Consider the following 72,089-nt stretch of genomic DNA (forward strand, 5'->3'; position numbering starts at 1 on the left):
GGCGAGGTGAGTGGAACTGGGAGTGTCACAGTGACATCACATATCTATAGTAATAATACAGGGACATGACTGGGGAGGTGAGGGGATCTGGGAGTGTCACAGTGACATCACATATCTATAGTAATGTAACCCCTTTTTTACCTGGGGGTATAGTTTATATGTGCAATGTGCCTCCACCCAAGCTATTTAGAGCCCAATACTCTAATCGCTTAGGAAATACCCTACCCCTGTAGTGGTCGCCTATAACATTAGTATGTGATGTAACCAGATAGGACTATGCACATTTACCTATCGTACCTTTCCTTTGTGATTTCAGGCTCTTCCACAGATACGGAGACAGTTCCACCGGTAAGTATACTAGTTTTAATATGCAAGAAGTTATAGGCCACCTTATACAGTTATATCATATAATACTCAAACCATGAACCGTTCTACTAATATACCCCACCTATACATAATAATATACCCCACCTATACATAATAATATACCCCACCTATACATAATATACCCCACCTATACATAATAATATACCCCACCTATACATAATAATATACCCCACCTATACATAATAGTATACCCCACCAATACATAATAATATACCCCACCTATACATAATAATATACCCCACCTATACATAATAATATACTCCACCTATACATAATAATATACCCCACCTATACATAATAATATACCCCACCTATACATAATAATATACCCCACCTATACATAATATACCCCACCTATACATAATAATATACCCCACCTATACATAAGGTAATGCATGCAATACAGAAAATACGATTCCACAAGAAAGTTGTAGGACTGCGTTTGAAAAACCACCCGGGTTCTCTTCCTATAATCGTGCACGGTTGGGGCCCTTTCGTGTCTGTGTATAAGAAGTACTCTGGGTTATATGGGTCTCCACTTGGAGCAATTGTCCTCACGATTGTTGAGCAATCCCTACTTCACGGCAATGAATAGCATGGTTTCCATGGAAGATCTAATTGTAGCGCTCCTAGACAACCTGAAACAGGAAGGTAGTACGTGGAGCTCTCCACCCTGGAATCCCTGACACCCGTGGTCTGCTCGTTACATATAGTGGGGTGATGATCTGTGTTACCTGTCCCAGGATAAGCATAGCCCCACTGTAGATCCGTGGGGGTGGCTCCAGAACATACAGAAGTCCCTGTTATTGGCACCTGTCTCTGATAGGTGAGTGGTGCTTAGTCTCCCTAGTGTATAATTTCCAAGTTTAGGTGACCCTGCGCTCTCTCCGAGCTGCTTTCATCATTATACACCACCGCACTCTGTATGACTGCTACCCGGCTGGGCATTATCTAATGGATATGGAGTCTCTAGAGGTGATATTTATACTCCTCAGATCCACCAATGCTGCTGGTCCCTGTGCTACTGTGCTGGGGACTGGTACTTTAATAGTTAAAGGATGATAGGGGAGTATGCAGACTAGCAGGATTTATATGGGGGCATCCTGCACTTACAATGATAGTGTGCCCGGTATGGTCCTCCCCCCGACTCCACCTCCACCAACAACCGGGCTCTTCCTGCAGGTTGGATGGGATGAGGGACACAGCTCTGCCTCGGGGGGGGGGGGGGGGGGACTGTCTGCTACAGCTGGTCTCCTCCCATGTACTGCCTGCCCCGCCAGCGCTCCGCCTCCCAGCACTCTCCATGACAACCAGGTACCGGGACGTCCCTGCTCGGCGTCCACCAGGGGAAACTAACACAGCGCTTCTCACCAGCAGCGGGAGACATCCAATTCCTTTCCCCCACAGGGGCTCTCTCACTCGCAGGGAACCGCCTTCCTGTAAGCTCCCATGTCTCAGCCGCCAGCCTTTTTCTCTCCCCTTAGTCAGCCCACCAACAAAACCGCCACTACACGCGCCCAGCCACCTCTCTTAGCACACGGGATCTCTGGAAGCTTCTCCACGATCTCCGCTGCGCTTGCCAGAGTCCCCTCACCTTCAGCAGGCACAGAATATTAACATGCATAAACACACTATACATTATTGGATCACTAGAAAGATCCAAGTTATTATCACATATATGGTGTACATCAGTTGGCAGCATCTCTATTACCTTATAGATCTACACATTCATTCATTGATTTGCCCCCTCATAGTGTCCCAAGGCCTTCAGATCACTAGGGTACTACAGTAATAGTACAGGGACATGACTGGGGAGGTGAGGGGATCTGGGAGCGTCACAATAACGTCACTTATATCTATAGTAATAATACAGGGACATGACTGGGGAAGTGAGGGGATCTGGGAACGTCACAATAACGTCACTTATATGTATAGTAATAATACAGGGACATGACTGGGGAGGTGAGGGGATCTGGGAGCGTCACAATAATGTCACTTATATCTATAGTAATAAAACAGGGACATGACTGGGTAGGTGAGGAGATCTGGGAGTGTCACAGTGACATCACTTATATCTATAGTAATAATACCGGGACATGACTGGGGAGGTGAGGGGATCTGGGAGCGTCACAGTGCCATCACTTCTATCTATAGTAATAATACAGGAAAATGACTGGGGAGGTGAGGGGATCTGGAAGTGTCACAATAACGTCACTTATATCTATAGTAATAATACAGGAACATGACTGGGGAGGTGAGGGGATCTGGGAGTGTCACAGTGACATCACTTATATCTATAGTAATAATACAGGGACATGACTGGGGAGGTGAGGGGATCTGGGAGCGTCACAATAACGTCACTTATATCTATAGTAAGAACACAGGGACATGACTGGGGAGGTGAGGGGATCTGGGAGCGCCACAGTGACGTCACTTATATCTCTATAGTTATATTACAGGGAAGTGACTGGGGTCTGAGGAGACTTAGGAGTACAGTAGCACCAGGGGATGTGTCTGGGTGATGACTGGAGAGGTGACTGCTGGGAATGGGACATTATACAGTAACACCAGGGAACGTGTCTGGGTGATGACTGGAGAAGTGACTGCTGGGAATGGGACTTTATACAGTAACACCAGGGAACGTGTCTGGGTGATGACTGGGGAGGTGACTGCTGGGAATGGGACTTTATACAGTAACACCGGGGGACGTGTCTGGGTGATGGCTGGAGAGGTGACTGCCGGAAATGGGACATTATACAGTAACACCGGGGGACGTGTCTGGGTGATGACTGGAGAGGTGACTGCTGGGAATGGGACATTATACAGTAACACCAGTGGATGTTTCTGGGTGATTGTCAGGATTCTAATTTAGTATGTCCCCGGAGGGGCACTAGTGGGTCAGTGTAGGAGTGATAGAGGAAACTGGGAAACGGACAAAAGTTCCGTGCATGTGCGCTTGATATTTATTATCACACAGGGATAACCGATGACAGGAACAATGAATAATAACTTAATCCGATAAATGAATATTTCAAAAGTCACTGGTAACAAATAAGCAATGAAGATGAGCTTGAAACTTGAAATAAATGATAAGGCAATAATGAAATCAGATGCAGCAAACAAAACTCTGGTATATAACGAATAGCCATCAAAGCACACAGTCTCTGTAGAAGCGTACGTCTTTAAGCCAAGCAAGGCCCTAGCAGGAGACAGTCCCAACACAGCAAGATGTTAAGTGCTGAGAACTGAGAAAACACCTGAGGAAAGTCTCTTACTGCAGATTGGTGTAGCAGACTGTGGCTAGAGTTTGTAGCAAACTGGAACAATGAAGACTGGAGACTGGAACACAGGAACTTGCACACTGAATGTGACTCGCAGGAGAGCTGGAGTGGTAGCTGCTACTTGTAGTTCCACAGGAACACTGGAACAGGGAAACAACTTGGAGATGCCAGAAATAGGAGATTGCTGGAAACAAAGAATTGAAGACTGGAACCTGGAACTGGAAACTGGAACTGAACTGGAACTGCTGGGACCTGTAGTTCCACAGGTCCAATACACAGGGGTATCTCTGCAGACAGAGGACTGCAAACAGGAGACGCCTGTTCACAGAATGTGACGTGTTGTCCAAGGCGATGAGACTGAGCCAGGAACTGGAGTTTATACCCCTTGGTCTGTGATGATTGGGTGTGGCATCTCTGTGAGAGCACACCCCGCTGGATTAGGTGTTCAGATCAGCTGTGAGTTAGCTGAAGCACTGTGTACTCCAGGCTGCAGTAGACTGAAAACTAGAACTGGAACAGAAATGAACTGCTGGAACCTGTAGTTCCACAGTAGTGATGCGATGGAGAATGCAGATTCATGACAGTGATGACTGGAGAGGTGACTGCTGGGAATGGGACATTATACAGTAACACCAGGGGATGTGTCTGGGTGATGACTGGAGAGGTGACTGCTGGGAATGGGGCATTATACAGTAACACCAGGGGACGTGTCTGGGTGATGACTGGAGAGGTGACTGCTGGGAATGGGACATTATACAGTAACACCAGGGGACGTGTCTGGGTGATGACTGGAGAGGTGACTGCTGAGAATGGGACATTATAAAGTAACACCGGGGGATGTGTCTGGGTGATGACTGGAGAGGTGACTGCTGGAAATGGGGCATTATATAGTAACACCAGGGGACGTGTGTGGGTGATGACTGGAGAGGTGACTGCTGGGAATGGGACATTATACAGTAACACCAGTGGATGTTTCTGGGCGATGACTGGAGAGGTGACTGCTGGGAATGGGACATTATACAGTAACACCAGGGAACGTGTCTGGGTGATGACTGGGGAGGTGACTGCTGGGAATGGGACTTTATACAGTAACACCGGGGGACGTGTCTGGGTGATGGCTGGAGAGGTGACTGCCGGAAATGGGACATTATACAGTAACACCGGGGGACGTGTCTGGGTGATGACTGGAGAGGTGACTGCTGGGAATGGGACATTATACAGTAACACCAGTGGATGTTTCTGGGTGATGACTGGAGAGGTGACTGTTGGGAATGGGACATTATGCAGTAACACCAGGGGATGTGTCTGGGTGATGACTGGAGAGGTGACTGCTGGGAATGGGGCATTATACAGTAACACCAGGGGACGTGTCTGGGTGATGACTGGAGAGGTGACTGCTGGGAATGGGACATTATACAGTAACACCAGGGGACGTGTCTGGGTGATGACTGGAGAGGTGACTGCTGAGAATGGGACATTATACAGTAACACCGGGGGATGTGTCTGGGTGATGACTGGAGAGGTGACTGCTGGAAATGGGGCATTATATAGTAACACCAGGGGACGTGTGTGGGTGATGACTGGAGAGGTGACTGCTGGGAATGGGACATTATACAGTAACACCAGTGGATGTTTCCGGGTGATGACTGGAGAGGTGACTGTTGGGAATGGGACATTATACAGTAACACCAGGGGATGTGTCTGGGTGATGACTGGAGAGGTGACTGCTGGGAATGGGGCATTATACAGTAACACCAGGGGACGTGTCTGGGTGATGACTGGAGAGGTGACTGCTGGGAATAGGGCAATATACAGTAACACTGGGGGATGTGTCTGGGTGATGGCTGGAGAGGTGACTGCTAGTAATGGGACATTATACAGTAACACCAGGGGACGTGTCTGGGTGATGACTGGAGAGGTGACTGCTGGGAATGGGACATTATACAATAACACCAGGGGACGTGTCTGGGTGATGACTGGAGAGGTGACTGCTGGGAATGGGACATTATACAGTAACACCAGGGGATGTGTCTGGGTGATGACTGTATCACTGTGTGTGTCAGGTTCCTATAAGGTGTCAGGATGTCACTGTCTATGTCTCCATGCAGGAGGGGGAGTATATAGAGGAACACAGGGTTCTGTACAAGGACGTGATGATGGAAAATCACCGGCCCCTCACATCACTGGGTAAGAGGAGACTGTCATGTATTGTACAGGGGAGAGCAGGTATGGGGACCCCTATATACACACATCACCTGATAATCACATATATACACTGTACTCAGTCACTGTGTGTCTCCTACAGATGGGCCCAGTAACAGAGATACCACAGAGAGATGTCCCCGTCCTCTGTATTCCCAGGATTGTACAGAGGAGAATCACAGGATCCCACAGGAGGATCAGGTAGGTGGGATTTAGGGTCTCCCCAATATACCGAAGTGACTGTCACTATATGATGTTTAGAGAAGCTGTGTGTCATTATATTTGTCTTGTTTACATAGCGTGAAGCCCAATTAAATAATATTAAAATAAAAGATACAGAGGGAGAAGAAGAGACGTATGTGACTGATATAAAGGCAGAAGATACAGAGGGAGAAGAAGAGACGTATGTGACTGATATAAAGGCAGAAGATATAGAGAGAGAAGAAGAGACGTATGTGACTGATATAAAGGCAGAAGATATAGAGGGAGAAGAAGAGACGTATGTGACTGATATGAAGGCAGAAGATATAGCGGGAGAAGAAGAGACGTATGTGACTGGTATAAAGGCAGAAGATATAGAGAGAGAAGAAGAGACGTATGTGACTGATATAAAGGCAGAAGATATAGAGGGAGAAGAAGAGACGTATGTGACTGATATAAAGGCAGAAGATATAGAGGGAGAAGAAGAGACGTATGTGACTGATATAAAGGCAGAAGATATAGAGGGAGAAGAAGAGACGTATGTGACTGATATGAAGGCAGAAGATACAGAGGGAGAAGAAGAGACGTATGTGACTGATATGAAGGCAGAAGATACAGAGGGAGAAGAAGAGACGTATGTGACTGATATAAAGGCAGAAGATATAGAGGGAGAAGAAGAGACGTATGTGACTGATATAAAGGCAGAAGATATAGAAGGAGAAGAAGAGACATATGTGACTGATATACAGACAGAAGATATAGCGGGAGAAGAAGAGACGTATGTGACTGATATAAAGGCAGAAGATATAGAGGGAGAAGAAGAGACGTATGTCACTGATATAAAGGCAGAAGATATAGAGGGAGAAGAAGAGACGTATGTGAGGGGTGATCTGCAGTGTAAGGAGGAGGAGATCCCTAAAGATATCAGCACAGGTGAGTAATAAACACTTATTACAGAAGTCACATATTCTCCTTGCTCAGTCACTACAGCAATCTCTTATCCTACACCCTCCTCCGCCATCTGCCCTGTTCTCAGTTGGGTGTTTATAACACAAGGTTATCCATGACAAACATCACATGAAGAGAGTTATTACACACATCACTATAGTGTTATTAAAAGTAACAAGCAGAAGTTTATTTTTAGGGATCATATATAAGTAGTAGTGTGTTTTTTGTGGAGCGTCTAATTTGTATGGGATCGAAATTTCTCAGTTTAGCAACCTACTACAGGGGATCTGCATCTCTCCTCAGAATCCGGAGCACAGAGTCAGCAGTGAGTACTGGTTGTAAAGGGGCCCTAGTTACAGTTACACTTATGGTAACCATAGCTTCTTCATGGATCCAGGAGGCAGTTTGACAGACTTCCTCCCGCGGACCGCACACAACGCTGCTACTTTCTGGCTCTAAGCCCTGGGTCTCAGCTGCGCAGCTTCCCCGCCGCCCCCCTCCTTCTGCTGGCGCTGTGACAGAACAAACGGTCTAAATCAAAGTAAATAAAATAAAGAAAATAAAGAAAAGCAGGACAGACCTGCTGACAAACCCGTGGCATGGCGGTTTTCCTGCTCACCTGGGGTCCCCCTTGGGGGGCGCAGAGTTGGAAGGTTTTCGGGACGCCTGGGCCAAAAGATCACCGGACGTCTGGGTCAACAATATTTCCCAGGGTTACAGGATAGTTACAAGAGCGTCCGCACAGTCCATTTATTTGCAGCGCGAGGGCCTAGGTGCCCATTGTGAGCAGGAGCGTTACAGGAGGCAACTTCAAAGACTCCTGCATACAAAGGGTTAAGTCGCCAGTCCCGGATTCTCAATGAGGAACGGGATTTTATTCAAAACTTTTGGTAGTGCAAAATACCTTCATATCCCGATTTGGACCCATCACCAAGCTTAGTTAAGATTTGCACCGGTGTGGGATCACTACCGAATCAGGGCCCTGCCATTCGGTCTATCATCAGCTCCAAGAATCTTTATAAAGATCATAGCAATAGTGGTGACAGGATTGAGACAGGGGTCACGATCATACCTTATCTAGACGATCTACTGATCAAGGCCTCATCTCAGAAACAGCTGATAAAGGATGCTCAGACATCTCATCAATTTCTCATTCAACATGGGTGGATTGTGAACTTCCAGAAATCCAACCTCATGCCAACTCAACGGATTCAATTCCTCGGTCTCATCTTGGACACGATACAATTAAGAGTATTCCTACCAGAGAACTAGATCTAGGACCCACAGAGGTTAGTGGCTCAGGTACTAAGGACACAGACGGGTTCTCTACACCTCTGTGCTACTTCTCGAGAAGAGGGTGGCGTCATTCGCAGCTCTCCGGTACGGGGGACTTCATTCCTGACAATTGCAGATGAAACTCATTGCTCAGGGAGCAGGTTCGCACTGGCTTCTACATCGAAGAATCCAGCTTCCACCGCGCATACGAACCTACTTGATTTAGTGGTCGTTGCACAAGAATCTCGCAGCAGGCAAGAGATTCGGCATTTGGGATTGGAGGATCCTGACAACGGACGCCAGTCTCAGAGGTTGCGGTGCCGTCCTAGTGGAACAAATTCCTAACGGTTTGCAGATTCAAGATGGAATAAATCCAGTCAGTTATTGTGGGTTTAGAACATGGAGGGGTCATGGTATCCATGGACATAAAGGATGGACGTTACAGGAGAGCAGCCTACCCATAAACATTCTCCAACTGAGAGCAGTTTACAATGCGCTTCTCTTAGCCGCAGACCTAGTCATGGGTCAACACTTAAAGATACAGTCGGACAATGTCACGATGACTGCTTACATAAACCATCAAGTAGGAACAAGGAGCAGGATGGCGTTAAAGGAAGCCACAAAGATCTTGTTGTGGACAGAAAGGCGAAACATCATCCTCTCGGCAGTGTTCATTCCAGGTGTGGAAAACTGGGAAGCAGATTATCTCAGCCGCCAGGACATGCATCCGGGAGAGTGGTGTCTACATTCACGGATTTTCGACATGGTGGTGAGGAGATGGGGTCTACCTCAAGTCGATCTAATGGCGTCTTGGCAAAACCATCAGCTGCCCAGATATGTGTCCAGGACAAAAGATCCAGCAGCAGAAGGAGTGGACGCATTAACACTTCCTTGGTGTTACAGGAGGGTTTACATTTTTCCACCTTTCCCACTCATACCCAGGGTTCTGAAACGGTTGAAACGAGAACGAGTGTGGGCATTTCTAATCGCACTAGATTGGCCCCGCAGGGGTTGTTACTCAGACCTGCGAGGGTTACTAGTGGAAGATCTTTGGCGGTTACCTTAGAGGGAGGACCTGCTATCTCAGGGACTGTTCCAACACCCACACCTGCACAGGCTGCGTTTAACGGCGTGGCTATTGAAACCCGGATCTTAAGAAATAGAGGGATACGAAGAACGGCCATTCCTATGATGTTTGCCGCTTGGAAGCCGGTCACAGCCATGCACTACTACAGGATTTGGAAGAGGTACATGGACTCGTGTCAAGAACATTGGTGGAATTCGACGAACTTCCACTTATCCAGACTTCTACTTTTCCATCAGGCCGGTCTAGATGTAGGACTGAGGCTGGGCTCTCTGAAGGTTCAAATTTCGTCTCTCTCCATCCTATTTCAACAAGCGGTTAGCATTCTTGTCAGAGGTTCAAACCTTTTTACTAGTGATGAGCGGGTTCGGTTTCTCGGAAACCGAACCCCCCCCGAACTTCACGCTTTTTACACGGGTCCGAGGCAGACTCGGATCTTCCCGCCTTGCTCGGCTAACCCGAGCGCGCCCGAACGTCATCATCCCGCTGTCGGATTCTCGCAAGGCTCGTATTCTATCGCGAGACTCGGATTCTATATAAGGAGCCACGCGTCGCCGCCATTTTCACACGTGCATTGAGATTGATAGGGAGAGGACGTGGCTGGCGTCCTCTCCATTTAGATAGAGAGTGAGACACTTGATTTACTGGAGCATTAGGAGTACTCAGAGAGTGCAGAGTTTTGCTGATAGTTATACTAGTGACCACCAGTTTTATTTATTATTTAATATAATCCGTTCTCTGCCTGAAAAAAAACGATACACAGTCACATACCATATCTGTGCTCAGCCTCAGTGTGCTGCATGATAATATCATCTATGTATATCTGACTGTGCTGAGTAGTGCTCACTGCTCACACAGCTTAATTGTGGGGGAGACTGGGGAGCAGTTATAGCAGGAGTACATATTTAACAGTGCACACTTTTGCTGCCAGAGTGCCAGTGTGACTGACCAGCAGTGACCACCAGTATATTGTCTGCCTGAAAAAGTTAAACACTCGTGTGGTGTTTTTTTTTTTTATTCTATAAACGCATTCTGCTGACAGTGTCCAGCAGGTCCGTCATTCATTATATTTCTATCTTCTTCATGCTAGTAGTTTAGGAGTCTGCAGTGCTGACAGTGTCCAGCAGGTCCGTCATTATATAATATATACCTGTCCTGCAGTAGTGATATATATATATTTTTTATATCATTATCATCCAGTCTATACTAGCAGACGCAGTACGGTAGTCCACGGCTGTAGCTACCTCTGTGTCGGCAGTCGCTCGTCCATAATTGTATACCTACCTGTGGTGGTTTTTTTTTTTCTATCTTCTTCATACTAGTAGTTTAGGAGTCTGCAGTGCTGACAGTGTCCAGCAGGTCCGTCATTATACAATATATACCTGTCCTGCAGTAGTGATATATATATATATATTTTTTTATATCATTATCATCCAGTCTATACTAGCAGACGCAGTACGGTAGTCCACGGCTGTAGCTACCTCTGTGTCGGCAGTCGCTCGTCCATAATTGTATACCTACCTGTGGTGGTTTTTTTTTTTTCTATCTTCTTCATACTAGTAGTTTAGGAGTCTGCAGTGCTGACAGTGTCCAGCAGGTCCATCATTATACAATATATACCTGTACTGCAGTAGTGATATATATATATTTTTTATATCATTATCATCCAGTCTATACTAGCAGACGCAGTACGGTAGTCCACGGCTGTAGCTACCTCTGTGTCGGCAGTCGCTCGTCCATAATTGTATACCTACCTGTGGTGGTTTTTGTTTTTCTATCTTCTTCATACTAGTAGTTTAGGAGTCTGCAGTGCTGACAGTGTCCAGCAGGTCCGTCATTATACAATATATACCTGTCCTGCAGTAGTGATATATATATATTTTTTATATCATTATCATCCAGTCTATACTAGCAGACGCAGTACGGTAGTCCACAGCTGTAGCTACCTCTGTGTCGGCACTGGCAGTCGCTCGTCCATAATTGTATACCTATCTGTGGTGGGTTTTTTTTTTTCTATCTTCTTCATACTAGTAGTTTAGGAGTCTGCAGTGCTGACAGTGTCCAGCAGGTCCGTCATTATATAATATATACCTGTCCTGCAGTAGTGATTATATATATATATATATATTTTATATCATTATCATCCAGTCTATACTAGCAGACGCAGTACGGTAGTCCACGGCTGTAGCTACCTCTGTGTCGGCAGTCGCTCGTCCATAATTGTATACCTACCTGTGGTGTTTTTTTTTTTTTTTTTCTATCTTCTTCATACTAGTAGTTTAGGAGTCTGCAGTGCTGACAGTGTCCAGCAGGTCCGTCATTATACAATATATACCTGTCCTGCAGTAGTGATATATATATATTTTTTATATCATTATCATCCAGTCTATACTAGCAGACGCAGTACGGTAGTCCACGGCTGTAGCTACCTCTGTGTCGGCAGTCGCTCGTCATCCATGAGTATACTAGTATCCATCCATCTCCATTGTTTACCTGAGGTGCCTTTTAGTTGTGCCTATTAAAATATGGAGAACAAAAATGTTGAGGTTCCAAAAATAGGGAAAGATCAAGATCCACTTCCACCTCGTGCTGAAGCTGCTGCCACTAGTCATGGCCGAGACGATGAAATGCCATCAACGTCGTCTGCCAAGGCCGATGCCCAATGTCATAGTACAGAGCATGTAAAATCCAAAACACCAAATATCAGTAAAAAAAGGACTCAAAAATCTAAAATAAAATCGTCGGAGGAGAAGCGTAAACTTGCCAATATGCCATTTACCACACGGAGTGGCAAGGAACGGCTGAGGCCCTGGCCTATGTTCATGGCTAGTGGTTCAGCTTCACATGACGATGGAAGCACTCAGCCTCTCGCTAGAAAAATGAAAAGACTTAAGCTGGCAAAAGCACAGCAAAGAACTGTGCGTTCTTCGAAATCACAAATCCACAAGGAGAGTCCAATTGTGTCGGTTGCGATGCCTGACCTTCCCAACACTGGACGTGAAGAGCATGCGCCTTCCACCATTTGCACGCCCCCTGCAAGTGCTGGAAGGAGCACCCGCAGTCCAGTTCCTGATAGTCAGATTGAAGATGTCAGTGTTGAAGTACACCAGGATGAGGAGGATATGGGTGTTGCTGGCGCTGGGGAGGAAATTGACCAGGAGGATTCTGATGGTGAGGTGGTTTGTTTAAGTCAGGCACCCGGGGAGACACCTGTTGTCCGTGGGAGGAATATGGCCATTGACATGCCTGGTGAAAATACCAAAAAAATCAGCTCTTCAGTGTGGAAGTATTTCAACAGAAATGCGGACAACATTTGTCAAGCCGTGTGTTGCCTTTGTCAAGCTGTAATAAGTAGGGGTAAGGACGTTAACCACCTCGGAACATCCTCCCTTATACGTCACCTGCAGCGCATTCATCATAAGTCAGTGACAAGTTCAAAAACTTTGGGCGACAGCGGAAGCAGTCCACTGACCAGTAAATCCCTTCCTCTTGTAACCAAGCTCACGCAAACCACCCCACCAACTCCCTCAGTGTCAATTTCCTCCTTCCCCAGGAATGCCAATAGTCCTGCAGGCCATGTCACTGGCAATTCTGACGAGTCCTCTCCTACCTGGGATTCCTCCGATGCATCCTTGCGTGTAACGCCTACTGCTGCTGGCGCTGCTGTTGTTGCTGCTGGGAGTCGATCGTCATCCCAGAGGGGAAGTCGTAAGACCACTTTTACTACTTCCACCAAGCAATTGACTGTCCAACAGTCCTTTGCGAGGAAGATGAAATATCACAGCAGTCATCCTGCTGCAAAGCGGATAACTGAGGCCTTGGCATCCTGGGCGGTGAGAAACGTGGTTCCGGTATCCATCATTACTGCAGAGCCAACTAGAGACTTGTTGGAGGTACTGTGTCCCCGGTACCAAATACCATCTAGGTTCCATTTCTCTAGGCAGGCGATACCGAAAATGTACACAGACCTCAGAAAAAGACTCACCAGTGTCCTAAAAAATGCAGTTGTACCCAATGTCCACTTAACCACGGACATGTGGACAAGTGGAGCAGGGCAGACTCAGGACTATATGACTGTGACAGCCCACTGGGTAGATGTATGGACTCCCGCCGCAAGAACAGCAGCGGCGGCACCAGTAGCAGCATCTCGCAAACACCAACTCTTTCCTAGGCAGGCTACGCTTTGTATCACCGCTTTCCAGAATACGCACACAGCTGAAAACCTCTTACGGCAACTGAGGAAGATCATCGCAGAATGGCTAACCCCAATTGGACTCTCCTGTGGATTTGTGGCATCGGACAACGCCAGCAATATTGTGTGTGCATTAAATCTGGGCAAATTCCAGCACGTCCCATGTTTTGCACATACCTTGAATTTGGTGGTGCAGAATTATTTAAAAAACGAGAGGGGCGTGCAAGAGATGCTGTCGGTGGCCAGAAGAATTGCGGCACACTTTCGGCGTACAGGCACCACGTACAGAAGACTGGAGCACCACCAAAAACGCCTGAACCTGCCCTGCCATCATCTGAAGCAAGAAGTGGTAACGAGGTGGAATTCAACCCTCTATATGCTTCAGAGGTTGGAGGAGCAGCAAAAGGCCATTCAAGCCTATACAACTGAGCACGATATAGGAGGTGGAATGCACCTGTCTCAAGCGCAGTGGAGAATGATTTCAACGTTGTGCAAGGTTCTGCAACCTTTTGAACTTGCCACACGTGAAGTCAGTTCAGACACTGCCAGCCTGAGTCAGGTCATTCCCCTCATCAGGCTTTTGCAGAAGAAGCTGGAGACATTGAAGGAGGAGCTAACACAGAGCGATTCCGCTAGGCATGTGGGACTTGTGGATGGAGCCCTTAATTCGCTTAACAAGGATTCACGGGTGGTCAATCTGTTGAAATCAGAGCACTACATTTTGGCCACCGTGCTCGATCCTAGATTTAAAACCTACCTTGGATCTCTCTTTCCGGCAGACACAAGTCTGCTGGGGTTCAAAGAACTGCTGGTGAGAAAATTGTCAAGTCAAGTGCAACGCGACCTGTCAACATCTCCTCCTTCACATTCTCCCGCAACTGGGGGTGCGAGGAAAAGGCTCAGAATTCCGAGCCCACCCGCTGGCGGTGATGCAGGGCAGTCTGGAGCGACTGCTGATGCTGACATCTGGTCCGGACTGAAGGACCTGACAACGATTACGGACATGTCGTCTACTGTCACTGCATATGATTCTCTCCCCATTGAAAGAATGGTGGAGGATTATATGAGTGACCGCATCCAAGTAGGCACGTCAGACAGTCCGTACTTATACTGGCAGGAAAAAGAGGCAATTTGGAGGCCCTTGCACAAACTGGCTTTATTCTACCTAAGTTGCCCTCCCACAAGTGTGTACTCCGAATGAGTGTTTAGTGCCGCCGCTCACCTTGTCAGCAATCGGCGTACGAGGTTACATCCAGAAAATGTGGAGAAGATGATGTTCATTAAAATGAATTATAATCAATTCCTCCTTGGAGACATTCACCAGCAGCAATTGCCTCCACAAAGTACACAGGGAGCTGAGATGGTGGATTCCAGTGGGGACGAATTGATAATCTGTGAGGAGGGGGATGTACACGGTGATATATCGGAGGATGATGATGAGGTGGACATCTTGCCTCTGTAGAGCCAGTTTGTGCAAGGAGAGATTAATTGCTTCTTTTTTGGTGGGGGTCCAAACCAACCCGTCATTTCAGTCACAGTCGTGTGGCAGACCCTGTCACTGAAATGATGGGTTGGTTAAAGTGTGCATGTCCTGTTTATACAACATAAGGGTAGGTGGGAGGGCCCAAGGACAATTCCATCTTGCACCTCTTTTTTCTTTCATTTTTCTTTGCGTCATGTGCTGTTTGGGGAGTAGTTTTTGGAAGGGCCATCCTGCGTGACACTGCAGTGCCACTCCTAGATGGGCCAGGTGTTTGTGTCGGCCACTTGGGTCGCTTATCTTAGTCACACAGCTACCTCATTGCGCCTCTTTTTTTCTTTGCGTCATGTGCTGTTTGGGGGGTGTTTTTTGGAAGGGCCATCCTGCGTGACACTGCAGTGCCACTCCTAGATGGGCCAGGTGTTTGTGTCGGCCACTAGGGTCGCTTAGCTTACTCACACAGCTACCTCATTGCGCCTCTTTTTTTTCTTCTTTGCGTCATGTGCTGTTTGGGGAGTAGTTTTTGGAAGGGCCATCCTGCGTGACACTGCAGTGCCACTCCTAGATGGGCCAGGTGTTTGTGTCGGCCACTTGGGTCGCTTATCTTAGTCACACAGCTACCTCATTGCGCCTCTTTTTTTCTTTGCGTCATGTGCTGTTTGGGGGGTGTTTTTTGGAAGGGCCATCCTGCGTGACACTGCAGTGCCACTCCTAGATGGGCCAGGTGTTTGTGTCGGCCACTAGGGTCGCTTAGCTTACTCACACAGCTACCTCATTGCGCCTCTTTTTTTTCTTCTTTGCGTCATGTGCTGTTTGGGGGGTGTTTTTTGGAAGGGTCATCCTGCGTGACACTGCAGTGCCACTCCTAGATGGGCCAGGTGTTTGTGTCGGCCACTTGGGTCGCTGAGCTTAGTCATCCAGCGACCTCGGTGCAAATTTTAGGACTAAAAATAATATTGTGAGGTGTGAGGTGTTCAGAATAGACTGAAAATGAGTGGAAATTATGGTTATTGAGGTTAATAATACTTTGGGATCAAAATGACCCCCAAATTCTATGATTTAAGCTGTTGTTTTTTAGGGTTTTTTGAAAAAAACACCCGAATCCAAAACACACCCGAATCCGACAAAAAAATTTCGGTGAGGTTTTGCCAAAACGCGTTCGAACCCAAAACACGGCCGCGGAACCGAACCCAAAACCAAAACACAAAACCCGAAAAATTTCCGGTGCTCATCACTACTTTTTACAGGAGGTTCTGAGGATACAACCCCCTTTTCATCCTAACACTGCGCCATGGGACTTAAATTTGGTGTTGGAATGTTTGAGATCTCCAACTTTTGAGCCTTTAGGCAGAACAGACCTGAAATATTTATTTTGGAAGGTCACATTATTGCTTGCCTTGGTTTCGGCCAGGCGTGTTTCTGAGTTGGGAGCCTTATCATGTTTCATGAGGTTAGGGCAGAACTCCTTACAAAAGCAGATTTCCTTCCTAAGGTTGGTTTCGGGATTTCACGTAAACCAGCCAATTGTGGTCCCATCTTTTCAGGATCTCGCAGATGGGGAAGTGTCCTTGGATGTTGTCCGAACTTTACGGGTATACGTACAAGTTATGTCGTCCTTCAGAAAGTCGGACTATTGTTTGTTCTTTATGATAAGCCAAAGAAGGGCTGGCCAGCATCTAAGCAGCCTTTGTCTAGATGGATTCGACTTGCCCATTCAGCAAGCTTATATTTCCTGTGGCAAACAGGTTCCGGTTCAGACGGGTGCTCATACTACACGATCAGTGGGTGCCTCATGGGTGGCTGCAAGAGGTGTTTCCACTACTCAACTTTGCAGAGCGGCGACGTGGTCCTCAGCCCACACGTTCGCAAAATTTTACAAGTTTGATACCTTTTCGTCCTGAGACTCTAAGTTCGGACGTTTAGTTTTGCAGGCCACCGACAGCACTCCCTCCCTGGGGGATAACTTTGGGATGTCCCCTACTGTGTAGGACTCCAGTGTCCTCTAGTGGATGAAAGAGAAAAGAGGATTTTGGTACTTACCGATAAATCCATTTCTCTGAATCCTCAAGGGGACACTGGATGCCCACATCGGTGCTGTCAACCTGCTGTGTTCAAGGTTCTTGTTCAAACAGTTCGTGCAAACAGCATTAGTTTTTCTGTTAAGAGTTTCTTGGATGCTGTTTGATATGTTGTACGGTTCGGTTCCTCGCCATGTGCTATAGTATCATGTCCTGTTCTCTCGGTCAAATTTTCCAAACTGAGGGATATTGTTAGGCGCCGCGGTCCGGGTTCCCTTCGCAGCCCGGCGCCTAGCAACTAGGGACGCCGAGCGTGCTGAGCCGCCGGGTCCCTAGCAACGCTAGGACGCCGTGCGCGCCGAACCGCCAGGACCCTAGCAACGGGGACGCCATGGGCGGACCGCGTTCCCCGTTGCAGGGTCGATCTAGTTTAATTATAGCACATGTTTCCTGGTCGTGCAGCAAGGCAGCTGCACGACATTTATGTTAATCAGGCTCTGGAACTCTGATTGGAGGAGTCAAGGTTTTAAGCCTTCCCAGTGCCTCACACAGGCGCCGGTTATAGCTTCCTGCATGCTGCTTAGGTTTGCTGAACGTCAGTTCCTGTCCTGCTGTGTCCGGTCATTCCTGTTTCCAGAGTTCCCGAATCTTGGAGTTATCATCTCATCCTAAGAAGTCTCTGGTCCTCTATTGTCCGCCACGGTCGCCAGAGAATCTCGTGTGGTGTTCGTGAGTTGCGGCTCTGCCGTGTGCTGCGGCTCAGCCCGCTATATTTTTTTGTATTCTGTTTCGGAGCATTTGCGGAGGGTTCCGCTTCCACAAGTCCTCTCCGGAACTCGGCGGTGCCGGGTAGGAGAGTGGACAAGTGGTATTTTGGTTGTCCTTTTCCCTGGCGGTATTTCCGCACATACTTTAGTTTTAAGTTACCTTGTAGCCCCTGGCCTTGTTGCTGAGTTAGAGGGCCCCTTGTTATCACCCTGTCTCGGATTTCCCTTTGTCTCCCATTAAGACCTGAGGGGGCATCGGAGTTGGGCAGACGTAATCCGCCCTTCAAATGCGGCTGCCATGGGCTCAAGCAACCATAGTCTCGCAAGGGATTTCTGACAGCACGGGCGAGACAACGGAGTTAGGGCGCCAGGGGCTATTTTCCATTCCCGCTTCCTTTCCCAGCATTACGTTCCAGTGCTCAGGTCCTTGTCATCAAATCTCCTCAGACCAGAGTGCTGGAATCATAACAGATATATAGGAAACTATAGGTCTGTAAGACAATACAGAAAGAAACTATAGGTCAGTAAGACAATACAGAAATAAACTGTAGGTCAGTAAAACAATACAGAAGAAACTATAGGTCAATAAGACAATACAGAAGGAAACTATAGGTCAGTAAGACTACAGTAAGCCACTATACGTCAGTAAGACAATACAGTAAGCAACTATAGGTCAGTAAGACAATACAGAAGAAACTTTAGGTCAGTAAGTCAATACAGTAGGAAACTATAGGTCAGTAAGACAATACAGTAGGAAACTATAGGTCAGTAAGACAATATGGAAGGAAACTATAGGTCAATGAGACAACACAGAAGGAAACTATATGTCAGTAAGACAATACAGTAGGAAACTAGGTCAGTAAGACAGTAGGAAACTATAGGTCAGTAATACAGTAGGAAACTATAGGTCAGTAAGACAATACAGAAGGAGACTATAGGTCAGTAAAACAATACAGAAGAAACTATAGGTCAGTAAGACATTACAGAAGAAACTTTAGGTCTGTAAGTCAATACAGTAGGAAACTATAGGTCAGTAAGCCAATACAGTAGGAAACTGTAGGTCAGTAAGACAATATGGAAGGAAACTATAGGTCAATAAGACAACACAGAAGGAAACTATAGGTCAGTAAGACAATACAGTAGGAAACTAGGTCAGTAAGACAGTAGGAAACTATAGGTCAGTAAGACAGTAATACAGTAGGAAACTATAGGTCAGTAAGACAATACAGAAGGAGACTATAGGTCAGTAAGACAATACAGAAGGCAACTAGGTCAGTAAGACAATACAGAAGAAACTATAGGTCAGTAAGACATTACAGAAGAAACTTTAGGTCTGTAAGTCAATACAGTAGGAAACTATAGGTCAGTAAGCCAATACAGTAGGAAACTGTAGGTCAGTAAGACAATATGGAAGGAAACTATAGGTCAATAAGACAACACAGAAGGAAACTATAGGTCAGTAAGACAATACAGTAGGAAACTAGGTCAGTAAGACAGTAGGAAACTATAGGTCAGTAAGACAGTAATACAGTAGGAAACTATAGGTCAGTAAGACAATACAGAAGGAGACTACAGGTCAGTAAAACAATACAGAAGGCAACTAGGTCAGTAAGACAATACAGAAGAAACTATAGGTCAGTAAGACATTACAGAAGGAAACTAGGTCAGTAAAATAATACAGAAGCCACTATATGTCAGTAAGACAATACAGTAGGAAACTATAGGTCAGTAAGACAATACAGTAGGAACTATAGGTCAGTAAGACATTACAGTAGGAAACTATAGGTCAGTAAACAATACAGTAGGAAACTATAGGTCAGTAAGACAATACAGAAAAAAACTATAGGTCAGTAAGACAATACAGTAGGAAACTATAGGTTAGTAAGAGAATACAGTAAGAAGCTATAGGTCAGTAAGACAATATGGAAGGACACTATAGGTCAGTAAGACAATACGGAAGCAAACTATAGGTCAGTACAAAAATACAGTAGGAAACTATAGGTCAGTAAAACAATAGTGTAGGAAACTATAGGTCAGTAAGACAATACAGTCGGAAACTATAGGTCAGTAAAACAATACTGTAGTAAACTATAGGTCAGTAAGACAATAAAGAAGGAAACTATAGGTCAGTAAGGCCATGCAGTGAGAATAGTGGGGTGGCGGTAGTGAACGTAAGGGGGGACGAGTAGGGGGTAGGGAAAGAGCAGCCAGCAAGAGTATTAACATGGGTATTAAAGTTTTTACCAAAACACTAAGTAATAACGATTATGGGTCACCGTTGCTGCATAAAGAGAATGATGCCCCTAGCACAAGGGGAAATACTGATCTTAATTGTATGTAAACGCTAGAAGCCTTACAGGAAAAGAGGGGGAACTAGAAATCCTTGCAGCAAGCAAACAGTATGATACTATAGGCATTACTGAAACTTGGTGGGATGAATCTCATGATTGGACAGTCAATCTAGAGGGTTATACGCTGTTCAGGAGAGACCACTTAAATAAACGGAGTGGAGGGGTATGTCTTTATGTAAAGCCGTTATTAAAACCTCATATACGGGAGGATATTCAAGAGGGGACTGTAAATACTATTGAGATGTTATGGGTAGAAATTGCATGCGGGGGTAAAGCAATAAAAATGTTATTGGGGTTATGCTACAGGACGCCTGGTATTAATGTGTCTGATGAGGAATTGTTACTGAAGCAAATTGAAAGAGCAGCAGGAGTAGGAGACATAGTAGTGATGGGAGACTTTAACTATCCAGAGATAAATTGGAAAATCCGTTCATGTGATACTGCTAGGGGTAATATGTTTTTATACATACTAAATTATATCTACTTCATTCAATTAATCGAGGAACCAACTGGTACAATGCAATCTTAGACCTGGTATTAACAATGGGGAATTGGTATCAAATATTATAGTAGGGGAGCCCATAGGAAACAGCGACCACAATATGGTCTCATTCAATATCAGTTTTCATAAGCAGTCCTATACTGACTCAAGGATTGTAATAAAATATGCAAAAAAGAAATAAGAGCGGCTAAAGTAGAAACTGAAAAACTAGTAGCAAAGGAAAGCCAAGCAAATCCCAATTTTTTTAAATATATCAACAGCAAGAGATTAAAGGAGAGTATAGACCAGTGTTTCCCAACCACGGTCCTCAAGGCACACTAACCGTCATGGTTTTAGTGATATCCAGGCTTGAACACAGGTGACTTAATTAGTACCTCAGTTATTTTGATTTAACCATCTGTGCTGAAGCCTGGATATCACTAAAACCTGCACTGTTGGTGTGCCTTGAGGATCGCGTTTGGGAATGCCTGATATAGACCCTTTAAAAGACAAATTGGGAGTCTTAATCAAAAATGATAATGACATAGCGGACAAACTAAATTAGTTTTTTTTTCAACTGTATGTACAAGAGAAGACCAAACACAGAGACTAACACAATGGCCCTCATTCCGAGTTGTTCGCTCGCAAGCTGCTTTTAGCAGCTTTACACACGCTAAGCCGCCGCCTACTGGGAGTGAATCTTAGCTTCTTAAAATTGCGAACGAAAGATTCGCAATATTGCGAAAAGACATCTCTGTGCAGTTTCGGAGTAGCTCGAGACTTACTCGGCATCTGCGATCAGTTCAGTGCTTGTCGTTCCTGGTTTGACGTCACAAACACACCCAGCGTTTGCCCAGACACTCCCCCGTTTCTCCAGCCACTCCCGCGTTTTTCCCAGAAACGGTAGCGTTTTTTCCCACACGCCCACATGCTGTCCGTGAGGTCAAGACCGAGCTGGTAGCAATAGGGAACAGAACTGACCACCTGGAACGCAAGGTTGAAGAACTTGTTACATCCCATAACGAACTAGTCTCCTCCCATGACCTCCAGCAACGGGAGCTGGACCAGTTCAAATCAAAGATGGCAGATATGGAGGACAGGTCGCGACGAAACAACATCAAGATCCGGGGCATACCGGACTCGGTCACCAACTCTGAGCTAGAACCCTATGCCACAGCCTTATTCAAAAAATTACTCCCTGCTGCGGACTCTGCAGAGCTCCTGATTGACCGCATCCACCGCCTTCCCAGACCTCGCACCGTCTCTTCTGACCTCCCTAAAGACACCCTCCTCCGTGTCCATTTCTTTCCCGTTAAGGAACGTATCATGAGAGCTGCTAGAGAATCCAAAAATTCAGATACCTTAGGGGGTCTTCAAATTTTTCAGGACTTCTCTGCTGTCACCATCGCAAAGAGGCGGGCCCTTGCACCCATCACTCTCGCCCTCAGATCACATGACATCATGTACCGTTGGGGATTCCCTGTTAAATTGATAATTACCTACGAGGATTCTACCTTCATCGTATCCTCCCTAGATGCGGGAGTTAAATTGTTGATGGACTGGGACATTACCGTTCAGAAGTCGGCTGCACCGCCGCGTACTTCTGCTGTTCGCCACGACTGGTCTAATACCTGAGCTATGTGATAGTTATGTTAGGTCCTTCCAATTGTACTTTGGCCCTCTGAGGCTTTAGACACCTTTCCCTCTACTGAGATGGAAGGCCCTACTGACGTTGCTGCTCAGTTCATTTGCCTATTCTTATCCAGGTTTATGTGTTACAGGTTCACTCTTATTTTTCATTGGTGCTTCTTCTACAATGTTATTAGTTGTCGTCTAGATTTGTCTTATTTGTTAAGGGGCGCTATTCTGTCTTAGTAATACTTACAGACGACCCTGTGCTCTCGCCCCTTCTGTTTTTATCCATGTTTTTCCACGTGATTTATTATACATGTTTGCATTTTTTCAGGTTGTTATGTTGAAGTGGCGGTGTCTGCTCCGCCAGCCCGCCTCCAACTCTTTCTATACTACTGCAAGTTCCCGTATTTTTGTTCCCCCTCCCCTGCAGTAGTCATGCAGGTCCAATATACCGGACCTTTTTTTTTTTTTGTTTCCCCACTCCCTGGTTCAGACACCTGCCCCTTTCCCTACCGAGCTCCAGACTCCTCTTTGTTCTACATTTACTGTGGTACTCTGATTTTTTACATGTTCCCACCTACAATGCTCTGTCTAGATTTCTTCATTTCATTTCTGACATGTATTTCCAATGTTGAATCTTCTCTCTCTTAATGTTAAAGGACTGAACTCACCTAACAAACGCAGATTGGCACTCTCTTTTTTCCAACAACAAAAATCTGATGTCATCGCACTACAAGAAACCCATTTCTCCTCTGCTTACCCTCCCTTTTTAAAAACAGCAACTTCCCTGTAGGATACTTTGCAAACGGCCCGTTCAAACGCAACGAGGTGGCTATCCTGTTTAGCAAACATGTTTCCTTTGTCCTCCATTCTCAGATCTCGGACAAAAATGGCCGATACCTGATTTTAACGGGCCTCCTTGTCGATAAACCAGCTACACGGCCTGTGGTGCCCGCTCCGCATGCCACATCCGAATGACAAGCATGCGTTCTCCGTTGCCCTTTCCCCCAATTCCGCTAGCCGATCTGCTAGGGTATCCAGGCCGCCCCCCCGGGACGTTGGGATCCTGGCCCTGCTAGGGATTGCTGGGAAACATTGCTGCTGTGAGAGAGGGCGGGGCTTGTGGTTCTCACCGGTTCCTTACGAAGGTCCACTGTTGGGCCGTCCTCTGCGATGCTGACGCCGTCAGTGCTTTTCACCTCCGCCCGATGAGACTCCTCCACGCTCCTGAGCGCCGCCTTCATGGCGCTTCTGGACGCGTTGGAAGGGATATCCACACCCTTCCCCTGGCATACGATCTCCAGATCCTCCTTGGACATTCCGCTGAATTCTGCCATCTTGTGCGTTCTCCTGCGCTGCAGTTACTCCTCTCCTGAGTAACTCGGCTTCTCCAATCGGGTGATGAAAAGCCGCCTGGGAATATCCCACCACTATGCCACCAATTTCTGTGACAGGACGGTACCGTATGAAAGCACTTGCCGCTTTCGCGTCCCGTTGACTGCGCACAGACTGGAAGGTCAAGTCACACGAGGCCTGACCACATAGGGGATTCCCGCTTACCGTCAGTAACCGCCTGTTACTGACTCCACCCACTGCGTTGTGGGCGGGTTTTTGCTGCCACCACCAAACTTCTAACCTGCCGTGGCGTTTGGAACCACGGTTCTACTCTGTATGTGCCGACGCACTGCCTTACCACACCTGTGTGGTGTTGACGAATCCCCACTAGCCACTTGCTAGGCCTCTACCGGTAGCTGGCGGAGGGCGGAACTTGGAGACGTTAGGTGCTTCCCTGGACAGCCGGAGAACGGAGCTAGGTTTGGCCTAACCCTGTTGGTCACAAGATGAAGCAGTCTTCTTGAGGCAATGATGTTTATTGCTCAATAACCTTTAAAAAGGCTCCTCCCTATTGCTAGGGGCAACAGCATACAATCAGATGTTTTCAGCAGAATAAGATGGTATAATAACTACTACTCTGGAGGCACGCAGGTCTCCTTTTTATGTCAGTTTTCCACACAGTACCACAGGGGGGTAAGCCCTCCCTGTCTTCTCCAACCAATCAGGTTATTTTACAAAATACCAATAAATAAATTACATTTCAAAAGGAGGTAAGTGCAATAAAACAATATCCTCCTTCCTGTCACCCAGACAACGTTTGGTATCAGATTAGCATTCACTATTGATACATTTATCACATCTTCAAAATACAGATGTTTCTGGTCATTCACATCTCCAGGCAATCCCAGTCTTTGAGATTACAACAGGAATGGCTACAATACAAACAAACAGTCTTCCTTCCTGTATCTGCCATTCAGGGATCGTATATCAAATCGCCTACATGAAACAAGTTCCAAGCCTATAGACCCAGTGATTAGCATCTCTCTCTAAGGAACTTACACATCAAAAGGTATTGTCCTTCACACCTCTCTGATAGGACAGGCCCATTAGCATGCCACTTCCTAGGTGAGAAGCTTCCAAGCCATTTGTCCACAAATGTAAATGCATTTTAAAACCAACACAGCTTACACATTCCTTCTAAGTGCTGGCATTTGCATGCAATGTAAATGTGCAATCTTACAACTGTGCCTATTGCCTTAAATATAACATTGGTGAAAACACAGTATTAAATATATTTTTAAATACCCGGTGCCTAGCACCCACACTACATTTAAAGATGGCAACTAGCGCCAGTGCACAGTTTAAAAGTGGCACCAAGAGCCCAGTGTCCTCCTAATGGCGCCGGGCACTAGGGGTTAATCCCTTCAGTGCCGCGGCTGCCATTACACATGTGGCTGGTTAGTCTCTCCGGTCACAGCCCCCAACTCTAACCAAGTACCGTTTTTACGTAAACTTTTCCTCACGATACGTAAATCGCTTAAAGGCTCTCTGGTCATATTGGGGGATCATAACTTAGTTTTAGACCCGAAATTAGATAAATCTCGCTATCCCTCTCATCCCATCCCATCTGCCCAATCCGGCCCCTCCCTAGCCTTCCGCAATTTGCTCACAGAATTTGATCTATGCGATATATGGAGAACCCGTAATCCCACGGGACGGGAATATACATTCCATTCCTCGGTTCACAACTCCTATTCCAGAATAGATCTGATTCTGTGTGACAAATGGTCTCTACAGAGAACTAGGGATATAGATATCCTTCCAATCACCTGGTCTGATCATGCCCCAGTCCTCTGGAAATGGAACTTTCATGACACCCAGCACCCTTTATGACAGTGGCGCCTCTACCCTTACCTCCTGAATAACCGTTTGTCCAAGAAACTTATCCTTGACTCCATAAACTCCTATCTAGCTACTAATTCCCCTCTAGACACCTCTACTGTGAACCACTGGTGCGCCTTTAAAGCAGTTACTCGTGGCGCGGCTATCCAGGCTGGTGCCACCCTCAAAAAACAAGCCCTCCAATTGCAGTCGAAACAACTAGAAGATGAACTGATTGCTCTCGAAGCAGAGAATATAGCTAATCCCTCCAGACTTCTTAAAAAAGAAATATCTAATGTACGTAGCCGTCTCCAACAACTGCTGCTTGCTCGTACAGAAGCGGCATTGCATAGGATGAGGCAAAAATTTTATCTCCTAGGTAACAAATCTGGTAGACTGCTAGCCCGCAAACTACGAGCCCAACAAGCTAGAAACAAAATTAAATTTCTCTACTCCCCCTCAAAACAAAAAGTCTTAAACCCTAAGGACATAACAAACCTCTTTGCACAATACTATGCCAAACTCTACAACTTGCTGGATGACTCCTCAACTCCCCAACCCACTCCTCTCTCTATTTCTTCTTTCTTTTCTAGATGATCTTCCCTTTCCCACTCTTACCCAGGAGCAGTTGTCATCACTTAATGCCCCTTGGTCCCCTGCTGAAATCTCTAAAGCTATTAAAACCTCTCCCCGAAATAAGGCCCCTGGCCCTGACGGGTTTATTGCTGATTTCTATATTGCTTTCCATGATATTCTTACCCCCCATTTGACTGCCCTATTCAACGCGTTCTCGAGTCTAGGCACCCTCCCACCAGAACTGTTGAAAGCACGTATAGTCACCATCCCCAAGCCTGGCAAAGACCTGGCTTACGTACACAACTATCGTCCTATAGCACTGCTCAATTGTGACATTAAACTATATGCCAAGCTGATTGCGACATGCGTTAACCAATTCCTTCCATTGCTGGTGCACCCGGACCAAACTGGTTTTGTGCCTGGGAGACAAGCGTCAGATAATACGCGCAGGGTCTTTAACTTGATTGACTCACTCTCAAATGACCAAGGCCTTCTCTTTCTGTCCTTAGACGCCAAGAAGGCCTTCGATAGACTGAACTGGACGTATATGCGTGAAGTTCTTCGTTTTGGCTTTAGAGATCGTATCTTGACTTCTGTTTTGGCGCTATATAGCTCCCCCACGGCCCGGGTGCTCAGCAATGGATTCCTCTCCGACTCCTTTCCAATCACCAATGGTACTAGACAAGGGTGTCCCCTCTCTCCCCTAATATTTGTCCTCTCAATTGAACCTCTAGTCATCTCAACCCGGAATAATCCCCATTTTCCAGCATTGCAATTTGGATCTTCCCGACACAAACTAAGTCTCTTTGCGGATGATGTTCTCCTGTTTATTTCTGATCCCATCCACACTCTTCCTCTCTTACACTCTACTTTAGATGCATATAGCCAGGCTTCTTATTATAACCTCAACACCACTAAGACAGACGCCTTACCCATCAACCTTTACCACTCCTTGCCAGCCCTCCAATCATCTTACCCCTATAATTGGCAGAACCTCATGATAAAATACCTTGGTATTAACATCCCGACCCATACTCCCGATGTTTTCACTTCCAATCTCTCCCCTCTAATAGAGACGCTTGAGGCCCTGGCGAAATCCTGGGCCTCCTATGAGGTCTCCTGGCTAGGCCGTATGGCTGCTTTTAAAATGTCTCTTCTCCCCAAATTAATGTACCTGTTCCGCACGATTCCATATAACTTTCCAAAGAAGGCCCTCCGGACCTGTTCCTCTATAGTGACTAGATATGTTTGGTCCTTGAAGCCGCCTTCCCTGGCACATTCTAAATTAGTTCTACCTAAAGCACTAGGAGGTCTATATCTACCTAATATCCTCCTATATCAGGAAGCCTGTCTTCTGGCTTCTCATAAACACTATTTCGATGTCAACACCCAGATAGGTTGGGTGGACCTTGAACAGACTCGAGCCCTCCCGCTGCCCATTGCAGATTTATTCTGCATTCCCAATAGGCTCCGGCCTGCCTTTCCACACAAGCTGCGCTAACATCCTGGGACAAACTATCTGCCACTCTACAGACCCCTACCAGTTGTCTCACCCAGATCTCCATCACTACACTCACAAAGATGATACCCCATCTGAATCTCTCTAAATGGAAACACGCAGGTATATCATGTTTAAGTGCTCTTCTCGACGGACTCTCTCTATTGCCTTTTCCAGCCCTTCAACTTAAGTTCTCTCTACCCACTTCAGAACTGTTTCACTACTTGCAAATCGCACACTGGTGGAGATCGATTCCCAATATCTCGCTGTCATCGGACATGACCTCACAACTGCTTTTGTCTTGTCTCTCCTTAAATAAATCTAGAGGTGATATCCCATTCTGGTATAAACTACTGATTACTCCTATTTCCCCTTCCAAATCTAATGCACAATTGAAATGGGAATCAGATTTAGGCAGGACGCTATCTCCGATTGACTGGCGAAAAGTTTGCTTAGCCTCCCACTCCATGTCCCGATGCCTGAACCACACTGAGATGCACATAAAACTAATCCATAGAATATATTTGACCCCCGACCGACTGCACAGATTTTGGCCCTCCTGCAGTAATAAATGTTGGAGGCTTTGTGGCTCTGTGGGACACATCTTCCACAAATTTTGGTCCTGCCCACACCTTCTTAATTATTGGTCTGAAGTTTTTGACCTGATTAATAGAGTTCTCGATACTCTCCTAACCCCGGACCCTGCCCTCGCGTTATTACATATTGTTCCCTCGTCGGTCCCCCCATCTAGCAGATATGTACTAGGTCATATTTTAATTGCCGCTCGCTCTAACTTGGCCCAACTCTGGAAACAACCTGCGCCCCCTACTTTACTAAAGGTAATCCACAAAACGAATCACCACTTTCTTATGGAAACTGAATATTTCCCCCCTCCCGACAGTTTACCCTCTCCAAGAAAAAATTGGTCTCTGTGGCAGCAGTTTGTTACGGCTGGCGAGGGCTCCCATTACTTTCGCAACCCCTCTCCAAGCGACCCTCCTCAGACTAGTTTAATTGAACAACCGGACAGTGAGTAAAGAGTTGCTGTACCAGCTTACTGAGATTCCTCCTCCAATTATTCCAGCCAACACTATCTCCTATAAATGTATCGATGGGCCCTCTGCACATTCCTACATACCTTCCTCCTTTTTCTTTCTCTTCAATAGCCTCTATTCACTATGTTGGATTCTAGGTTTCTCTTTGTAACGCTATTGGTTCTCTCTCCCTCCTCGTACTATCGCTTTAGGATCTCTAGTATTACATCTATAACTGTTGGGCGTATTCTGTCCCTCTATTTCTCGAGAAGGTTCACTTGATTCCTCTCTAGCCCGTGAGAGTACAAGCACTCTGGATTTACTGGATGCTCCCTACCCTCCCCCCTCCTGTACCCCTCCGTTTGATTTATGTTTTATTGTATACCTATATACCATATTGTATGATGTACTACTCATCCCCTCTTTCCTTTTCTGTACCCCATAAAAATTTATATTTTTTCTCAATAAAATTCTTGAAGTTAAAAAAAAAAAAAAGGAATCAACATGGATTTGTGAAGGACAGATCATGTCAGACCAACTTACTTGCCTTTTATGAAACCATAAGTGCGAACCTTGATCAGGGTAATGAGGGGGATGTAATCTTTTTAGACTTTGCCAAAGCTTTCGACACAGTACCACACATGCGACTTATCTACAAGCTACAAGAAATGGGGCTAGGGAGCACAATATGCACTTGGGTCAGAAATTGGTTAGATAATAGGGAGCAGCGCGTTGTGGTCAATGGATCATTTTCAAATTGGACTGAAGTGCTAAGTGGTGTGCCACAAGGGTCTGTACCAGGACCACTATTGTTCACGACCTGTCAGAAGGTCTATGGAGCATGGTGTTAATTTTTGCAGACGATACCAAATTGTGTAAGGTTATAAATACGGAGGGGGATGCTGAGTCTTCAGAACGACTTGGTTAAACTAGAAGCATGGGCAGCCAAATCGAGAATGAGCGTCAACACAGACAAGTGTAAAGTAATGCACTGTGGTAGCAAGAACAAAAATAACACATACATACTAAATGGGGTAATATTAGGGGATTCTGTACTGGAAAAAGACTTAGGTGTTCACATAGATAGCAAACTAAGCAGTAGTACCCAAAGTAGGATTGCAGCAAAGAAAGCTAAAAAGATATTAGCATGTATAAAACGGGAAATTGATGCAAGGAACGAGAGTATTATACTCCCATTATATAAATCACTAGTGAGGCCACATCTTGAATACTGTGTACAATTTTGGGCACCATACTACAAAAAGGATATCCTGGAACTAGAAAAGGTTCAGAGGCGGGCGACCAAACTAATTAAGGGCATGGAGACTCTGGAATACGAGGAAAGGCTTGCTAGGCTAGGCATGTTTACACTGGAAAAGAGGAGACTAAGAGGGGACATGATCAATATCTACAAATATATAAGGGGACAATACACAGAGCTTGCGCGGGACCTGTTTTTGGTAAGATCAGCACAGAGGACACATGGACACTTTCTTAGGTTAGAGGAGAGAAGATTACGCACAAAGCGGGGAAATGTTTTTTTCACAGTAAGGACAATACGTGTTTGGAATTCCCTGCCTGAGAGTTATAATGGCGGACTCGGTCAACACCTTTAAGAATGGGTTGGATAAATTCCTAATGGATAAGTATATCCAGGGTTATGGTGCGTAGTCACGCACTATAGTTATTAAAAAAAAGGAATAAACACAACGGCTGACATCAGCATCAGACAAAATTTAGTTAAAAAATAATACTGCACAGGAAACCACAAATAGGTTGAACTCGATGGACAAATTGTCTTTTCGCTAACGTCCTAGAGGATGATGGGGTCCATATTAGTACCATGGGGTATAGAAGGGTCCACCAGGAGCCATTGGCACTTTAAAAGTTTAATAGAGTGGGCTGGCTCCTCCCTCTATGCCTCTCCTACCAGACTCAGTTTAGAAAATGTACCCAAAGGAGCCGGTCACAGCTAGGGGAGCTCTACAGAGCTTTCTTAGTAGAAGTTTTTCTTAGAGTTTTTATTTTACAAGGAGGCTGCTGGCAACAGTCTACCTGCATCGAGGGACTGAGGGGGGAGCAGTGTCTTCCCTGCGGGGTCTGAGCCACTGTCTCCGCTGACTGGACTCTGAGCTCCAGAGGGGATAGATCGCTGCCAGCCGCAGGGGAACGCTCACCCCAGCAGCATGCCGCCACCCCCTTGCAGATCTGAAGTGTGACGAGTGAATCACCCCCCCCCCTAACAAGCAGGGGGGTCGGTGTGAAGATGGCGGCTACAGGGTATGAGCGCAGTATTAACTGTGCTCCCAGATGGCTCAGCGTTACCTAGGTGTGACGCTGTGAGGGGCACCCTGAGCCAGCGCCTGACCCTACACTGACCATTACAGCCTGTTGGGGTCTGCGGAACTCAGCCAGCACACACAACCTCAAGCCAGTATAATCTATGAAGAGCGGGAAGACAGCGCCATTAAGGGGGCGGAGCTTCTCAGAGCGGACCCAGCAGCGTTTCAGTGCCATTTTCCTGCCTGCAGTCGGATGCAAGTGGAAGAGCAGTCCCTCCAGTGCAACTCCAGCTATCTGTACAGTACAAGCGGGTTGTAGAAGGGAGGGGAGGCTGTGTAAGACTGTTTCACCTTTCAAGGGACACAGTCAGCGTTGGTTTAGGGTCTCCCTATACCTGTAATAGCGCTGTGTGTGGGTTGGCTCCAATCTCTGTGTCTCTTTGCCATTCTTGGGGGGGGGGACTCTGTCTGCCCAGTACCCTGTTTGTATGTGGGGTGAGTGGTGTCTAGAGACTCTGTTTCATATGCTGCAGAGGATTTATCTTCTCAGGAAGATCCCATCCCATGTAATCAGGATTGCACTGCTGTAGCACAGATCCCAGCTAGAGAACCGGAGTGGTTAGCCTCTCTTAGCGGGACTATTTCTCAGATTTCTGAAAGGCTTACAAGAACTGAGCATGCAACTCAGGTATTGCAATCCTCTATGGTGGTATAGTCTGATACTGCTCCCTCGGGGTCCCCTGCTGTTCATTCTCACAAACGTGCGCTTCCCAAGATTATGCAGGATGACACGGACACAGATTCTGACACTGCAAACGGTGACGGGGATGTGTCATGGGGGACGGCATCACTGGCTAAGGGGGTGCAGTTGATGATTGAGGCCATACGGGATTTGTTACGTATTTCGGACACTCCTCCTGAGCAGGTAGAGGAGGCCTTTTTCTTTTTCATCCACTAGGGGTCACTGGAGTACTATTGGGATATGGATGGCTTTAGCAAGAACAGGGCACTGAATATTTAAATTTAGAACTCCCCTCCATATCCCAGAGTACCTCAATGTTTTTTACTGAGCCGGACAGGAGCTATAGAGGGGTTGACAATGGAGAATTACATATAACATAACGGACAACAATAAAGTTGACACATAACGTTACTGACAAACAGTTGACACCATAACCGATAGAACTTTGAACCAGTCGGTGAGAATGTGTTACCATAACATCCCCTGAACTTACCACAAACCAGGTAAAACTGCTCTGGGTGGGCGTCCAGTGCCCCCTATGGATTCAAAGAAAAGGATTTACCTGGTAAGTACCAAAATCCTATTTTCTTTATCATCCACTAGGGGTCACTGGAGTACTCTTGGGACTTACCAAAGCTTCCCACATGGGCGGGAGAGTTGTTTGGCACCTGTAACACTAGGCGGCCAAAGCTAGATGCTGATGGCGCAAACGTATCAAACTTGTAAAAACGCACAAACGTGTGCACTGATGACCATGTAGCCGCACGGCAAAGCTGCGTCGTAGAAGCCTCACGACCAGCTGCCCATGAATTTCCCACAGAACGTGTGGAATGAGCTGCTACTGATGTAGGCGGCTGTAACCTAGCATGAAGGTAAGCCTGACGTATGGTCAGTTTAATCCATCTGGATAAGGTCTGCTTAGAAGCTGGCCAACCCATCTTGGCAGCATCATAGAGAACAAACAACGTATCCGTCTTACGAAATGTAGATGTTCGGGATACATAAACGCGTACCACATCCAAAGTTCCGGAATCTTCTGTTAACACAGGAACTACTATTGGTTGATTGATGTGAAAAGATGACACTACCTTTGGCAAGAAAGCGGGTTTCGTCCGAAGTTCTGCTCTGTCATCAGGAAACACCAAATACAGTGGCTTGCATGACAAGGCACCCACATCTGAAACACGCCTTGCCGAAGCTACGGCTAGGAGAAAAATTGTTTTCCAAGTGAGAAACTCAATATCCACTTGTTGTAAGGGTTCAAAATATGAAGACTGTAAGAAATCTAAAACCAGATTCAAGTCCCATGGTGCTGTAGGTGGAATGAATGGAGGCTGTACTCTGAGGAAACCTTGCAGAAAGGTGTACAGACGGCAATAGAGCCAATCGTCTTTGAAAGTAAATTGACAAAGCAGATACCTGCACCGTTAGTGTAGATAAACGCAGTCCTCCATCTAACCCCGTCTGTAGAAATAACAAAAAAGACGGGATAACTTGAAAGATGATGTCGGAAACTTCCGAGCTTCACACCAACCTATATAGGCACGCCAAATTCTGTAATAATGAGCTGCCGTAACTGGCTTCCTAGCTCGTAACATGGTTGGTATAACCGATTCTGGAATGCCCTCTCTTCTTACGAGGGCGGTCTCAACAGCCACCCCGTCAAACGCAGCAGCGCTAAATCGGGGTAAAAGAACGGACCCTGTTATAGCAGGTCCGGACGTAGCGGGAGCGGCCAAGGATTGTCTGTGAGTAATCCGCGGAGATCTGAGAACCAAGCTCTCCGAGGCCAATGAGGCGCCACTAGTATGACTGTTCTATTACTGCACAGCCCATGTCACCTCTAGTAATCCCACATGATCTCTCAGTGTTACCTAAATGTATGCACAGGCGATGTTATATTACTGCACAGCCCATGTCAACTCTAGTAATCCCACATGATCTCAGTGTTGCCTAAATGTATGCACAGGCAATGTTATATTACTGCACAGCCCATGTCATCTCTAGTAATCCCACATGTTCTCTCAGTGTTACCTAAATGTATGCACAGGCGATGTTATATTACTGCACAGCCCATGTCACCTCTAGTAATCCCACATGATCTCTCAGTGTTACCTAAATGTATGCACAGGTGATGTTATATTACTGCACAGCCCATGTCACCTCTAGTAATCCCACATGATCTCAGTGTTACCTAAATGTATGCACAGGCGATGTTATATTACTGCACAGCCCATGTCATCTCTAGTAATCCCACATGATCTCTCAGTGTTACCTAAATGTATGCACAGGTGATGTTATATTACTGCACAGCCCATGTCACCTCTAGTAATCCCACATGATCTCAGTGTTACCTAAATGTATGCACAGGTGATGTTATATTACTGCACAGCCCATGTCAGCTCTAGTAATCCCACATGTTCTCTCAGTGTTACCTAAATGTATGCACAGGCGATGTTATGTTACTGCACTGCCCATGTCATCTCTAGTAATCCCACATGATCTCAGTGTTACCTAAATGTATGCACAGGCGATGTTATATTACTGCACAGCCCATGTCACCTCTAGTAATCCCACATGTTCTCAGTGTTACCTAAATGTATGCACAGGAGATGTTATATTACTGCACAGCCCATGTCACCTCTAGTAATCCCACATGATCTCAGTGTTACCTAAATGTATGCACAGGTGATGTTATATTACTGCACAGCCCATGTCACCTCTAGTAATCCCACATGATCTCTCAGTGTTACCTAAATGTATGCACAGGTGATGTTATATTACTGCACAGTCCATGTCACCTCTAGTAATCCCACATGATCTCAGTGTTACCTAAATGTATGCACAGGTGATGTTATATTACTGCACAGTCCATGTCACCTCTAGTAATCCCACATGATCTCTCAGTGTTACCTAAATGTATGCACAGGCGGTGTTATATTACTGCACAGCCCATGTCACCTCTAGTAATCCCACATGTTCTCTCAGTGTTACCTAAATGTATGCACAGGTGATGTTATATTACTGCACAGCCCATGTCACCTCTAGTAATCCCACATGTTCTCTCAGTGTTACCTAAATGTATGCACAGGCGATGTTATATTACTGCACAGCCCATGTCATCTCTTGTAATCCCACATGATTTCTCAGTGTTACCTAAATGTATGCACAGGCGGTGTTATATTACTGCACAGCCCATGTCACCTCTAGTAATCCCACATGATCTCTCAGTGTTACCTAAATGTATGCACAGGCGATGTTATATTACTGCACAGCCCATGTCACCTCTAGTAATCCCACATGATCTCTCAGTGTTACCTAAATGTATGCACAGGCGATGTTATATTACTGCACAGCCCATGTCACCTCTAGTAATACCACATGATCTCTCAGTGTTACCTAAATGTATGCACAGGTGATGTTATATTACTGCACAGCCCATGTCATCTCTAGTAATCCCACATGATCTCTCAGTGTTACCTAAATGTATGCACAGGCGATGTTATATTACTGCACAGCCCATGTCACCTCTAGTAATCCCACATGATCTCTCAGTGTTACCTACATGTATGCACAGGCGATGTTATATTACTGCACAGCCCATGTCACCTCTAGTAATCCCATATGATCTCTCAGTGTTACCTAAATGTATGCACAGGCGATGTTATATTACTGCACAGCCAATGTCACTTCTAGTAATCCCACATGATCTCTGTTACCTAAATGTATGCACAGGCGATGTTATATTACTGCACAGCCCATGTCACCTCTAGTAATCCCACATGATCTCAGTGTTACCTAAATGTATGCACAGGCGATGTTATATTACTGCACAGCCCATGTCACCTCTAGTAATCCCACATGATCTCAGTGTTACCTAAATGTACGCACAGGCGATGTTATATTACTGCACAGCCCATGTCACCTCTATTAATCCCACATGATCTCAGTGTTACCTAAATGTATGCACAGGTGATGTTATATTACTGCACAGCCCATGTCACCTCTAGTAATCCCACATGATCTCTCAGTGTTACCTAAATGTATGCACAGGCGATGTTATATTACTGCACAGCCCATGTCACCTCTAGTAATACCACATGATCTCTCAGTGTTACCTAAATGTATGCACAGGCAATGTTATATTACTGCACAGCCTATGTCACCTCTAGTAATCCCACATGATCTCAGTGTTACCTAAATGTATGCACAGGCGATGTTATATTACTGCACAGCCCATGTCACCTCTAGTAATCCCACATGATCTCTCAGTGTTCCCTAAATGTATGCACAGGCGATGTTATATCACTGCACAGCCCATGTCACCTCTAGTAATCCCACATGATCTCTCAGTGTTACCTAAATGTATGCACAGGCGATGTTATATTACTGCACAGCCCATGTCACCTCTAGTAATCCCACATGATCTCTGTGTTACCTAAATGTATGCACAGGCGATGTTATATTACTGCACAGCCCATGTCACCTCTAGTAATCCCACATGATCTCTCAGTGTTACCTAAATGTATGCACAGGCGATGTTATATTACTGCACAGCCCATGTCACCTCTAGTAATCCCACATGATCTCAGTATTACCTACATGTATACACAGGCGATGTTATATTACTGCACAGCCCTTGTCACCTCTAGTAATCCCACATGATCTCAGTATTACCTAAATGTATGCACAGGAGATGTTATATTACTGCACAGCCCGTGTCACCTCTAGTAATCTGTTATGCACACCAGTGCCTGCAGGAATGTACTGGTGTCTGAACTGTTATGCACACCAGTGCCTGCAGGAATGTACTGGTGTCTGAACTGTTATGCACACCAGTGCCTGCAGGAATGTACTGGTGTCTGAACGGATAGGGATGCAAAACAAATGAACTCACAGACAGACTGGTGAATATGACATTACGTACACAGAAGGTGATAGGGTAACAAAATAAACACAAAGTGAACAGAGAAGCCCAGAGGCTAAGAAACTGGTTGTCTCCCTATTATTAGGAATGCTCAGATGAAAAAAGCAAGATGTTGTGTTTTAATACCCGAAGAGAACCCGAAATTCTGTTGCTAAGGGCAACAGCAAAACCCTAAAGGGTTACCAACGGGTGTGGCAGTAAACTCCTTGGTCAGAGATGGAATGATAGACACAAGGAGAGTCTCCACAATCCTAATCCTCACTTGCAGTGCACAGGTTCAGCTTACTGCCACTAAACTGAATACCTGAACACCTTGCACAGTGAGACAGGATTTAGGCAGGCAGTCTGAGAATACAGCCGCAAACCTGCTAAGTTCAGAGTAGCAAAAGAACCCCAGCAGGTTAAACGACTGACTCCAGTCTTACTGCTAGGTCTGGATTGGCAGAGTGTAGTACCAAATCCCCAGGCCTATTTGCAGTAAGCAACAACAAATACAAAGCTACACAGTACTGGCTAACTTTCAGGAACTGACTAACCAACAAAGATTCAGCAGCATCTGCTTAACCTGAGAAGAGGCCTTATAAAGCAGGTGCTGTCCACGCCCCACTCAGACCTCACAGACTGTGAGCACAAAAACCAGCACCGGATCCCCTGCCGTGCACAGAGCCTGTAACCACTGCACAGCAAAAGACCCGAACCGGAGTATCAGCTGCGCTCAGGTTACTCCGCTAGCACTTGTCTCCCGGTTGCCATGACGACGTGGTAGCACAGGGCAGGAGACCCTAACAGTCCCCCCCCTCTGACGAGGGGTCAAAGAACCCCTACCACTGGGTTTATCGGGGAACTGCGAGAAGAAAGAGCGTATCAGTCTGGGGGCATGAAGATCACAACTGCGCACCCACGACCGCTCCTCCGGGCCATACCCCTTCCAGTGCACCAAAAATGACAGCCAACCCCGAACCATCTTGGAGTCAAGAATCCTTTCAACAACAAACTCCTGGCCACGTATCAGAAGAGGAGAAGGTCTTCCACTGGAAGAAGGATTACTAATCGCCCGTTTTAAAAGGGAACAATGAAATGTTTTATTGATACCCAAAGAACGGGGCAGGTCTAACTGAAATGCCACCGGATTGATTACCCTGGTGATCTTATAAGGGCCGATGAACCGGGGGCCTAACTTATGAGATGGCTGTCTCAACTTCAAATTCTTGGTGGACAACCAGACGAAGTCTCCTAATTTGAAGCTGCAGGGTCTTTTCCGCTTATCAAAAACCCTTTTGGTCACTAATGACACAGACACAAGGGCTTTCTTCACTTTCCTCCAAATACCTCTAAGGACAGAAACCACAGAGGAACCACCAGGCGTGGAGTCCAGGGGGTCAAAAGAATTGGCCTTAGGATGATGCCCATACACACAAAGGAAGGGAGAAATCCCTGTAGCAGAGTGAGCCGCGTTGTTATAGGCAAACTCCGCCATGGACAGATGAGCAACCCAGTCAGTCTGACACTTGGAGACATAACACCTGAGGAACTGCTCCAAGGACTGGTTCACCCTTTCAGTCTGCCCATTAGACTGCGGATGGTAGCCTGACGACAAGCTGACAGAAATCTGGAGATCGGAACAAAATGCCCTCCAGAATTTGGCCACAAACTGGGATCCGCGGTCAGAGACCACATCAAGTGGCAACCCGTGGAGACGCACAACATGCAGCATAAATAATTCAGACAGGCGTCTGGCCGATGGCAGCCCAACCAGTGGAACGAAGTGCGCCATCTTCGAAAACCTGTCAGCGACAACCCAGATGGCTGTCATCCCCGAGGATTTGGGCAAGTCCACCACAAAATCCATTGAAATGTGGGTCCATGGCTTAGATGGGATAGAAAGTGGATGTAATGGGCCAACAGGAACCCCTCTAGGAGTCTTATTTCGGGCACAGATGTCACATGCCCGAACCCACTGATCCACATCCTTAGCCACCGAGGGCCACCACACCGCCCTAGATAGCAACTCCCGAGTTCTGGCAATACCCGGGTGACCTGCCGACTTCTTGGCATGGAATTCCAGGAACACTCGCTGTCTTAACCTAGGAGGCACAAACAAAAGACCTACCGGAAGGTCTGGAGGAGCCTGCTCCTGTGCTCTAAGGACTAATGACAAGAGGTCCTGGGTAATGCCCACTTTAATACATGATGGGGACACAATGGGCAACGGCTCCTCGGTGGTCTCCTGGATTGGAGCAAAACTCAGCGAGAGCGCATCAGCCTTGATGTTTTTTGACCCAGGGCGATATGTTATCAAAAAATTAAAGCGAGCAAAAAACAAAGCCCATCGTGCCTGCCTGGCATTGAGACGCTTCGCTGACTCTAAATATGCCAGATTCTTATGGTCGGTGAGAATTGAGACCACAAACTTAGCCCCCACAAGCCAGTGTCTCCACTCCTCGAGTGCATCCTTAATAGCCAACAATTCCCGGTTACCCACGTCATAATTCATCTCGGCAGGCGAAAATTTACGGGAAAAGTAAGCACAGGGATGAAGGCGATTATCAGACACTCCCATCTGAGAGAGCACTGCCCCAATACCCATCTCAGAGGCATCCACCTCCACCACAAAAGGACGCTCTGGATCTGGGTGTCGCAGCACCTTGGCCGAGACAAATGCCCTTTTGAGACGGGCAAAAGCCGCTTTAGCCTCACAAGACCAGTGAGCAACATCCACCCCTTTCTTAGTGAGTGCCACCAAGGGCGCCACTATAGACGAAAATCCAGCGATAAATCGTCTATAAAAATTCGCAAAGCCCAGGAAACGCTGAAGCGCCTTCAAACTAGTGGGCTGCACCCAATCCAGGACTGCCTGTACCTTGGAACCCTCCATTTGGAAACCTTCTGGGGAGATAATATATCCTAGAAATGCGATTTGCTGAACTTCAAATTCGCACTTCTCCAGCTTCGCCCCAAGCCGGTGGTCTCTGAGTTTCTGGAGGACTAAGAGTACATGCTTCCGATGTTCCTCCAGGGAATGGGAGAAGATTAGGATGTCATCTAAGTATACAACTAAGAATCTATCCAAATATTCCCTGAGTACATCGTTCATGAAATCCTGGAAGACTGCCGGGGCATTACAGAGCCCAAAAGGCATCACCAAATATTCATAATGCCCTGAGTGGGTATTAAAGGCAGTCTTCCATTCATCCCCCTCTCTTATTCGGATTAGATTGTACGCCCCGCGTAGGTCAATCTTAGAAAAAATGGTGGCAGTACGAAGCTGGTCAAACAAGACCGAAATGAGAGGCAGTGGGTATGAGTTTTTAATCGTGATACGGTTCAATTCCCTGAAGTCGATGCAGGGTCGCAACGAACCGTCCTTTTTACCCACGAAGAAGAACCCCGACCCAACTGGAGACTGTGAAGGTCTGATAAATCCCTTAGCCAAGTTCTCCTGAATGTACTCTGCCATAGCCTGAGTCTCAGGACGTGACAGGGAGTACAACCTGCTCTTGGGAAGCTTAGCATTTGGCAACAAATCAATGGCACAGTCATAGGGGCGATGGGGAGGTAGTACCTCTGCAACTTTTTTGGAGAACACGTCCGCAAAATCTGCATAACACCCTGGCAATCCTGGCAAACTTAGCTGCGAGAGCCTGACTGGAAGGCTCAAGCAACTCCTGAAGCAATCAGTACCCCAACTAAGAATCTCCCCAGAGACCCAGTCAAATTGAGGATTGTGGGCCCTTAACCAGGGTAACCCCAACACCAATGGGGCAAAAGTACAGACAGTCACATAAAAGGACAATTTTTCAGAGTGTGTGGCTCCAATAAACAAAGAAATCTGGCTAGTGCAAGAGGTAATTTTACCTTGGGATAATGGTTCCCCGTTTAACCCACAAATCTCAGTTTCCGATGCCAAGGGTACTAAGGGAACAGAGTGTTTCAGGGCGAATTGGCGGTCCATAAAAACCCCGTCGGCCCCACTGTCCACAAAGGCCTCAGTCTTGACAGTTTGACCGAGGATCTTCAAGGTCACCGGAATGATAAAAGTCTTCTTGGGAAATTCTGACTTCTGGCCTGACAGGATATTTCCCATCACCCTCAGGCCCTGAAGTTTTCCGGCTTTTCTGGGCATGATACTACCACATGACCTTTATTCCCACAGTACAAACACAACCCCTGCTGTCTCCTCCGCGTCTTCTCACGCGAGGAGAGGCGGGTAGCCCCAATCTGCATAGGCTCCTCGGAAAATTCCTCAGAGTCTGAGGTTCCTTTGGGAAAGAAGGAAGCCTCGGTCTCCCTTTCAAACCTACGCTCTCTCAGCCGTCTATCCACCCGGATAGATAACTGCATGAGCTGATCCAAGCTATCAGGCAAGGGATATTGTACCAGTTGGTCTTTTATCTGGTTAGAAAGACCTCTTCGGTACTGGTGTCTCAGGGCTGGGTCATTCCACTGGGTATCATGGGCCAACCTCCGAAACTCCGTACAGTAAACCTCAACTGGCCTTCGCCCTTGCTTAAGGATCGAAATCTGAGCTTCGGCTGAGGCCGTCTTGTCAGGGTCATCATACAACATGCCCAGTGCCGTAAAAAAAGCATCAACACTTTTAAGCGACGGACAGTCAGGCTGCAACCCATATGCCCAGACCTGTGGGTCTCCTTGTAGCAAGGAAATCACTATGCCCACTCGCTGAATCTCCGACCCTGAAGACTGAGGCCTAAGCCGGAAGTACAGCTTGCAGCTCTCCTTGAAACAAAAGAACTGCGAGCGATCTCCAGAAAAACAATCCAGGAGATTTACTTTCGGTTCCTTAACCCCTGAAGGTGCTGCTGCTGCGGGAGTTCCGCCAGCGGCCTGGGAGGTGTGCATTTTAATGGACAAATCATTAAATTGTCGAGTCAGGACCTGCACCTGATCGACCACCTGTTGCAACGTATTTTGAGGGGTATGCTCCATATTCCCACAAAATTTCAACAGGAGTATTAGGCTATGCACACCAGTGCCTGCAGGAATGTACTGGTGTCTGAACTGTTATGCACACCAGTGCCTGCAGGAATGTACTGGTGTCTGAACTGTTATGCACACCAGTGCCTGCAGGAATGTACTGGTGTCTGAACGGATAGGGATGCAAAACAAATGAACTCACAGACAGACTGGGGAATATGACATTACGTACACAGAAGGTGATAGGGTAACAAAATAAACACAAAGTGAACAGAGAAGCCCAGAGGCTAAGAAACTGGGTGTCTCCCTATTATTAGGAATGCTCAGATGAAAAAAGCAAGATGTTGTGTTTTAATACCCGAAGAGAACCCGAAATGCTGTTGCTAAGGGCAACAGCAAAACCCTAAAGGGTTACCAACGGGTGTGGCAGTAAACTCCTTGGTCAGAGATGGAATGATAGACACAAGGAGAGTCTCCACAATCCTAATCCTCACTTGCAGTGCACAGGTTCAGCTTACTGCCACTAAACTGAATACCTGAACACCTTGCACAGTGAGACAGGATTTAGGCAGGCAGTCTGAGAATACAGCCGCAAACCTGCTAAGTTCAGAGTAGCAAAAGAACCCCAGCAGGTTAAACGACTGACTCCAGTCTTACTGCTAGGTCTGGATTGGCAGAGTGTAGTACCAAATCCCCAGGCCTATTTGCAGTAAGCAACAACAAATACAAAGCTACACAGTACTGGCTAACTTTCAGGAACTGACTAACCAACAAAGATTCAGCAGCATCTGCTTAACCTGAGAAGAGGCCTTATAAAGCAGGTGCTGTCCACGCCCCACTCAGACCTCACAGACTGTGAGCACAAAAACCAGCACCGGATCCCCTGCCGTGCACAGAGCCTGTAACCACTGCACAGCAAAAGACCCGAACCGGAGTATCAGCTGCGCTCAGGTTACTCCGCAAGCACTTGTCTCCCGGTTGACATGATGACGTGGCAGCACAGGGCAGGAGACCCTAACATAATCCCACATGATCTCAGTGTTACCTAAATGTATGCACAGGCTATGTTATATTACTGCACAGCCCATGTCACCTCTAGTAATCCCACATGATCTCTCAGTGTTACCTAAATGTATGCACAGGAGATGTTATATTACTGCACAGCCCATGTCATCTCTAGTAATCCCACATGATCTCAGTGTTACCTAAATGTATGCACAGGCGATGTTATATTACTGCACAGCCCATGTCACCTCTAGTAATCCCACATGTTCTCTCAGTGTTACCTAAATGTATGCACAGGCGATGTTATATTACTGCACAGCCCATGTCACCTCTAGTAATCCCACATGATCTCAGTGTTACCTAAATGTATGCACAGGCGATGTTATATTACTGCACAGCCCATGTCACCTCTAGTAATCCCACATGTTCTCTCAGTGTTACCTAAATGTATGCACAGGCGATGTTATATTACTGCACAGCCCATGTCACCTCTAGTAATCCCACATGATCTCAGTGTTGCCTAAATGTATGCACAGGCGATGTTATATTACTGCACAGCCCATGTCACCTCTAGTAATCCCACATGATCTCAGTGTTACCTAAATGTATGCACAGGAGATGTTATATTACTGCACAGCCCATGTCACCTCTAGTAATCCCACATGATATCTCAGTGTTACCTAAATGTATGCACAGGTGATGTTATATTACTACACAGCCCATGTCACCTCTAGTAATCCCACATGATCTCAGTGTTACCTAAATGTATGCACAGGCGATGTTATATTACTGCACTGCCCGTGTCACCTCTAATAATCCCACATGATCTCAGTGTTACCTAAATGTATGCACAGGCGATGTTATATTACTGCACAGTCCATGTCACCTCTAGTAACCCCACATGATCTCTGTGTTACCTAAATGTATGCACAGGCGATGTTATATTACTGCACAGCCCATGTCACCTCTAGTAATTCCACATGATCTCAGTGTTACCTAAATGTATGCACAGGTGATGTTATATTACTGCACAGCCCGTGTCACCTCTAGTAATTCCACATGATCTCAGTGTTACCTAAATGTATGCACAGGTGATGTTATATTACTGCACAGCCCGTGTCACCTCTAGTAATCCCACATGATCTCTCAGTTTTACCTAAATGTATGCACAGGCGATGTTATATTACTGCACAGCCCATGTCATCTCTAGTAATCCCACATGATCTCTCAGTGTTACCTAAATGTATGCACAGGAGATGTTATATTACTGCACAGCCCATGTCATCTCTAGTAATCCCACATGTTCTCTCAGTGTTACCTAAATGTATGCACAGGAGATGTTATATTACTGCACAGCCCATGTCATCTCTAGTAATCCCACATGTTCTCTCAGTGTTACCTAAATGTATGCACAGGTGATGTTATATTACTGCACAGCCCGTGTCACCTCTAGTAATCCCACATGATCTCTCAGTGTTACCTAAATGTACGCACAGGCGATGTTATATTACTGCACAGCCCGTGTCACCTCTAGTAATCCCACATGATCTCAGTGTTTCCTACATGTATGCACAGGCGATGTTATATTACTGCACAGCCCATGTCTCCTCTAGTAATCCCACATGATCTCAGTGTTACCTAAATGTACGCACAGGCGATGTTATATTACTGCACAGCCCGTGTCACCTCTAGTAATCCCACATGATCTCTCAGTGTTACCTAAATGTACGCACAGGCGATGTTATATTACTGCACAGCCCGTGTCACCTCTAGTAATCCCACATGATCTCAGTGTTTCCTACATGTATGCACAGGCGATGTTATATTACTGCACAGCCCATGTCTCCTCTAGTAATCCCACATGATCTCAGTGTTACCTAAATGTATGCACAGGCAATGTTATATTACTGCACAGCCCTTGTAACCTCTAGTCATCCCACATGATCTCAGTGTTACCTCAATGTATGCACAGGCGATGTTATATTACTGCACAGCCCATGTCACCTCTAGTAATCCCACATGATCTCTCAGTGTTACCTAAATGTATGCACAGGTGATGTTATATTACTGCACAGCCCATGTCACCTCTAGTAATCCCACATGATCTCAGTGTTACCTAAATGTATGCACAGGCGATGTTATATTACTGCACAGCCCATGTCACCTCTAGTAATCCCACATGATCTCAGTGTTACCTAAATGTATGCACAGGCAATGTTATATTACTGCACAGCCCTTGTAACCTCTAGTCATCCCACATGATCTCAGTGTTACCTAAATGTATGCACAGGCGATATTATATTACTGCACAGCCCATGTCACCTCTAGTAATCCCACATGATCTCTCAGTATTACCTAAATGTATGCACAGGCGATGTTATATTACTGCACAGCCCGTGTCACCTCTAGTAATCCCACATGATCTCAGTATTACCTAAATGTATGCACAGGCGATGTTATATTACTGCACAGCCCATGTCACCTCTAGTAATCCCACATGATCTCAGTGTTACCTAAATGTATGCACAGGTGATGTTATATTACTGCACAGCCCATGTCACCTCTAGTAATCCCACATGATCTCTCAGTGTTACCTAAATGTTTGCACAGGCGATGTTATATTACTGCACAGCCCATGTCACCTCTAGTAATCCCATATGATCTCAGTGTTACCTAAATGTATGCACAGGCGATGTCATATTACTGCACAGCCCATATCACCTCTAGTAATCCCACATGATCTCAGTGTTACCTAAATGTATGCACAGGCGATGTTATATTACTACACAGCCCATGTCACCTCTAGTAATCCCACATGATCTCTCAGTGTTACCTACATGTATGCACAGGCGATGTTATATTACTGCACAGCCCATGTCACCTCTAGTAATCCCACATGATCTCAGTGTTACCTAAATGTATGCACAGGCGATGTTATATTACTGCACAGCCCATGTCACCTCTAGTAATCCCACATGATCTCAGTGTTACCTAAATGTATGCACAGGAGATGTTATATTACTGCACAGCCCATGTCACCTCTAGTAATCCCACATGTTCTCTCAGTGTTCGTAACACTCCTGTCCAAGCTTCCTAGTATTCTTTTAAAGATAAACATAAAAGCAATGCCAGAAATACAGTACTGGATAAAATGTCTGTTACAGAATTATATATTGTACCATGTAACACCCTGGGTCTTGTCTACTCATTTTATAGTAGTGATGAGCGGATTTGGTTTTACTCTGTTCTCAAAACGGCATCTTATTGGCTCACGGCTGTCACGTGTTTTGGATAGCCAATAAGATGCCGTTTTGAAAACCGAGTAAAACCGAATCCGCTCATCACTATTTTATAGTAATTTTCCAGTTTTGATCATAATCTTTACAAGATTTTAATTGTTTTATGAAAATTCACATTTCCAAAATGTATTTTATTTCCGGCAGATGGACACACAAGCAGGAACATCTCAGAAGGACATCTAATGTTATCCCCGGATTGTGACATAAAAGATAATGACAGTAGACAGGATTCTCCAGGAGATAACCCCATTACCCCAATTATACATCCAGCTCTATCAGCTGATCCCTCTGATCCTGGGAAATGTTCTCCTGATCACTCTGATATTGGTGCATCTGTTACAGCTCTGACAGTAGATACAGTGTTTTCCTGTTCTATAGATGCACCATGTTTTACACAGAACACAAAGCTTATTGCACATCAGCCAGCTAAGGTAGGTGAGATGCAATTTCCATGTTCTGAGTGTGGAAAAGGTTTTTCACACAAGTCATATCTTGTTATACATGAGAGAAGTCACACCGGAGAGAAGCCATTTTCATGTTCTGAGTGTGGGAAATGTTTTACACGGAAATCACATCTTGTTCAACATGAGACAAGTCACACCGGAGAGAAGCCATTTACATGTTCTGAGTGTGGGAAATGTTTTACACGGAAATCACATCTTGTTCAACATGAGACAAGTCACACCGGAGAGAAGCCATTTTCATGTTCTGAGTGTGGGAAATGTTTTACACGGAAATCACAACTTGTTCAACATGAGACAAGTCACACCGGAGAGAAGCCATTTTCATGTTCTGAGTGTGGGATATGTTTTACACGGAAATCACATCTTGTTCAACATGAGATAAGTCACACCGGAGAGAAGCCATTTTCATGTTCTGAGTGTGGAAAACGTTTTTCACACAAGTCATGTCTTGTTATACATGAGAGAAATCACATCGGAGAGGGGACATTTTCATGTTCTGAGTGTGGGAAATGTTTTGCACAGAAATCAACTCTTGTTAGACATGAGAGAAGTCACACCGGAGAGAAGCCATTTACATGTTCTGAGTGTGGGAAATGTTTTTCACTGAAATCGAATCTTGTTATACATGAGAGAAGTCACACCGGAGAGAAGCCATTTTCATGTTCTGAGTGTGGAAAAGGTTTTTCACACAAGTCATATCTTGTTATACATGAGAGAAGTCACATCGGAGAGAAGCCATTTTCATGTTCTGAGTGTGGAAAAGGTTTTTCACACAAGTCCTGTCTTGTTAGACATGAGAGAAGTCACACAAGTGAGAAGCCATTTTCATGTTCTGAGTGTAGGAAAGGTTTTACACGGAAATCACATCTTGTTAGACATGAGAGAACTCATAGAGGTGTGAAGTCATTTGCATGCTCTGAGTGATTAATAAATCAGCTCTTGTTGGACACAGTAGACATCACACATGTGGGGAACCATTTTAATCTGCTGGAGCAGGGGTTCTCAAACTCGGTCCTCAGGGGCCCACATAGTGCATGTTTTGCAGGTCTCCTCACAGAATCACAAGTGAAATAATTAGCTCCACCTGGGGACCTTTTAAAATGTTTCAGTGAGTAGTTAATACACCTGTGTACTTGCTGGGTTACCTGCAAAACATGCACTGTGTGCGCCCCTGAGAACCGAGTTTGAGAACTCCTGTGCTGGAGTATATTCATCTTCACCATTTTCCTGCATTGTTCCTTCAGGTTTTATCCTATGTCCTGTGTTTTTTTTTTTTTTTTCAATATACATGCTGCTATTGGGTGAAATAATAAGACATCATGTCCTCCTTTACCTCTGCTATACAGATATACAGTCTTTGCTCCGGGTACTGAAAACAATACCAATACTAAATGTCTAGCTGAGCTCCAGGTGTGGGTGATGCCAGTTGGCCATGATACCATGTCCTAGTGAAACAGGTCCATATCCTAATGCACGCCAACTCGCCTGTCTTCTGATTACTTCCTCCCACTCCTATCCAAGATTTCTCTGACGTCCTAAGTGGATGCTGGGACTCCGTAAGGACCATGGGGAATAGCGGCTCCGCAGGAGACTGGGCACAACTAAAGAAAGCTTTAGGACTACCTGGTGTGCACTGGCTCCTCCCACTATGACCCTCCTCCAGACCTCAGTTAGAATCTTGTGCCCGGCTGAGCTGGATGCACACTAGGGGCTCTCCTGAGCTCCTAGAAAAGAAAGTATTATTTTAGGTTTTTTATTTTCAGTGAGATCTGCTGGCAACAGACTCACTGCCACGAGGGACTAAGGGGAGAAGAAGCGAACCTACCTGCTTGCCTTCCTTCCACAATCTCATTATCCATTGATGGCACGACTATCTCCTCTAGCCCCCAAGTACGCTGTCTTGGTGTAATCCTTGACTCCTCCCTCTCCTTCAAACCACACATTCAGCACCTCTCACAAACCTGTCATTTTCATCTCAAAAACATTTCCAGGATCAGACCTTTTCTCACCCAGGATGCCACTAAGATCATTATTCACTCACTAATTATTTACAGACTGGACTACTGTAATCTCCTCCTAATTGGCCTCCCTGACAATTACCTCTCTCCACTCCAGCCTATCCTCAATGCTGCTCCTCGGCTCATCTTCCTCACCAAACGCACTACATCCACCTCCCCTCTCCTACTAGCCCTTCACTGGCTTCCCTTCCCCTTCAGAATCCAATTCAAACTTCTCACTCTCACTTACAAAGCTCTCACCCACTCCTCTCCCATCTACATCTCTGACCTTATCTCCCTTTACTCTCCCACCCGTCCTCTTCGCTCTGCTAATGCACACCGACTCTCCTGTCTCCTGATTACTTCCACTCCTATCTCCAAGATTTTTCACGTGCTGCTCCCTTCCTTTGGAATTCTTTACCTCTCCCCCTCAGACTCTCCACCTCTCTACAAAACTTCAAACGGGCTCTCAAGACCCATTTCTTTACCAAACCCAGCCAAATCTCATCCTAACCCCCTGTTCCATGCTCTCTATGTACCCCATCTGTGTCACCCCTGTCTGTCTACCCCTCCCCTTAGAATGTAAGCTCTCACGAGTAGGGCCCTCTTCCCTCATGTGCTTATCCTTTTCTTACTTTAATAATCCTCAACTGCCCAAATCATGCAGTTTTTTGGTCACCTTGGAACTTATCTGTATGCCGTTTACTGGTGTAGTTATGCTTAGTTACCCTGTACTTGTCCTTTATTGCCTTCATCTGTAAGTCACTGTTTTCCTGTTTTGATTACGTGCACATGTACTCTGTAATTGGGCGCTGCGGAACCCTTGTGGCGCCATATAAATAAAGGATAATAATAATAATAATAAAAAAAATGTATAAGTAACATTATTACTGGTGAGAATGACAGGAGTCAGATCTAGTTACACCATACGTTACATATACAGAAGGGGAAATGTATAAGTAACATTATTACTGGTGAGAATGACAGGAGTCAGATCTAGTTACACCATACGTTACATATACAGAAGGGGAAATGTATAAGTAACATTATTACTGGTGAGAATGACAGGAGTCAGATCTAGTTACACCATACGTTCCATATACAGAAGGGGAAATGTATAAGTAACATTATTACTGGTGAGAATGACAGGAGTCAGATCTAGTTACATCATACGTTCCATATACAGAAGGGGAAATGTATAAGTAACATTATTACTGGTGAGAATGACAGGAGTCAGATCTAGTTACACCATACGTTACATATACAGAAGGGGAAATGTATAAGTAACATTATTACTGGTGATAATGACAGGAGTCAGATCTAGTTACACCATACATTACATATACAGAAGGGGAAATGTATAAGTATCATCATTACTGGTGAGAATGACAGGAGTCAGATCTAGTTACACCATACATTACATATACAGAAGGGGAAATGTATAAGTAACATTATTACTGGTGATAATGACAGGAGTCAGATCTAGTTACACCATACATTACATATACAGAAGGGGAAATGTATAAGTATCATCATTACTGGTGAGAATGACAGGAGTCAGATCTAGTTACACCATATGTTACATATACAGAAGGGGAAATGTATAAGTAACATTATTACTGGGGAGAGTGACAGGAGTCAGATCTAGTTACACCATACGTTCCATATACAGAAGGAGAAATGTATAAGTAACATTATTACTGGTGAGAATGACAGGAGTCAGATCTAGTTACACCATACGTTACATATACAGAAGGGGAAATGTATAAGTAACATTATTACTGGTGAGAATGACAGGAGTCAGATCTAGTTACACCATACGTTACATATACAGAAGGGGAAATGTATAAGTAACATTATTACTGGTGAGAGTGACAGGAGTCAGATCTAGTTACACCATACATTACATATACAGAAGGGGATATGTATAAGTAACATTATTACTGGTGAGAATGACAGAAGTCAGATCTAGTTACACCATACGTTACATATACAGAAGGGCAAATGTATAAGTAACATTATTACTGGTGAGAATGACAGGAGTCAGATCTAGTTACACCATACGTTACATATACAGAAGGGGATATGTATAAGTAACATTATTACTGGTGAGAATGACAGGAGTCAGATCTAGTTACACCATACGTTCCATAGACAGAAGGGGAAATGTATAAATAACATGATTACTGGTGAGAATGACAGGAGTCAGATCTAGTTACACCATACGTTACATATACAGAAGGGGAAATGTATAAATAACATGATTACTGGTGAGAATGACAGGAGTCAGATCTAGTTACACCATACGTTACATATACAGAAGGGGAAATGTATAAGTAACATTATTACTAGTGAGAATGACAGGAGTCAGATCTAGTTACACCATACATTACATATACAGAAGGGGAAATGTATAAGTAACATTATTACTGGTGAGAATGACAGGAGTCAGATCTAGCTACACCATACATTACATATACAGAAGGGGAAATGTATAAGTAACATTATTACTGGTGAGAATGACAGGAGTCAGATCTAGTTACACCATACGTTACATATACAGAAGGGGAAATGTATAAGTAACATTATTACTGGTGAGAGTGACAGGAGTCAGATCTAGTTACACCATACGTTACATATACAGAAGGGGAAATGTATAAGTAACATTATTACTGGTGAGAGTGACAGGAGTCAGATCTAGTTACACCATACATTACATATACAGAAGGGGAAATGTATAAGTAACATTATTACTGGTGAGAGTGACAGGAGTCAGATCTAGTTACACCATACGTTACATATACAGAAGGGGAAATGTATAAGTAACATTATTACTGGTGAGAGTGACAGGAGTCAGATCTAGTTACACCATACATTACATATACAGAAGGGGATATGTATAAGTAACATTATTACTGGTGAGAATGACAGGAGTCAGATCTAGTTACACCATACATTACATATACAGAAGGGGAAATGTATAAGTAACATTATTACTGGTGAGAATACCAGGAGTCAGATCTAGTTACACTATACATTACATATACAGAAGGGGAAATGTATAAGTAACATTATTACTGGTGAGAATGACAGGAGTCAGATCTAGTTACACCATACATTACATATACAGAAGGGGAAATATTTAAGTAACATTATTACCGGTGAGAGTGACAGGAGTCAGATCTAGTTACACCATACGTTACATATACAGAAGGGGAAATGTATAAGTAACATTATTACTGGTGAGAATGACAGGAGTCAGATCTAGTTACACCATACGTTACATATACAGAAGGGGAAATGTATAAGTAACATTATTACTGGTGAGAATGACAGGAGTCAGATCTAGTTACACCATACGTTACATATACAGAAGGGGAAATGTATAAGTAACATTATTACTGGTGAGAATGACAGAAGTCAGATCTAGTTACACCATACGTTACATATACAGAAGGGGAAATGTATAAGTAACATTATTACTGGTGAGAATGACAGGAGTCAGATCTAGTTACACCATACGTTACATATACAGAAGGGGAAATGTATAAGTAACATTACTGGTGAGAATGACAGGAGTCAGATCTAGTTACACCATATGTTCCATATACAGAAGGGGAAATGTGTAAGTAACATTATTATGGGTGAGAATGACAGAAGTGAGATCTAGTTACACCATACACTCCATATACAGAAGGGGAAATGTATAAGTAACATTATTACTGATGAGAATGACAGGAGTCAGATCTAGTTACACCATACGTTTCATATACAGAAAAGGAAATGTATAAGTAACATTACTGGTGAGAATGACAGTAGTCAGATGTAGTTACACTATACGTTACATATACAGAAAAGGAAATGTATAAGTATCATTACTGGTGGGAATGACAGGAGTCAGATCTAGTTACACTATACGTTACATATACAGAAGGGGAAATGTATAAGTATCATTACTGATGAGAATGACAGGAGTCAGATCTAGTTACATCATACGTCACATATACAGAAGGGGAAATGTATAAGTAACAATATTCCTGGTGAGAATGACAGGAGTCAGATCTAGTTACACCATACGTTACATATACAGAAGGGGAAATGTATAAGTAACATTATTACTGGTGAGAATGACAGGAGTCAGATCTAGTTACACCATACGTTTCATATACAGAAGGGGAAATGTATAAGTAACATTATTACCAGTGAGAATGACAGGAGTCAGATCTAGTTTACACCATATATTCCATATGTAGAGGGGGAAATGTATAAGTAACATTATTACCGGTGAGAATGACAGCAGTCAAATCTAGTTACACCATACATTATATATACAGAAAGGGAAATGTATAAGTAACAGGGGGGCAGATGTATTAACTTGGAGAAGGCATAAGGAAGTGATAAACCAGTGATATGTGTAAGGTGATAAAGGCACCAGCCAATCGGCTCCAATATGTAAATTAACAGTTAGGATCTGATTGGCTGGTGCCTTTATCACATTGCACATATCACTGGTTTATCACTTCCTAATGCCTTCTCCAGGTTAATACATCTGCCTCATTATTACCAGCGAGACTGACAGGAGTCAGATCTAGTTACACCATACGTTACATATACAGAAGGGGAAATGTATAAGTAACATTATTACTGGTTAGAATGACAGGAGTCAGATCTAGTTACACCATACGTTACATGTACAGAAGGGGAAATGTATAAGTAACATTATTACTGGTGAGAATGACAGGAGTCTGATCTAGTTACACCATGCGTTACATATACAGAAGGGGAAATGTATAAGTAACATTATTACTGGTGAGAATGAAAGGAGTCAGATATAGTTACACCATAAGTTACATATACAGAAGGGGAAATGTATAAGTAACATTATTACTGGTGAGAATGACAGGAGTCAGATCTAGTTACACCATATATTCCATATACAGAAGGGGAAATGTATAAGTAACAATATTCCTGGTGAGAATGACAGGAGTCAGATCTAGTTACACCATACGTTACATATACAGAAGGGGAAATGTATAAGTAACATTATTACTGGTGAGAATGACAGGAATCAGATCTAGTTACACCATACGTTACATGTACAGAAGGGGAAATGTATAAGTAACATTATTACTGGTGAGAATGAAAGGAGTCAGATATAGTTACACCATAAGTTACATATACAGAAGGGGACATGTATAAGTAACATTATTACTGGTGAGAATGACAGGAGTCAGATCTAGTTACATCATACGTTCCATATACAGAAGGGGAAATGTATAAGTAACATTACTGGTGAGAATGACAGTAGTCAGATGTAGTTACACTATACGTTACATATACAGAAAAGGAAATGTATAAGTATCATTACTGGTGGGAATGACAGGAGTCAGATCTAGTTACATCATACGTCACATATACAGAAGGGGAAATGTATAAGTAACAATATTCCTGGTGAGAATGACAGGAGTCAGATCTAGTTACACCATACGTTACATATACAGAAGGGGAAATGTATAAGTAACATTATTACTGGTGAGAATGACAGAAGTCAGATCTAGTTACACCATACGTTACATATACAGAAGGGGAAATGTATAAGTAACATTATTACTGGTGAGAATGACAGGAGTCAGAGCTTGTTACACCATACGTCACATATACAGGAGGAAAAATTTATAACATTATTACTGGTGAGAATGACAGGAGTCAGATCTGGTTATACCATACGTTGCATACACAGAAGGGGAAATGTACAAATAACATTTTTACAGGTGAGAATGACAGGAGTCAGATCTAGTTACACTATAAGTTCCATATACAGAAGGGGAAATGTATAAGTAACATTTGTTACTGGTGAGAGTGACAGGAGTCAGATCTAGTTACACCATACGTTACATATACAGAAGGGGAAATGTATAAGTAACATTATTACTGGTGAGAATGACAGGAGTCATATCTAGTTACACCATACGTTACATATACAGAAGAGGAAATGTATAAGTAACATTATTACTGGTGAGAGTGACAGGAGTCAGATCTAGTTACACCATACGTTACATATACAGAAGGGGAAATGTATAAGTAACATTATTACTGGTGAGAATGACAGGAGTCAGATCTATTTGAGACTCTTTGTGGCCACAGAGAGCAGTCCAGGCGACAAATTGGGAGAAATAATATACTGTGTTGTTGAAAAATGGGAAGTGACTCTTCAGAGAGTAATGACAGTACTGCTGTTACTTGTATGTTCAGCCTTTATGGACAACCGTGTGTCCAGTATGTTTCTAAGTGGAATGACTGTTACGTTCCTGATGCTCAGAACTAGAACGATCTTATGAAGTGAGTCCAGAGCACCAGGATGTAATGCTGGGACAGGAATGGAACGGAAGTAGCCCCTAGCACCCTACCTCCGTTGTTTTACCCGTATTGTCAATTCACGCCTGAATGACTATGGTTTCTTGGGCCCACGGCAGCCGCGTTTGAAGGGCGGATTAGGTCTGCCCAACTCCGATGCCCCCAGGTCTTAGAGAGAGACAAAGCGTGAACTGAGACAGGATAATAACAAGGGGACCTCTAACTAAAACAACCGAAGCTAGGGGCTACTAACTACCCTAAAACTAAATGTAACGCGGCCAATTGAAAAGAACAACAAAAGATACCACTGTCCACTCCCCCACATGGCACCGCCGAGTTCCGGGGAGGACAGTGAAAGCGGAAACCTCCGCAAAAGCACCAATGCAAAATAAACACTAATACTCAGCTACTAAGATACTTTAATTGGTAATGTCGTGCAGCTGCTCTGCTGCACGACCAGAGCAAACAGGTGTGCCAATCAATAAGAGGCAACGGGGAACGCGGTCCGTCAGTGGCGTCCCCGTTGCTAAGGGTCCGGGGTGCATGGCGTCCCAGCGTTGCCAGGGACCCGGCGTCTCAGCACGCACGGCGTCCCAGCGTTGCTAGGGACCCGGCGGCTCAGTGCGCGCGGCGTCCTGGCATTGCTAGGTGCCGGGCGGGCAGAGAGGGAGGTGCGGCGGCCGTGGGCGTTGCTCGGAAGCAGACCGAGCGGCGCCGTGGACCGCGGCACCTAACAGTACCCCCCCTTGAGGAGGGGTTAAAGAACCCCTAAAGCCGGGTTTCTGAGGAAATTCCTGAAAGAATAATCTCTTAAGTTTAGAGGCATGTAGATCCTTATCCAGGACCCAAGACCTTTCTTCCGGGCCATAACCTTTCCAATGAACCAAAAAATAAAGCCGGCCCCGGGAAACTTTTGAATCTAAAACCTTCTCCACCAAGAACTCTTGTTGCCCCTGAACATCCACCGGAGGTCTACCCTGGGAAGTCCTCCGAGGAAATCTCCTGGAAGAAAAATACTGATTCAGAAGGGAACAGTGAAAGGTATTGCCAATTCTGAGTGATTTAGGCAAGAATAGCCGAAAAGCAACTGGGTTGACTTTCTTAATGATAAGGACTGGTCCAATAAATTTGGGTCCCAATCTAGCCAAGGGTTGTCGAAGCTTGATGTTGCAGGTTGACAACCACACCTTATCTCCCACCTTAAAAGTGCAAGGACTTCGGAACCTATCAGAAAATTTCTTTTCTCGGAAGGCAGCCTTCTTAAGGGCAAGGTGCACCTTTCTCCAAATCGTTCTGAGATGGGAAGTTAAGGTCAACGAGGAGACTGGAGAATGAGGGAAAAAAGAGTTGGCTCTAGGATGAAAACCAAAGAGCGAAAAGAATGGGGACTCCTTGGTGGAAGAATGACAAGAGTTATTATAGGCAAATTCAGTTAAAGGAAGAAATTCAGACCAATCATTCTGAAGTTTGGCCGAATACAACCGTAAATACTGTTTTAACGACTGATTAACCCTTTCGGTTTGTCCGTTAGATTGTGGATGGTACCCAGATGTTAAAGAGAGTTTCATATTTAATGAGGCACAAAAACATTTCCAGAAACGGGCGATGAATTGCGGACCCCGATCAGAGACAATATCCCTGGGCAACCCATGGAGCCTGAACACATGGCGGAGAAACAAGACTGCCAACCTTTGAGCAGAGGGTAATCGGGGAAGAGCAATGAAGTGGGCCATCTTACTGAAACGGTCTACTACCACCCAAATGACTCGAAATCTGTCTGAAAGAGGAAGGTCCACCACGAAATCCATGGATATATGTGACCATGGCCTGAGAGGAACGGCTAAAGGTACGAGTTGCCCGACCGGCAACGAACGAGAAACCTTATGCTGTGCACAAACCTGACAGGAATGGACAAATTCCCTTACATCTTTAGAAAGATTAGGCCACCACACTGAGCGAGAGACTAACTCCAAGGTCTTAGTGATACCCGGATGACCAGACACTTTGTTGTCATGAAACTCAGCTAGAACAGTGCCTCTCAGAAATTCAGGGACAAAGAGACGATCAGCAGGAGTAAGTTTAGGAGCCTGCTGTTGAAGCTGGACTAGCTGTGTAAATAAATCCTGTGTGAGGCCTGCCCGGATGACAGATGATGGAACTATGGTGGTAGTAGCAGGATGGTTATTGTGAACCGGAAGAAAACAACGTGACGGCATCAGCTTTCGTATTCTTGGAACCGGGCCTGAAGGTGATAATAAACCTGAAACGAGTAAAAAACAGCGCCCAATGTGCCCGTCGAGCATTAAACCGTTTAGCTGACTCAATATACTGCAGGTTCTTATGGTCAGTAAACACCGTAATGGTATGCATAGCTCCCTCCAGACAGGGCCTCCACTCCTCGAAAGCCCATTTAACTGCCAATAATTCTCGATTACCAACATCATAGTTGGATTCTGCGGAGGAGAATTTCCTGGACATAAAGGCACATGGGTGTAATTCCTGAGAAAGGATAGCCCCCACTCCAGCCTCTGAGGCATCTACCTCAACAATAAAGGGGAGCTCCGGATTAGAGTGCCTAAGAACTGGAGCTGAAACAAAGGCCTGCTTCAAGGCCAGAAAGGCAGACTTGGCTTCAGACGACCAATTGGAAGGGTCCGCTCCTTTTTTAGTCAATGCTACTATAGGAGCAACCAAATCAGAGAAGGTATGAATAAAACGCCTATAGTAATTTGCAAACCCTAAAAAGCACTGAATTGCTTTTAAGTTCGTGGGTTGTGCCCAATTTAAGATGGCCTGGAGTTTCTTTGGTTCCATGAAAAACCCCTTAGGAGAAATGATATACCCCAGGAAGGACACTTCTGTGATATGGAAATCACATTTCTCCAGTTTGGCGTATAAGTGATTTTCCCGTAATTTCTGAAGGACCAGTCGCACATGGGTAATATGTTGTTCAACAGACTCAGAGTAAATCAAAATGTCGTCTAAATAAACGACTACAAACTTTCCTAGGAAGTCACGAAGTACGTCATTAATGAGATCCTGAAATACCGCAGGAGCGTTTGACAGCCCGAACGGCATCACCAGGTATTCATAATGACCTGACTGTGTACTGAAGGCCATCTTCGACTCATCCCCAGATCTTATTCGGACGAGATTGTAAGCCCCTCTAAGATCAATCTTAGAGAAGATAACGGCAGACCGGAGCTGATCAAAGAGTACTGAAATCAATGGCAAGGGGTAGGTGTTTTTAACAGAAATTTTATTCAAGGCCCGAAAATCAATACATGGTCTGAGCGACCCATCTTTTTTCTCAACAAAAAAGAACCCTGCACTAAGTGGAGATTTTGAGGGCCTAATGAAGCCTTTTTTTAGGCTCTCCTGAACATAATCATTCATAGCTGTGGTTTCCTGCCCAGACAGGGCATATAATCTCCCCTTAGGTAAAGAGGCACTGGGAACTAAGTCAATAGCGCAGTCGTAGGACCGATGTGGAGGCAGAATATCCGCATTACCCTTAGAGAAAACGTTGGCAAAGTCCTGATATTCCAAAGGAATACGTTCTGGGGTAACTACCGCAACCCGGACTGGACGGGAAATACATTCCTTTACACAAAAAGGACCCTATCGGGAAATCTCCCCAGACCGCCAATCTATGGTGGGATTATGAAAGGCGAGCCAAGGGTGACCCAGGACTACGGGAACAGCTGGACAATGGGTAAGGTAGAACTCGATTTTTTCTGAATGTAGGGCCCCCACTGTCAGTTGTACTGGTGGTGTGCGGTGAGTGATTACCCCATTAGAAAGCGGACCACCATCCAAGCCGTGCATGGTGATACGTTTGTCCAAAGGTATCCGTGGAACGCCCAGAGCCTAGGCCCAACCAAGATCCATAAAATTTCCAGCTGCTCCACTGTCGATGAAGGCCAACACCAACGAACTAAGACTATCAAAGGACATTTTTACTGGAACTAATAAGGAGTCATTAGAGGAGATTAACTGCAGACCCAAGTGAACCCCCTCACAATTCACCTGGTCAGAGCGTTTCCCTGTTTATTCTGGCAATTACGTGCAATATGTCCCTTGCCACCACAATACAAGCAAAGACCAGAATTTAGCCTTCTGGTTCTTTCCTCTGGGGACAGCCGGGAGAGGCCCATTTGCATGGGCTCCTCGACGTCCTCAGGGAAAGTATACACACATGGACTAGGCCTGAAACTAGCTCCTCTTTCAGCCCTCTGCTCCCGGAGACGACAATCAATTTTAATAGCAAGCTCCATGAGTTTGTCTAGAGTCTCTGGAGCGGGGTACTGAAGGAGACTGTCTTTAATAACTTCGGACAAACCGAGGCGAAACTGACTGCGCAGGGCCGGGTCATTCCAGCCACAGTCGTTCGACCAACGGCGAAACTCGGTACAATACGCCTCTGCTGGATTTTTCCTTTGCTTAAGAGCACGCAGATGGCTCTCAGCCGATGCTTCTCTATCTGGGTCATCATACAACAGGCCTAAGGACTTAAAAAAGGCATCTACAGATAGCAAGGCAACATCGTCAGCTTTTAGCCCAAAAGCCCAGGTTTGCGGATCGCCTTGCAGTAATGACATCACAATCCCGACCCGTTGAGACTCAGTGCCAGAGGACCGGGGCCTTAAATGAAAATAAAGCTTACAAGCTTCCTTAAAATTAAAAAAAATCCTTTCGGTTACCCGAAAAACGGTCAGGTAGATGCATCTTTGGTTCTGGAATCATACTCTGGGAGGCTCGCAAAAGATCTTCCTGCGACCTCACCCGAAGAGTAAGATCCTGAACCATCTGAGTTTGTTCTTGAATCTGGCTGGCTAAAAGCTGGCTGGGATTCGGTCCTAAAACTGCTGGATTCATGAGGCCGAATTTCAAGGCCCACCAGATACAAAAAACTGTTTAAATGTGTTTTGTTTTGTTTTTTTGGCCGGTGATAATGTTACGTTCCTGATGCTCAGAACTAGAACGATCTTATGAAGTGAGTCCAGAGCACCAGGACGTGATGCTGGGACAGGAATGGAACGGAAGTAGCCCCTAGCACCGTACCTCCGTTGTTTTACCCGTGTTGTCAATTCACGCCTGAATGACTATGGTTTCTTGGGCCCACGGCAGCCGCATTTGAAGGGCGGATTAGGTCTGCCCAACTCCGATGCCCCAGGTCTTAGAGAGAGACAAAGCGTGAACTGAGACAGGATAATAACAAGGGGACCTCTAACTAAAACAACCGAAGCTAGGGGCTACTAACTACCCTAAAACTAAATGTATGTGCGGCACGCCGCCAATGGAAATGAACAACAAAAGATACCACTGTCCACTCCCCCACATGGCACCGCCGAGTTCCGGGGAGGACAGTGAAAGCGGAAACCTCCGCAAAAGCACCAATGCAAAATAAACACTAATACTAAGCGGCCTAGGCCGCAACACGCGACAAGCCGCTACTCACGAGACCGGGCGAGAACCCCAGATGACAGTAACAGGTTCACAAGGACTAGAAGGATTCCCAGGACCGGCTTCAGAACTCCAGGATACAAGAGCATAGGGAGCAGGATTGACCAGGTACAGCTGACCAGGAACAGACATTTACAAGGCAGGAACAGTATACAGGAAGCTATCACCGGCGTCTGTGCCAGGTAGTGAGGGAGATTATAACACGGAGCCCTCCAATAGCTGCAATGATACTTTAATTGGTAATGTCGTGCAGCTGCTCTGCTGCACGACCAGAGCAAACAGGTGTGCCAATCAATAAGAGGCAACGGGGAACGCGGTCCGTCAGTGGCGTCCCCGTTGCTAAGGGTCCGGCGTGCACGGCGTCCCAGCATTGCCAGGGACCCGGCGTCTCAGCGCGCACGGCGTCCCAGCGTTGCTAGGGACCCGGCGGCTCAGCGCGCATGGCGTCCTGACGTTGCTAGGCGCCGGGCGGGCAGAGAGGGAGGTGCGGCGGCCGCGGCGCTCGGAAGCAGATCGAGCGGCGCCGTGGACCGCGGCACCTAACAATGACATCACACAGGATGAGACTGTACCATTTCCTAAAACGGGCAGTTTTGACCCAGTAGTACTTCAATGCCTTGAGAAACAGATAAAGTCAGTTATACAACCTAATGAGTATATTAAACATTTGCAAGTTTTAGATTTATGGAAAAAGGAAATGTGTAACTGGACTGCAGATAACGTTAAGATTAACCTCTGTATTGACACATGTACTGACACCAAACCCACACAGTAATCCTCCACCATACAACAATATCACAGCATCACCAGCATCTCTATATCCAGTAAGAGAATTAGTCACTACAGAATACACCTAATGACATATCCAGCCTAGAGGATTACGCAACATTCATCCAGTTTCCAGCTTTTCACAGTGCAGTTCCTCCTGCTGTACAGCCTTCTTACATACCACCAGCACAGGGTGCCCAGGGCTCTGCCCCTCCTGTAATATCCACAAGTACACAACACACATATAGTCCACCTACGGCACATGGCTCTGACCAAAGAAGCCCACACCAAGAACAAGATGGTGACACAGACATTGACATATTACAGGAAAACCTTAAACACCTTGTCTATAATATCTGATGACTCTTCTGCTTCTTCTGTCTCCCATCCATCTGCTAACTCCCCTGATTTCTATCAGCTTCTGCTACCTAAGCTTTCCTTTGCTACTCCACCAGTGACCTCTCCTGTATATATAAGTGGTAATCAAGCATGTCTCAATGTCACCAGTATACCAGGACATATTGCACAGTCCATAAGAACACTCAGAGATGGACCCAGGTTTAATTACAGAATACTAAATAACACAGGACAGCGTGTATTCCATCGCATAGGGACAAGAGAAATCATTGAGGCAGACAGTCAAGATCAGCTTGCAGCGTACACCATACAAGTGCCTACAGACCAAGCCATCATAGATACTGACAGTGAGACCGTAGCACTGAACCCTATGCGCACAATGAAATTACCAGGGAGGCCAGAAGTGAAAGGTGAAGGCAATACTGCTGTAAGCCCGGCTGTACCAGCTTCCTCAGTTGAGGTCAGTTACCCACTATCAAAAACTGATCTGTTAAGTATAAAAGCTGGATTCCCAGACCCGAGGAAAGATTCAGATGCCACTTGTAGGTGCCTCTCACAGGAGTATTATGTACATAAGTTTACTTGCAGGGATCTAGAACAGATATTGTATACTTGTTTACCTGAAGATTTAGCAGAATCCCTCACAACCAGTATTAATCTCTCTGCAAATGATTATGGTGACCCAACTAAAGGAAAGCTAGATGCACTTAATGCTTAGCTGCGTGACCTATACCCACCAGTCCCCAAATCGGATGGTTTGTTTAAGATCAAACAGGCAGACACTGAAACAGTGGATGAGTATTTTGGTAGATTTAAGTTAACGGTGCCCACATTTACTGCTGGAGAAGTGATAGTTAAACCAAATGAGGCTAGTTCCATGCTAGTTCCATGCTTTGTGGAAGGTCTAAAGCCTGCAGTAATGTCCGCACTCGACTACTAAACTAGCATGGAGAGACGCCCCAATAAACACTGTAGTGAGAAAAGCAAGATCTTATGAACTTAATCTTGTCAAACCCACTCCAGTTCTTGTTGTAGATCAGATTGCTCCTACACAACCCCAACAACAGACAAATATAACAAATCTCCAGGGAGTTCATAACAGTCAGGGACCACCTGTGCAAAACCAGACAGCCAAGGCATAGCCAGCAAAAGAGAAATTCATGGCAGGGACAACAAGGAGGTAAGTACACCACAAATAGATACACAGGACCAACATACCAAGGTCCTAGACACCCAGACCCAATGGCATGCTTCATATGTGGTAAGTATGGCCATAGAGCTAGATATTGCAGAAGTCAAGTATCTTCTCAGAACAGGATGTACCCACATGGAAATGCGGGAACACCCAGCGGCCCTACACAACCCCCCTACCACCAACATTGTAATCAAGGTCCCCAGATGGGCACTCATGCCCCACACAATGGTCCACACAATCAGTTGTCACGCTGGCAGCAGCAATCATACTGATGTTTAATCCATCCAGTGTCTTCATTATGCAGCGTGCAATGCCAACACATTGAGGAACCTATGGTTACTGTGCATGGAAATAATGAACCTATTTCTTTTTTACTAGACACTGGAGCGGCTAAGTCACTACTTACCACTGCACTACCTTCACAGACGCTTTCAGGGCACACGGTCCTAGCGGTAGAAGTCTCAGGACAATTACAGTACTTAGCAATACTAGCTGATAGTAATATACAAATAGGACCATTAAATGATACCATTTGGTTACCATTGACACTGATGTGCTTTGTGGCTGAGCCATCTAATAAAGCAGCAACAGTGTGTGGGACATTCAGGTAGAGTGTGTGTTAGAACTATATCTGCTGTCTTGTCAACAAGTGTAGCTGCTGCAGACACCGCGCTGCACAACTTTGAATCCAGCAAATTTCCTCCCAGGTGTGACTGGACAGTAACAAAGTGGGGAGAAGGTAGATGATCATGATGGTGAAAAGCTGACCCAGACTTTATGCACTCCAAGACTAGACATAAGAGACACTGAGATACAGAATGCAGACCTGAACCTGTATGTTGACGGTAGCTGCCACCGCCAAAATGACATGGGCATTCTGACATCTGGATACGCCATAATGGACGATACACATGTCATTGAAGCACTCCCGCTTCCACCACCTCACTCTGCTCAAAAAGCAGAACTCACCTTGTAGAAATTTCAAATGTGTACTTGTTTGTGTCGACATATTCAGTGGTTGGCCTGAGGCCTACCCGGCGGTAGCCTGCACAGCACATTTTACAGCAAAGAAACTAGTACAGGAGTCTGTATCTAGCTACGGTATCCCAGAGATCATTGAGTCAGATCAAGGAACACACTTCACGGGTAAGGTCTTCCAAGAGATGTGTAGGATCATAGGTATAGACCAGGGGTGGGCAATTATTTCAACTGAGGGGCCACTTGACATTTCCTGTCAGTATCCGAGGGCCACATACAAAATAGCAGCTCCCCCCACTTGCCTTCATGTGGAAGGGGTGTGGGCAAAAAATAATACAGATTCATATTAGGCTGCACAATAGTCTCCATTATTCAAATTGCACTGCTTACACACATTACACCAGGTAGAGCCCCTTTTACACACATTACAGCAGGTAGAGCCCCTTTTACACACATTACGGCAGGTAGAGCTCCCTTTTACACAGTATGGAAGATAGAGCCCCTTTTACACATTACACCAGGTAGAGCCCCCTTTTACACACATTACGGCAGGTAGAGCTCCCTTTTACACAGTATGGAAGGTAGAGCCCCCTTTTACACATTACACCAGGTAGAGCTCCCTTTTACACAGTATGGAAGGTAGAGCCCCCTTTTACACAGTATGGAAGGTAGAGCCCCCTTTTACACAGTATAAAAGGTAGAGCCCCCTTTTACACATTACACCAGGTAGAGCCCCCTTTTACACATTACAGCAGGTAGAGCCCCTTTTACACATTACAGCAGGTAGAGCCCCTTTTACACACATTACAGCAGGTAGAGCCCCTTTTACACACATTACAGCAGGTAGAGCCCCTTTTACACACATTGCAGCAGGTAGAGCCCCTTTTACACACATTACGGCAGGTAGAGCTCCCTTTTACACAGTATGGAAGATAGAGCCCCTTTTACACATTACACCAGGTAGAGCCCCCTTTTACACACATTACGGCAGGTAGAGCTCCCTTTTACACAGTATGGAAGGTAGAGCCCCCTTTTACACATTACACCAGGTAGAGCTCCCTTTTACACAGTATGGAAGGTAGAGCCCCCTTTTACACAATATGGAAGGTAGAGCCCCCTTTTACACATTACAGCAGGTAGAGCCCCTTTTACACATTACAGCAGGTAGAGCCCCCATTTTACACACATTACAGCAGGTAGAGCCCTTTTTACACATTACAGCAGGTAGAGCCCCTTTTACACACATTACAGCAAGTAGAGCTCCCTTTTACACAGTATGGAAGATAGAGCCCCTTTTACACATTACACCAGGTAGAGCCCCCTTTTACACACATTACGGCAGGTAGAGCTCCCTTTTACACAGTATGGAAGGTAGAGCTCCCTTTTACACATTACACCAGGTAGAGCTCCCTTTTACACAGTATGGAAGGTAGAGCCCCCTTTTACACAGTATGGAAGGTAGAGCCCCTTTTACACATTACACTAGGTAGAGCCCCTTTTACACATTACAGCAGGTAGAGCCCCTTTTACACACATTTCAGCAGGTAGAGCCCCTTTTACACACATTACGGCAGGTAGAGCCCCTTTGACACATTACAGCAGGTAGAGCCCCTTTTACACACATTACGGCAGGTAGAGCTCCCTTTTACACAGTATGGAAGATAGAGCCCCTTTTACACATTACACCAGGTAGAGCCCCCTTTTACACACATTACGGCAGGTAGAGCTCTATTTTACACAGTATGGAAGGTAGAGCCCCCTTTTACACAGTATGGAAGGTAGAGCCCCTTTTACACAATTCACCAGGTAGAGCCCCTTTTACACAATATGGAAGGTAGAGCCCCTTTTACACAGTATGGAAGGTAGAGCCCCTTTTACACAGTATGGAAGGTAGAGCCCCTTTTACACAGTATGGAAGGTAGAGCCCCCTTTTACACAATTCACCAGGTAGAGCCCCTTTTACACATTACAGCAGGTAGAGCCCCTTTTACACACATTACAGCAGGTAGAGCCCTTTTTAAATTCAATATTTTTTATTCGAGTTTTGATTTTGCATTAACAACTTACATACAAAACAATCCTAAGACTACAAACATACCCAAATTACACAGAAACAGTTGTACATTCATAAGGCACATGGAACAACCAGTGGATAACATATTGCATAAAACACACACTCGCAGCTCGTCGGCGTCTGGGCATGGCATACCCAAACACATCACTATCCATAGTAGCAGAAGCATAGCACAGTAAGCGCAGTATATTGAAACATAGCGTAGCAAGGCAAGGCCGGCCGCGAGGGCACCCACCCCTAAAACATCCCAGGCCAAAAGAAAAAAGAAGAGGGATACAAGTCCAAACATTATCTATCCCGATAATATTTAGATTCCAACCACCTGCCCCATATTGTGAATAATTTCTTCTCCACCTTCCTAGCCAGGAACACAAATTTGTCTTGTGCAATAGTTTCGTTGACCAGGGATATCCAAGCCTTAGGTGCTGGGGCCTCAGCAGCCAGCCACAGCCGGGCTATGCAGACCCTAGCCAGGGCGCATAGATTGATGACATATCGCCTGCTGGACGGATCTAGAGCCTCCTCGTCCACAACCAGCAATGTACACAGCACAGGCGTACATATAGAAGAGGGAATACCGGTATCAATTATGGTGCGTATAACAACCTTCCAGAACAGAGACACGCTAGGGCACACCCAAAGCAGATGCCAAAAGTCAGCACCCATGGCTCCACACTTAGGGCACCGTGAGCTATGAGATCCCCCAATGTGTGTTAACCTCACCGATGTCATATACACCCTATGCAGAATATATAGTTGTATTTGCTGGCATCTGACAGACGAAGTGGAGATCCGATGGGATCCCAAGGCAGTGTTCCACGCGTCATCGGATAGCACACCTACATCCGACTCCCATCTACCCCGGAGATAAGTCAGAGGGTCGCCATGGTGCATCTGAAGAATGCGACCATATATCTTCGAGACCAAGTGTCCCGAGTCCAGTGTTCACAGAATTAGTTTGACCGGGGAATCAACAAGGACCGGAGGGCCATTCGGAAACTGGGCGGCCAGAGCATGTCTCAGCTGAAGGAAACGAAAGAAAAACCCAGAGGGGACATTGTGTGCCTGTTGGAGTTGTTGGAATGAGTTAAGGGTCCCATCGCTATATATAAATGACCTAAAGAATACACTCCCCAGTGTCCCCAGACCTCCCGGACCTGAAGCCGGCACAGCTCCGGCAGCCCATGAGCATTATCCAGTGGGGTATCAGGATCAACACCGTGACCTCGCATCACAGAGTGCACCAATTTCCATATTAGGATGGACTGTTTAATCAGTGGCAATGAGGACATTTTGACGCTACCGCAAAGGAGTAGCTGTAATGGGGAGCCACCGGGATAGTCATGGCGCATCATCAGTGAGTGCAAGGCCAGGGCATCGAGGTCGTTAACCCTCTCCCAGACATGTGCCAGCTGTGCTGCATAGTAATAAAAATGGAAGTTGGGGAGGGCCAGACCTCCCAGTTCCCGTGACCTGGTCAGGGTATCCAGTCTCAGACGTGCCCGCCTGCTAGCCCACACCAGGGAGGAAAGCATCCCATTTATTTGTTTAAAAATCTTCTGCGGAATATAAACGGGAGAGTGCTGCAAAACATACAGAAGTTTGGGCTGAAAGACCATTTTAACCATGTTAACCCTTCCCGTAACCGTTAAAGGTAACTTCCCCCAGGCCTTCACCCGGGTACGGAGATACGTAATTTGAGGAGTGATATTCAGGGTGGAGAATTTCTGAGGATCATTAGACACCCAGATGCCCAGATATTTGAAGGAGTCCACCCACCGCAGCGGGAGAGCTACTAACGGGGCGGAGGGACCTTCGTCCTGAAGTGGGGTAATAGAGGATTTCTCCCAATTAATCAGGAGCCCAGAGTATCGCCCAAATCCAGTAATAACTTCTAAAATCTTAGGCATAGACTCAGCATAGCGATCCACAAACATCAAAATATCATCGGCGTATAAGGCCACCTTATCCTCACGGGCACCCACTTTAAAGCCATAGATCCCCACATCCGCCCTCAGGAGGCACGCAAGGGGCTCAATGGCCATGGCAAACAGAGTATGAGACAGTGGGCAACCCTGTCGTGTACCCCTAGATAGGGGAAAGGAGTGGGATACAAAGCCATTTACCGCAACCCTCGCCAAAGGAGAGGAATACAGCAATTGAACATATTTAATAAAGTTTGGGCCTATGCCAAATCTACGCATAACTTCCCTCAAATAATCCCACTCCACAGAATCAAAAGCCTTAGCGGCATCCAAAGAAACGACTATGGAGGAAGAGGGGTCCCTATGGGGAATCTGTAGGAGGGTATACAGACGTCTAAGATTAATGGAAGTCGATTTAGTGGGCATAAATCCCGTCTGATCTGGGTGTATTATATGGGAAATAACTGCATTTAATCTGCCCGCCAGCACCTTGGCCAAAATTTTAATATCAGTGGGTAAGAGGGATATAGGGCGATAGGACTCGACTTTCCTAGGATCCTTGTCAGGTTTGGGGAGAACCACAATCACTGCCTCCGCCATGGACGGAGGGAGAGATTCCTGTGTGAAGATTTGGCTATACAACTCAAGTAGACGAGGGACAAAGAAATCCAAGTGATGCTTATAGACCTCGGAAGGTATGCCATCCAGACCTGAGGCCTTCCCACCATGGGAGGCCTTCACGGCCGCCACAATTTCATCAGAGGAGATAGGCGCCTCTAACATAGCACAAGCCTCGCTGGACAAAGTGGGGAAACAAACCCCATCTAGATAATCATTCAGTTGTGACAAAGTACAATCCAGTTTGGATTCATATAAACGGCTATAGTAAGATACAAATTCAGCCGCCATTTGTGGAGTCTGAGTCAGGGGAACACCAACAGAGTTCACAATCTCTAGCACAACACCAGTAGGTCTATCACCCCGGGCCAGGGAGGCCAGGTATGACCCCGGCCTATCACCAGTAGCGTAAAATGTATGGGAGGAGAAAAGGAGTCTATGCTGAGTCTTTTCCATCAGATAATCTTTCCATTCCCTCTGAGCCGACAACCAGGCTAGCTTAGAACTGTTCAAAGAATCTTGTAAATATTGTAATTCTGCAGCGACACTCCGGGCCTCCAGCTCAACCTCCCGCCGCCTATAAAATGACTTCAGACTAGACACCCTTTTAATCAAACTCCCCCTCAGAAAAGCCTTAAACGTGTCCCACAGAATAGAGATATATTTTTCAGCACTATTTAGTTCAAAGAATTCCCGCCATGCAGCCACCAAGTCCGAGCCGTCCCCCATATGTACAAGCCAGAATGGATTGAATTTCCATACAGCTTGGCCTCTAGAGCAGTTAAAGTCTAAGGTAAAGGACAAGGGGGAGTGATCAGAGATACCCCTAGTCTCGTACCTAATACCACTAACCCGGGGCACCATGTCGCTCGAGAGGAGGGCCAGGTCAATCCTGGAGAACGAAGAATGAGAGTGAGAGAAACAGGAGTATTGTTTAAGAGACGGGTGTCTCAATCTCCAAGGATCAACCAGGCCCAACCCCGACACCACATTTGCAAAAACGGAGTTCCCAGGACATGCTACGAATGAAGACATAGAGAGCCTGTCCTTCGCCGCATCTAACACATTATTGAAGTCCCCCAGGCAAATAACGGAGATCCCGGGGGATGAGGCCATGAACCCAGCAGCCTTTTTAAGAACATCAGGAGAATAAGGAGGGGGCACATATACAGCTAGAAGGAGGACAGGGACATAAAATAGTCTACATTTCAAAAACACATATCTCCCCCAAGGATCCGTTTGTATAGACTCCAGCACAAAGGGGACGGTCCGCCTAATAAGGACTGAAACACCACGAGAGGCAGAAGTGTGCGTGGAGTGGTACGCCCATCCCACCCAGGGTCTTTTTAAGGATAAAATCTTACTACCCACCAGGTGAGTCTCCATGAGGCAGACAATATCAGCGGCATAATGTTTAATCTGTCGGAGTACCAGGGACCTCTTAACTTTATCATTGAGCCCTCTCACATTCCATGATAGCATTTTAAGCCCAGTCATAGGACGTCAGAAGCGTAATGAGCGCAACCCCCCCCCCTGCCGGCCACGCCCACCACGCAGAAGTGCAGTCGCCGCGTGCCAATGCTTAAATAGTACAGCTGCGATCCATATACATCCACAACATTAACTATCACACATAAAATAAGTACAACCCGAAACTATTCCCTGCCCCCCTCCCTGTATACCACCCCCAACATGCAGCATACTTGGATCCCAAAACAAAATACAAACACCTAAAGAAAAAAATAAACAATACTTCGTAGCACCATTAGCTAGCGCAAACGCACCGCAATCGGGGTCAAGAATATAATGACCTTCGGGAGAGAGAAAAAAATAGAGGTAGCCACCGATTACCGCCCCCCCATAAAATTGAGGGGAAATCATAGAGGCCCACCCCCTGGGTCAACCTAATACACAAAGAGAAACATATACGGATATTAGAGAACTAAACATATCAAACCATATATGCAGCCCTCTTCCACCCTCCCCCCCGGGAGAGACGAGCATAAAAACAGAAAACTAACAAAATAAATAAAAACAAAAAACACATAACAGAGATATCCGAGCAGGCAAATGGACAACCACATAACCCGTCCCAATCTCGGGAGCAGAATAGCGGGGAAATAAGTGGTCATCAGTATCAATCAGACCCTCCCACATCCTACCGCCTTGCAGTGACTAGCTTATATGAGCACAACAGGTAAAATAAACAGCAAGGAAACCAAAAAAGAAGGGGACAAGGAGAAAGTCTGCCTCCAGAGTTAGGCCGGGTGTTCAAGGAAACCGGGAACCGTCTGTCCAGCCATACCATGGCCTCACGAGGAATTGCGAAAAACTTTGTTTCCCCGTCATCCACCACCCGCAGCCGAGATGGGAAGAGCATGGCATACGGCAGGTCAAGTTCACGGAGTCTCCTCTTAACAGGCAGGGAATTGAGCCCTATCTTTTTGTAAATCCACCGCAAAGTCCGGGAACACCGACATGGGCGTCCCATTCCATTTCAAAGGGCCTTTGGTACGGGCCAGCCGTAACACTATGTCACGGTCACGGAAATTAAGGAACTTAGCAATAAAGGTGCGGGGTGGAGCCCCTGGGGGCATTGGGCGCAGTGGAACTCTATGAGCCCATTCAACCGAGCAGTATGGCGAGAACTCCTCAGATCCAAAGGCATCCCGGAGCCATTTTACGAGAAACTCCTCAGAAGCAGAGCCCTCCTCCTTCTCGGGCAAGCCAACGAAGCGGACATTATTACGCAGCAGACGTCCCTCCAAGTCTGTCAGCTTTTTGCTCACATCAGTCATCTGAGATTCCAAAGCATCGGTGCGACGGCCCAGCGACCGACAGAGTCTTCAACATTGGATATACGGGTCTCAGCCTCTCCCACTCTCTCCCTAACCTGCTGAAGGTCCTGATGAATAATGGAGAGGTCAGACTGCACCTGCCCAATTTTATCAGCCAGACGTGCCTCGCTGGCGGTCACTGCATCCAACACTCTCTGTAATGCGGCATCTGGAGGGTCAGAGGAGGCGGAACTATACGCAGGAGATGGGGGTGATGCCTCAGGTCTTTCAGTGTCTCCCCTCTGTTGCTGAGATCCAGGATTACGGACAAATTTATCCATTGCTCCCGCCGCCGCTCCAGTCTGGCGGCCTCTCACCATTTTGGACAGCACGGTGTCACTCCCTTCAGTCAGCCGGGTATATCAAAGCAAATACAGGCAGGGGGGGCGCCCACTCCACCACCCCACAAACCGACCAGCAGGCGTGAGAGAGGATATAGATATGTATAAATAGGCAGCAGGGTCAGAGATTCCAAGTGGAAAGCAAAGTGTCCGTTGAAGGTATCAGGGGGGCAGGGACCATCTCCCTCAAACAGAACCGTAGGTTGCAAGGGATCAGTCCCCCGACGCCAACTCTCAGGCGCAGCAGATCCACTCACGTCACATATAATGGAGGCAGGGTCGACAAGCCAGAGGAACGAAGCAGGAGGAGGGAGGGTAGGTTATATGCATCCCACTGACACGGCTCCCAATATTAATAGCAACAATAGTCCCCGCAGTAGTGGCTCGTGTCTCATATATCCGGGTCCCAGTCTGGAAAGAGACACACTGGAGCCAGGGGTCCAGAAAATGGCCACGAAGACAGGCAGGGGTTATGACACAGGGCGGCTGCACAGCGCGTCCTCTAAGGTTCCCCCACAGCTAGAGGGCCGGGTGATGTGGCCTCGCAGCTCCAGCAACCGAGTCCCCAGTCAGCTGCAGCGGGCGGCGGCGGATAGCGGGAGCCACACTTCTGGTTTCCCGGGCGGCGAGAGTCCACGGCAGCCAAGCAGCGCAGGCAGCCCGCACTGGACCCGGGTGTACCCGCAGATTGATAGGGTGGCAGAGGAGAGTCCCACACTCCCGTCCCCCAGCGGGAACGGCTGGCCGTAGCGGGCGATGGAGCACCACTGGAGCCGGACTTCCGGGTACAGGGAGACATGAGGCAGCGCCGGCTCAGCACGGATCAAGGCCCGCCGGGTAAACAGGGCTCCAGGGCATCGGGTAGCAGCTGCAGCCAGCTCAATCTCACTCCAGGGGGG

At 45.9% G+C, this 72,089-nt stretch overlaps 1 protein-coding gene across 1 annotated transcript; it reads left to right on the top strand.

Annotated features, from left to right (window-relative positions):
- The first annotated feature begins 6,645 nt into the window (after positions 1-6,645).
- On the top strand, positions 6,646-47,790 carry LOC134983790 (zinc finger protein OZF-like). Its single transcript, XM_063949424.1, has 2 exons — positions 6,646-7,004; positions 45,961-47,790. The coding sequence occupies exons 1-2, from the start codon at positions 6,671-6,673 to the stop codon at positions 47,202-47,204; spliced, it is 1,578 nt and encodes a 525-aa protein (XP_063805494.1). The 5' UTR covers positions 6,646-6,670; the 3' UTR covers positions 47,205-47,790.
- The last annotated feature ends 24,299 nt before the right edge of the window (positions 47,791-72,089 follow it).

Source organism: Pseudophryne corroboree (assembly GCF_028390025.1).
Source record: "Pseudophryne corroboree isolate aPseCor3 chromosome 3 unlocalized genomic scaffold, aPseCor3.hap2 SUPER_3_unloc_24, whole genome shotgun sequence".
Taxonomy (NCBI): Eukaryota; Metazoa; Chordata; class Amphibia; order Anura; family Myobatrachidae; genus Pseudophryne; species Pseudophryne corroboree.

Bases quoted from the DNA above. Each gene is read 5' to 3' on its own strand.
- LOC134983790 (XM_063949424.1), top strand. From the start codon at position 6,671: ATGAAGGCAGAAGATACAGAGGGAGAAGAAGAGACGTATGTGACTGAT. The intron at 7,005-45,960 runs GTGAGTAATAAA...TATTTCCGGCAG, and splicing joins CCCTAAAGATATCAGCACAG to ATGGACACACAAGCAGGAAC.